This window comes from Oxyura jamaicensis, chromosome 20 (assembly GCF_011077185.1).
Source record: "Oxyura jamaicensis isolate SHBP4307 breed ruddy duck chromosome 20, BPBGC_Ojam_1.0, whole genome shotgun sequence".
In the NCBI taxonomy this organism is placed as follows: domain Eukaryota; kingdom Metazoa; phylum Chordata; class Aves; order Anseriformes; family Anatidae; genus Oxyura; species Oxyura jamaicensis.
Genome location: NC_048912.1, coordinates 2,411,342 through 2,483,430, shown reverse-complemented (window position 1 = coordinate 2,483,430; position 72,089 = coordinate 2,411,342).

Genomic DNA, 72,089 nt, shown 5'->3' with positions numbered 1-72,089 from the left:
TCAGCACCATAATTCAGATCTCTCTGTCCAAGAAAACACGCCTTCCTTCTCCTTCTTTTCACCTTATCTCTCTCACATACCCACTAGCATGCATTGCCATCCATCTCATAATCCATCTCACATCTATGTGGGCCAAAACTCAACTCGAGATCTTCTCTCAAGAAGGCAAGAGCTGAACATGTCTAGAAGCATAGGAATATTTTTAAACCAAGCAGAAACATGCTCGTCCATATTGAATATGGTTTCAGAAAATGTAACTTCCAGTTTTCATTCAGCATTCCTTCTCAGAAATAACACAAGAAAGAGAATGCAGAGGAAGAAGAAGATTAGGTTTGTTCTTCAGAAGGAATGTGTAAAATGACAGTATTAACTATTACTGATTTTTAACCTCAGGAAAATAATGATAATAAAATAAACAATACACAAGCAAAAAGACAGCACACCTCTCACATAACCTGCTGGAATTTATGGCTCTGCTTCTTAGATGTCCTCTTCAACAGAAATTATCAGAGAAGTCCTAATATTTTCTAACAAAAGAAAAGGAGAATATATCCCTAAATTCTTGAATGGGGCTAGAAAATGAGTGTCTATATAAATTCAATAAACTCTAAGTCGTCACATCTCATTTAATCTCCCCTTTCCTATCGCTTTAGATAGGTAGGCTCATGACTTCAGTCCCCCCATTTGATACTTTTTGGCTTTGGAGAACTACCAGGCTGTTTCAGGTTATCAGAACAAGCAGATGAAGCACTTCTTGCCTTGAATTTCTTTCCCTCAGCTGCCACCTCCACTCTGTGGCAGAGGGCAGCAGATGCTGATGCCCGTGTCGCAAGGCTGGGGTTACCAAACAGCCTCACCTAGCAAACCTGCTGCTGGGGAGCTACGTCTCATCCTGCTGGTAAAGGTGGATTATGCAAACTTCTCATGCTTAAACACATGGTAGTACACGTAAGAGCATATCGAGACCTCATTTCCAATGATAACCATCTCACTGGCATCCTTGCTGGTAACCTACTGTGGAATAAGATGGTCTCTCTACTGCCCAGGGCCATCTACCTGGGTTTGGAACTGGGAGCTGCAGCTGAAATTGTAATGGGCAGGGAGAGGAGCACCAGCAAAACACCTCAGAGGGAAATAGAAAATGTGTGTTTTACTGTTGTGGTGCAGGACACAGGATGAGTCAAAAAAATATTCCCCCACTGCAGAACTTTTTGAGTGTGCTCAAATTAAAAATATTCTTTGTTGCAGGAAGAAAAAAAATCCATTGATTTTTTTTTTTTTTTTTTTTTTTTTTTCCAGTTTTCAGCAACTGAAGAAGCTGTCCAGCTGGGCATTGCTGAAAATATCCGTCTGACAGGCTGCAAACTTTCATTTTCAGTTGTTAAAAAAGTAGAAAAATGTTTCCCTTGTTGGCTACTGCAAATTGAACACTTTCAATTACTGGGGTTTTATTCTTTGGAAGTAATTAAAAACCTGACATCTTTTTCCTTGAGGTTTCCTTCTACTTTAATGATGGAAAAATATTACTAATGGTAAATTTCAACTGGCTCTTCTTCAGAACTCCCTGTAGCTTCCTCTGATCACCTGACCTACAGGCAAAATACATCTCAAATAGACCCAAGAACTGTTCCTCTGTGCAGGGGTCATACGAGGTTGCACAGCCTGCATCATTCCGTGTGTGTGCACTTGAGATCTGGAGATTCAACTACAGGAGAACCAAAGTCCCAAATAAGATGAATGGTCCCATCCCAGTTTCAGTGCTCTCCCAGTACACTGCCACCCAGCAGTGCTGGGAAGTGCTGCCTGGACGGCGTGCGTGGCTCTTCAACACTGCACCCATGGTCAGCTGAGGTCTTTCCCCAGTAAATCCATCACTTCCAGTACTTAGGTCACAGGACAGCATATGTTTCTGTGCCTGCCACAGCCAGACCTGTCTTCACCCCTGTTCAAACACCATCAAAATCTTCACTTCAATCCTGCTTAGCTATTCCAGAAGAGAGTGTGGTTTAAGGTTGCTCTGTCTCTTGGCTTCTGCTCTGCATCTGCCAGGAACTGCACATGCTGGGGTTACATCCACACAGGGATCTGCGTTTATAGGCAAGTCCACTGCCTAGAGCCATAAAGGAACTGAGTCAGCCTGGTCCGCTGGATCTAGCCCTCTGAGGCTTGCAAGTTCTTCCAAGACCATGTCTCACCGGAGTGTTTTTGGCCAGATGGGAAGAAGTGAGATGTTTAGTGGTAAAAATGACACCATTTTTGATTAAGGGAAATGGTGAAGTTTCTCTCGAGGGCAAAAAATTGTAAATTCCCATGAAAATATATCTTCCCTGTGAGAAACTCCTAACTAAGAGAAAGCAGAGTTTTACAGGGCTCTTGTTTGCCAAGGAACTGTGCAGATGTGACTCATTTGCCCTCCCCAGGCCAAAAGCTTCTTTGTGCCTAGAAAGTGGCTTAAGCTTCCCTACAGACACATGGAGGCTCTTCACCAGGAACAGCACCACAGGCCAGGTTCCAGCTGAGAGAAACTCTCTTCACCCCTTCCATGGGCTGTGGGGTTAACAGCAGGGATAGCATGGGCAGAGGACCATCTGCAAAGCTTGTTGCATGTCCAACAAAGGTATAGTCACTCTGAACACCTACCTCCCTCTTGGTCTGCATCTTGTGGAAAAACAGTTTATGTATTTCTGGAAATGAATCTTCTGTTATGGGGGCTGCAAGAGACTAAGTGCTTGTGGGCCAACCATTGTGCTTTACTCTCCGCTTTTGAGCCAGTTGGTTATGATCAGTCAAATCAGGTAGAAGAGATGAGGCCTTGAAGACATCACATTCCTTCAAGGTTTGTGAAAAGCCTCCACCATGCTCTGGCCTGTTCTGCTTTTGCGCGGGGGAAAGAGGGAAAGTGTTCATTGTGGGGGTTTGCCTCCTGCCACCATCACCCCAGGGTGGGAGGCAGAAGGTACCTTGGGCTCCCTGCCCACATGCTGCCCCTGGGTGAGGGCTGTAAGAGCTAGGGAGCAAAGATTTCCCAGAAGACACACAGGCACACACATTGAAATCAGAGCCTCATAGCCATTTTTATGGGCAGGCTGACTCTGGACCAGATCTAATTATTTTTAACACCTAACTTTCTAATGATGGTGATTATTTCATGATCAGGAGCACAAGTTTCATCAACATGCAGTCTTCTCTAGGAAAAATAAAACCAATTTCTCACAGCATGAATTCTGATTCTTTGTCTGTAGAGTCCCAGTAAACGTTATTGTTACTATTAAGATTATTTATATCAAGCCCTGGTATCGTTTCATGGTATCAAGTCCTGGTATTGTTTTATGCCTTTTTTTTTTTTTTTTTTTTTTTTTTCCCTTTATGTGTTTCCCATGTTTTGCCATGTGCTTTCTTAAAAGTACTTATACACAGCTTAGGACAACAAAATCCATCTTCTCTAGGAGAACTGTATGTTTTTTAAAAACAGAACACCTTTTCCCATACAGAGAAACTTGCATTCTGGTTACCTTGGTCATTGGCATATATATTTAATTTCTAGTATAAGTGACAGCAACAAAAGTGTTGTTGAAAATGGATTATGCAATCGAATACGACTGAGCTTTGCTTGCTCCTCCTGTAAGAAAAGGGGTATTTACTTATTTTCTTGAAACAGTGATGAGGGCCATAATACAAAAACACTCTAATCTCCTGTGCCAAGAAGACTGACATCCTTCTTGTTGCTGTTAATGATGATTTCACTTCTGTAGAGCCTTATTACTGTTGAATGCATTGAATATTCTGGTTCTGAAAGCAGGTTTGATCAGACATCTGAGGGCTTCAGCTCGCTATCAGCTTTGCAGGTAATTTAGATGTCTGACAGATTTACTCTTCCAATATGAGGAGGCTAAGGTGTCTTGGTGCTCATGTCCCCACTCTGGCTGGCCACTATAGGTCAAGAGAAGATCTTAGATCTGTAGTTCACTGTGAGCTTTATGGTCAATAGAAAGGGAGAGATAGACAATGTCTTTTGTATTGGACTCAAGCACTTAGGTGTGTTAAGCAGGCTCTAGAGCACAAAGCGCTGTTGGAGCAATCTTCTCAATAGCGTAAAACTGTGCTGGGTCTCCCCTTTGCTTCCAAGGAGGGTTTTACAGCCTGGATGTCTTGGGATGAGGATTTCTGCCAACTGTGACTCAGGAAAAGAATTTAAATGTGATGGCCTCAGCCTATTCCTTGGTGGAATATTTGTCCACATCATAAAACCACCGGACACAATATGGAAATGCAATTGACATTAAACCAAATGATATAATCCCATCTAATGGTATTATAATGATTCCCAAGTGAACTAAACATGATTGGGCAAGTATTTCAAAGTGTTACTGAAAGAGTTTTTATAGAGTAAAGGACTGTGTTTGCCAACCAGTGGCCAGACACACAGAGCAGACTTGAATAAGTTAGCCAATTCCCACCCTGTAAACCTGTGGCTGTTTCTTAGAGAAACATATTTTTTTAATTAGTGCTTTTACTTTTTTTTGAAGGATTCAAAGGGGTTTTCTGAAGTGTGTTTTATTTTTATTTTTAAAATTCATTGCTCCTATTCCCAATTAGCTATTTCTGGTGTGTAGTGAAATCCCCTGATGAGTAGAAGGGGATTAAATTTCTGTAAATCTACCATTTATGAACTTGTGAGTTGCTAAATGATATTGGCCTTTCACCTAATGGCTAGTTGTTCCTGACTTGTCTGTATGGATTGCTGCGTTATTCCTCTGCTCCAGTGCTATTCTTCTTATTCATTTTGCATAAGATACATTCTGGCAAGGTTCTAAAAATCTGATCCAAATGGTTCGTGAGCATGGCTGACCGTCTGCTCAATTGAATGTCTTCCAAGTGCAATTTTCAGCTCTTCCTTTCCTTTGGAGAAATGGGGAGGGAAGGGAGAGAGCTTTCCTTCCAATCCAGGATAGTATCTTCGTTTTTGACCAGCTTGAAAAAATCATCCCTACAGAAAGAAAGATCATTTCCTAGCTTGATGATACTCACAGTGTCTTGATGTTCTTGAAAGGGTGAGCTGCCCCTGAAGTGCCTCTAAATTACATGAGATAATGAATAGCATTCACAAAAAAATATGTCTGGTATCATGTAATGTGTTTTACACATAGGCCTGAAAGAAATGTAGAAGGTTTTATTTGCATTCAGCACATTTGTAAAAAACACTTGTTTTATGTTTTGTCTTTGTTGATCTAAGTAGCTGCACACTATTTGATTTGACTGAAAATGGAGCTCTGTATGGTTTGCCTTAGTGCAGCGTACGTTCTACTTGCTGGTAATTATTAAATGTCTTTCATTAAATTTTGTCTGGAGACACTGATTGTCCAGAATAACAGGCTGACTGACAGCATCATAGTTTCTCTGGTTATATGATACACAAGTACCTCCTTCCATTAATGACCATTTCAGCTTCAGTAGAACTAAGAAACAAAATCCCATTTTCTTTCAGAGTCAAGAGTGTTTCCTCCCCTCAGGCTCTAGAGCAGGCAAATGTTCATCAATTTTGCTCGATTCCCATTCAAAGCTCTTCTCTGCTCATGCCGGCTTTGTGTAAGGGCAAGGCAGATGAAGGCTGTTGTAGTAAGAGCTCTGTATGACCTGACCTGATTTGGGTAGCGCTGTGCCATGGTCAACATGTTCTTGAAAGTTGCTTTTATGAGCTAAGCATGGTACAGCCAACTGCATTAATTTCAAACAGCCTGTCACAGGCAATATTTGCTGCCTCTTTCTCCTTACTGAGGGTGGCTGTTCCAGAAGGAGCACTTCAGACACCCACAGTTCACACTTCAAACAGAAACACAGCATGAATTTTACTCTGCAAATGTAAACCTAGATACAACATCAGAGTACAACCTCTGCAGCTCCCAGAGGCTTTCCTCCTTACCTCTGCCTGAGTTGAAGGGATGGTGTCCCTCCTCTTCAGTCTTTCTGCTCGGAGGCTTACTCACCCTATTAGACCTTTAAACACCTCGCTTAATGTTCACCTGATGCTCTTCCACCCGGCTCTAACCTTGCTTGAGTTGCCTCAGGAGGAGCTCACGGCTACTTGCAGCTTCAGAGTGGAACCAAGGCAGGTCTGCTGCTGCCTCTGCTCATACTTGGCTCTGGAACAAAGAAAAGGAAAAACAACAACAAAACACCCCCAAAGCAAGGGACTGCCCTCTGTGAACTGTACAGAGCTGCCATATACTGCAGCAAACATAGTGGCAGAGCAGTTGTTAAGCATTATCCTACTCAATTAGAAGGTCAAGTTCAAGATTTGCTCTGAAGATACATGGAAGACTCTCAGTTTATCTAGCTGAGGTTAGCTGATGCTCGGCAATCATTCCTTCACACACTCAAGACCCCCAGTGCCCTGCTTTCAGCAGGCTAACCTACTTGGCCCCAGGGTTTAAGAAGATTAAAATGCAAAAGCTCAGAGTTGGTGATCAAAATGGCCCCTGTTGGTCCCGAACTACAATAAATCTTCAGTGGGTTCAAATGTCTTTGTAGCTCAGTAAGGTTGAAATCTGCCTCCAGCATGCACAACAGCAGGCAGCTTGAAATGGCCAACAAACCTTGCCTAACCAGTTGGTTCCTATATCAGAGTAATGTCTTCACTTGAGACTACTGAAGTCATTTGAGTGCTGTAGCTATTTATATCCAGTGAGGATTTCCCCAGAATAGAGAACTGGAAAAATGATCTTGTCCCAGATGCCTGAGTTCAATGGAAAATGAACAATGAAGCATTTTCTCTGGAAAACAAAGCATTTGCAATCATTGCAAGCCATTGGGGTCCTTTTAAAGGCTTTTTGTTGTTGTCGTTGTTTGTTTGTTTGTTTGTTTTCATGATGTATTCAACAGAACACTTCTGGTCAGGCATTTTATAATGCTTTTGACTACTGTGGTGATGTAAGTGGTACAAGACAAAAACAGATTGATAAATGTATTAGCCTTGAAAGCAAAATTCATCCCCAGTCCCCCTACTGCAAATTTCAAGAACAAATTTAGCTACACCTGATGACATTTAAACTAATGTAACAGAGAACACAGCATATAGCAATACCAAGCAAAATTTTAGGATTTGATTTCTGGATCTCTTCTTGTTCAAGGACAAATTTAAAGAATCTTTCCCATTTTTTCCTGATTTCAGTGATTGATTGGACTTGAGCTTTGACTCTGAGAGTACAAATCCTGTGTATTTTAGTGGGAGAGCAAGCAATTCTCAAGAGAACTTTTCTACCCTAACTGAGGAGGAAAGTGTGTGATTACTCACAGATATATATCATGATACCAAAATGTCTGCCATTGCCATGGTATTGACAATCCCATGATTCGATGATTTTCACCGGTGCCCTACAGATTAGTTGTGAGCCTGTATATGGAAAGGGATGAGGGCAGCTAACCATCACACAGCAGCAGTCAAAAAAAAAAAAAGTCATTCTGCCTGAAAGAAGAATAGTAAACCAGGACTGGACAACAGTCAGATGGTTTTAGCTTTTTCTAGGGTAAAGTGCTGTGGATACAGATTAACTATGTTTGTTCAATATTTACTGTATTTTCCTTTTATCTGTTCTGAAGTGAGGACTGGGAGGACTGGGAGCACTTTGCTAAATGGATTGAAATTATCCTGGCTTCACAGCATGCCTTGTAAGTGCCCTGGCACTGTCTTTGGCTATGCTGTTTTGAATTGACATAGAGCAATATCCTTTCAGGGGTTTCCATAGATTCCCCTGCCCCTGCTATGGAAACAGCACACTCTCAGCTCTGTTCCTCCCCGGCACTGGCAATTTGTTTGCATGAGAAAGATGCCGCTCCTTGGGGAATCAAGCTATCCAATAGCTCAGAACTTCCAGGACCAGATTCCCCTGGCAGTTCATGTGACCCCAAATCCACTTCTAGCTTTTGCCAGAGGTGGGTGGCACCCCAACTTAGGCACCTCATTCATGATGCCAATTTTGCCGCAGGAGTAGGGAACAAGCTGTCATGAGTGTCTTCATGTGACTTTGACTGTCTGTGCCACTTTCCTTCTATTCAGGGAAGGTTCTCAGATAAGGGTTTTCTTGTCCTAGAAAAGGCAGTACTAGCAGCATGAAAGCTGGAACAGACATGGTAGCCTTTCCATGGCACAAACCCTGCTGTTTACAGTGAAAGAAGCAGAAGGACTCAATGATCTCATGCAAATAAGATACACAAACTAATTGTCTCATCTAATTGATTTTAGGATTGGCCAAAAATTTTGGATTTTTTTAGGATTGCAATTTAGCATTTTAGGTTTTTTAGGATTGGCCAAAAACAAAACAAAACAAACAAACAAAAACAAACAAAAAACAAAAACAAAAACAAAAACAAACAAAAAAAAAAAAAACATTTTTGCACCTGGAGTTTACCAGGCACAGACACTTTTTCCACAGTCCCATATTTCCAACAACTTTTCAGATTTTCTGCTGGATCTAAAGCTTTTAATTATGAGCTAATTGCACAGCACATGTGGGCTATTACCTCCTCCACCCACCTATGTTGGCAAATAATCACCATGTCAGCCTCTCTGTGGGAATCATTGGCAAGGCATTGCTGATGTTTTCTTAAAACCCTGGAGCCTGGTAGATATCTAAGGGAACAGCCTGCACACTGCTCTCCATCCCAAACAAATGGAGAAAGTTCCTACCTAATTCAGTAGGTGAAGAGTAGGCCCTGGTAGGCCTCATGGCCTTTATGCCCATCCTTGTACTCTTAGTAACTTCTGAGCAGTTTTGTGCCCAGAGATGGAATGATTTTTGTGTTCACTGAGTCCTAACTCAATGTGTATAAGTGTCTGTTGACTGAATGTTTCTCTTTAGCATTATGTGGAAGAAAACTGCCGGAGGCAAATACAGTACTTAGAGGTGCAGCTTTACAGGAAACCTGCAGCCAGACACAGACCTGAGATGGCGTCCTCCCTAACAACCTTCTCCAGCTTCTCTTTCCCCAAGCTGCCTCAAGTTTGATGCAAGTTCTCCTTGTTTGTGGTATTGGAATCACTGTTGAAGATAAATACTGGAAAGAGAAACTGTGAGAGATGCAAAGGTAGCATTTGGCCGATCCTCAGAGAATCTCCACCTTCCCTCCGACCTTCGGGAGATATTGATGGTTTCATAATGGACATGCAGGAATATGGGATCAAAGGGAATATCTGAGTGATATTGGTTCTAACTACTCAAGCTTAGCCATGCTTCTAACTGTAAAAGCCTTGGAGAAACAGCTTCTGTTTTGTTTCTCATTTCAGCTGTTACAGCTTGCCCTAGTAAACAATTAGCATCTCGTTATTGCAGGTGATAATCCCCTGCACATCCCAATGGCAAATGTCAGGCTGAGTCCTAGGGGTGTCATGCTGGCAGTTGTCTTCCTGACCCAATGATCTTCAAAGCAAAATATAGGATCTTTATTCTGTAGGGGAGATCTCCTAGTAAAGGAGATGCTCTGGGATATGCATCTTACCAGAGGCTAAGATGCTTTTGTAGTCATGGATGGAAGGGAAAAGGAAAGAGGAAAAAAAGTTATGTCATGGATTTATTTTTCTACAGCTTTTAAGACTTCATTTTGTGTGCCTATAGCAATAACATTTGAGGACATGCTTTATATTTCTCTCTCAATTCTCAGTTTTGTAGATACCGATCGCAAAACTCTCCAGAAATGAATGCCTTTTGCTAACCACCTCCAAAGTAATTGCTGAAATGTGCAAGTAACAAACCAGAAAAAAAAAAAAAATGCACGAAAGAGACAAACAACATTTATTTATGCTCCTTTACTTAATTCCCTCTGCTATTCCTTTTGTTACAGAAAAGGGTAGTGATGATGGGTACCATGGGCATGTCAGGAGACAGGAACAAGTCCCCAAATCCCTGGTTGCGTAGTTTACATGCAGAAAGCCTCTCCTTCCCCTCCTGCTCAGCGGAGCTTACTTGTAGCTGTTGGCCAGCCCACAGGATACCTTGTAGCCCCGGAGCTGGGAGCCTGCTTGCTTTCCAGCCACTGCCTGCCCTCCAGCACGCCCGCCTCGGTGCCCCAGCAGCCTTTACTCCCACCTGTCCCACCAGGAGCACGGCTCCGCGCCACCACCGCATGGCTGCAGGTGGGTAAGTGGCGTAAAATAGCAGAGCTCCCAGGCTCTCCAGATAAAAGCAGGAAATTTAGTCAAGGAGGGGAGCGTAGATGCAGGCCACAGTATAAATGCTGGCCCCAGTGAGGAGGAATCAAAGGGAAGCAGCTGTTTTGAATGGGGAATAAAAGAGCAGTGCTGAAGTGGTTGTGAAGTGGCTTGCACTAACTGGAGCAGGCAGTGGCAACTTCGCAGGCTCCGCAAAGAGCCGTATTCCCATGGTTTTGCTCTCCTTTGGGATGCAGAATAGCTCTGTGTACAGTCTTCTTTTTGTCTGTTTTAATCCCCAGGTTTGAAACCCTTTGGGCTCAGACTGCAGTACCTGCCCTGCCTGGAGGGGTAGCTCTGAAGGAGGACTCCCAGCATGTGAGTTTCCAAGTCAGTGAGACAGTTTGCTCCCTCCAGACATGATCAGGGGTGTAAACATTCAAAGCAGCAAGGTAAACAGTGTAAGGGTTTGGGGAGTGGGTTTGGAGCATGAGCCTGACCCTTGAGCTAACACAGCAGCAGTGATATCCCCGAGGACCCTTCTAGGAACAGATGTCCATCTGTGGAAATCAGCTTTATACTGATTTTTCAAACATCTGCAGCCTGCCTGGTTAATCACAAATGGATGTATTTTATGCTTTTCAGGCTACCTGTTGTTACAGTTTCTTTATTTGGCTGTATCAATACACAGATTAATATAGAACAAACACATCTCTTTGTGGACGATCCACCCAAAGGTAGAAAGGTTACATTATCTGAACCCCCTGCAATGAATAATTCATCCATCTATAACTATATCTGCATTTAAATACAGTTACCACTCTTACCACTGCCTTCTGTCGGCATTATGTATTAAAAATAGCAACAACATAGAGTAGCTTGAGCCAACTTTATATTTATCTGTTCATGGTTATTAAGAGATATTTATTGAACAGTTTCTGATGGTCAACAGCCACTGTAAATGCCTGTCTTCTTCATTAACAATTCCTAAATATCACTGGTTGACTTGGCCTGAATGATGAATGAAGCTTACTTTCTGCTGGGTGCTGGTGTGTGATACAGCACATTGCTGCCACTGTTAAGACAATGTGTGTAGAGCTGTGACTGCTCTGTGCAGCCAATGGGCAACCTGCACGCGTGTATTGATGCACAGAGCTGTCTCCATGTTAAAATGCATTGTACACCATGTTAAAATGTAATGTACACAACACCACTGGTTACTGTGAAGCCAAAGCCTGCTGTGAAAGCTGGTGCTGGGTAGAACAAGGACTGTTTATTAGCAGCACTGTGCTTTTATAGAAAGACCATTCAGGAAAAGTACTTTTTTTTTTTTTTTTTTTTTTGTATTTACAGAAAACCTGTGAAACAGCAGGACTGCCAGTTTATTGTGCATGAATCTAACAGCTCCTTTACCTGATCTGTCTGAGTGTTGGTGAATCTTACCAGGTGAGTTAGGAAAAAAGTAGTGGGTATTGCAAAGTGAAATACCTTGAAAACCACTGGATATGCAAGATAAGATCTCCTAGGATCTTCTCAGGATTCCTCCTAGGATATGAGGGGCTGTACAGACAGAGCAGTGTGTCCTTCTTCTTAAGTACATCCCACAGTGTTCCCCAAGAGCAAGGAGCTCAGGTGAGATCTGTAACTCACTTACACTTTCAGCTTACTGTGCTCCATGATTAAATCATTTAACTTCCTCACATTTCTGTTATGCTACTTAAAAGAAATACACACTTACCAGAAACGTGCCAGAGCTTAGCTACTATGCACATTCAATTACATGGTGATGAGTACAATACATAACTTTACAGCTGATATGTATACGGATTTAAGGTAACTGCAAACATATTTTTGGAACAGTGCATGGTAAACCCTGTTCCAGAAGTTGTTCTGGGTCTCTCCCAGGTAGCTAACTTCCTCATACCTTGCTAGAAAGCAGTGTCATGGAATTGAATAGAACTGCTCTGCAAAGTGTGATGTTAGTCATTGTAGCAGAGGTTGGCAGAAATTAGTTTAAAATGCCTTCTGCTAGTAGAATTATTATTAGTAGAAAAGTTATTAGTATTTCTGCATTTATTAGAAATAAAACTGAAACACTGGACAAGATGATAGTTTCAGAATATGCAGAGAAACAGAGAATTATCCCTTGAAAAAAGTCCCATTTCCTATAAAAATATTAAAGGGATTTATGTGTCTGTACCTTATTCTGTATTACAGTTCAGCTCTTAAGGACACACCTCTTTCTCCAAGCAGAGGATAGCTGAGTTCCTGTGCCTCCTACAAAAACAACGGGAGTGAATCCTTTGCCATCCTCCTAGGGTGTTTTACAATGACTAAAACATGCACTAAGCAATTTATTCAGATTAATCAAAGGCCAGTTTGTGAGTTAATACTTTCCCATGACATGGAGTGAAATGAAAGAATTTTGAAGACTGTTAAGGTGTACATCAGGAACCAATGCAAAACTGCAGAAGGTGCCTTGCTCCTTGCAATATCGATCATATAGCCTTTCAGAGGGAACATTTTTTTTTTTTTTTTTTTTTTTTTCCCCAAATAATTAAAGTATAATATTTTACAACCTGATAAAATTTACAGGGACCCTTGGCAAGTAATTATAGTGCTTCTTAAAAAGAGACCCCATAAAAGATGCATGATTAGAAAGTTAAGGATCTGGATAGAATTACAACGATGTGACAAATAATTTACAAGCGATAAACCATCCCAAGGAGAGGGGGAGGGTGATTAAAAGAAAAAGGGGGAAAAACACATTAAACTAACCAGTGATGAAGTCTCACAATTAAAATAATAAATTTCCCCCCTGTGTTTAGCATTAAGTTTTTGTAACTACAAGTTGCTGTGCTTTGGCTAGAGAAAAGATTCTTTCTGGCTGGAAAAGCTCTAACTTAATGGTGATGTGAGGCATTTCTTTTCATCAGAGGTTGTTCTGAATCTGGAGCAGTAGGTTTCATTTTATTACATGCTTAAGATAAATAGTCTGTATAGACGTTCTGCAGCACTAATGATCCCTAAGATTGTGGAACAGTAGTTTGGAGGATTTTTATCTGCCTCCAGATGTTGGCTGAACTCATTCTTTATAGAGCACATTTATTATATTTCAGCTGGAAAAAAATAAATAAATAAAAGAAATAAAAGTGAAGGATTTCAGTTAAAACACCCCCAAATTTGGGGAAAATGCAATTTTGGATGTGGATTTGAAATTTGCTTGTAGGGACTGTATTTACAGGAGATAAAGGGTGTCTGTGGCAGAATGATTAAGGAAAACAAAAATGTCTTCCTTAATCTTTTTCTCACCTTATTCACTCTTCTTTATAAAAATATCAAGGTCTGAGAATGTGTTTATCCCAGTGCTAGCAATTGGTACCAGCACTGGACCTACACAGTAACTGCTGCACGTGTCAGGTTAACATCAGCCGGGCTGGACTGGGCGCTCAGGGGGCTTCCAGCTCCCACCTAGGTGTTGGTGAGAAGATGGGCTTTGTACAAAATGGACTTCCCTCATGGGAGAAAAGAGATGAACATGACATCCACCTATGTACACATCTTTTCAAAACACAGAGCAATGCAAATAGCACCTTAGTGCAGGCTCGAGTGAGCAGCAGAGGAGCCATGTGGATTTTCCCTATCACCTTGCCCCTCACATGGATGGTAAAATAAGTCATATCCTGATCTGTTAAGAAAACTCTTTTCATTTTAATTCCTATACTGCCTCCATTTCCTGGAGCAGCGGGACCTTCAAAGAAAATAGCAACATGTAGTTATGGGATTTCTAGCTGATTTGCAGAGCACAGGGACTGATTCTCTGCCAGAAAATCAATTGTATCCCTCTTTTCTTTAACAAAGGTGTACCTCCTTGGAGTCAGACTATATTTTGCTATGACAACTGCAATTAATATCTAAGAAGCATGAGTAACTTTATGAGAAAGGGATTTTTCTGCCCTGTTAACAGATGAGATAGCCTCCAGCCTTTTTAAAGGTATAGCATTTTTTCTTCTTTGGTAGTTCTCTGAAGTTGCAGCCCCGAATGGATGCATTTAGTTAGTGCTAAGTCCACACTGGATCATCTGAAATGTTCCTGGCATGGGGGATTATACTCTGGCCCATTTGTACCTAAAGAAGTTTTGCAAAGCAAAAATATAATTCAAGTCAGGTTGAACACTAAAGGTGTAGGAGCATAAATTTGACATCGGCTTGATTTTAGTGCATTGCTGATTTATCCTGCAGTAATTGCAAAATCCAACACATTAATCAGATTGATTTGTGCACATCTGTTTTTCAAAAAACAGATGTTGATAGGATGAAAAAGAAAGGCAACATGCCTTACACCAACTGGTGTAAATCAGGAGTCAGGAGTCAGATAACTGAAAGTGCTGGGATTAGATGCCCATGGCAATGAGAGAGTAATGGTAGCAGAGGCCTCCCGTTCCTCAAAAAGCCCATCGTGCATCTCACTTTGCTTTAGAAACTCATTCTTCTGAAACTCCCCAGCTACAGTACCTTACTGTTAGCAGAAAGGGCATTAAACAGTTTTGTGAAACTCCTGGCAAGAGTTCACCATCTCTTCTCATAACCTATAGTGGCAGAAGTGGAAAGTGTTATAAACTCCTTCCCTTCTGAGCACATCTGATAATTCCTCTTTAAGCCTCTTTATTGGGGCAGGCTCTAATTTATTCACAAGTAACAGTGGATTAACAGAAATTGGAATAAAGTGGGTTTTTGCAAATACGAGTCAAAATGACTCGACTTCTGTAGAACCAGCAAAATGCTGTGGGCTTAATGCCTCCCAAAGATGAACTGAGGAAATGGTTTCAAGGCCCCAGTTGTCACTTGCAATATCAATCAGGCTTTACCTTCCCCATGTCCTGAGTGTAGCACAGTCAGTAAATAAAATAGGAAAGAAAGAAACTACGGGAGAAAATACACAGATTTCCCAAGAAACACCTTTTCAGCTTCTCTCATTCTTGCCCTAGGAGTCAGACGTTGTATCCCTGCTGCCATATTCTTGTGGTTTGTTGAGTGGAAAATGCACATGTGTTCAAACAGCTGTATTGTTAGAGGCTCAATCCGAAATGCAGTGGAACATCTGTAGGACAAGGCAGAGGTGTCAACTCAAGTGTGTAAACTTGGAGCTAACGATATGGTGCTGTGTTGACAGAGCCTTCTGTTGGAGCTGGGGTTTTCCTTGGCGCAGCAGCAGGCAGTTCATCTTTTTCTAGACGGGACGCTTTCCATGGCACTCCTTCTTTATTCCTGCCCATATCCTTTCCACGGAAGGGAAAGGGTGGCCTCGGGAGCAGCTCTCACTGCAGCCGTGGGGCCACAGTTGTAACTTTCTGCGCTGAGAGCACCGGTGGCTGGGGCAAGGGTTTTGTCCAGAAGTTTTGGAATGACACACAGAAGTTGTGCTCCAAAGCCAAAAAGCCTCTTGTGCATCCAATATGCAAATTTATAAGAAGCTGCTTTTCCAGTTGAAAAGACAGGCACACATTTATTTATTTATTTATTTATTTATTTATTTATTTATTTATTTATTTATTTATTCTTAGAAGAACTGGGAAGGTGCAATTGCAGAGCTAAGAATGCACTTGTTAGACACCAGTTTTAGGAGAAAACAAAAAACAAGCTAACATATGGATAGCATTTCATCTCTGGAAACCTGTGCTCAAGATGATCCCAGCACCAAAGATGAGCTCTGAGCCTCCCCATATTCTGGGAATGTCCTGATCCAGGGTTTGGCTCCAGTCTTTGTGTAAGAGCCATGTGCTAAGCTTGGATCCAGACTGGAGTCTTCCCAAAATCTGAGGAAGTTCAGATCCAGGGTTTGGGCTTTAGTCCATGTCTAATTCAAACCAAATTGTCATCGAGATTCCAAGTGGAAATGAGTCAGGCGGCCTCATCTTAGCAGCTGACGAGATGTCCACACTGCATAATCACCACGTACAGTTTGGCAGCCAGCGAGCACCCGCCTCAGGAGCGGAGAACAGGGCTGCACCTGCGGCTTGTGGACCCTTCGTGGTCCTCAGGACCCCCTGCCTGCTCAGCGCCCACCCCGGGAAGGGGCGCATCTTGCAGCAGGGAATGGTTTGGTCTTCTGCAACACCTGGACCTCATCCAGATTATGAACAATAAGCCGTGCCATGTATAAATGAGGACTCTTTGTGAAACACAATGACCTCTGTTATTTGGCAGGGACACTTAGAGCCCCGCACAGCCACCGTTAACTGTGCATTCCCATTCTCTGCTGGCTCTGCTGCTGGGAGTCCCCTGTCTGGAACCACTGTCCCTCAGGAGACATCTATATTCCAGTGTGCTGGGAGGAGGTAATTAAATGAGAAGGAACGAGATCCCCCTGCATGGCAGCAGGGAGTTTCATTATGCTGTTCTCCTTCTCAGAAGGGAGAGGAGTGCCTGCCCTGCTCTGTGGGCTGTGCGCTACATCCTTCCCAGCTGGCGGCTCCAGTAGGCTTACAGTGGGAGTCTCTTAATGTGAAGGAGGTTTTATATCAAACCTGGAACAAGCACTTAAAGGATTGTTTCCATACATCCTCGTTTAGATTTCCAGCAATCTTTTCTCAACACAACCCTGAGCATGCAAAGAATTTCTCATCCCAGTCTCCATATGCTTGGAAATGGCGCTGGACAATTTTGCCATTCTCACGCAGCACCCAGTAGCAATCCCCTACCTTCATTATTAGCAATATTTATTATCAGCACTGTAGTAATACAATTGGACCCTTGCTGTGCTAAGTGCTTTGCAAACATGCAGAAAGATTTTTACAAGCCATTCACCCCAGTGTCCAGAGCCTGCAGTGGTGACAAAGTGTAGCTGGGCTGCTTTCTTCTAGGAGCAGAGAGGACTCAGGGAGGAAGAGGGCAGCTTCTCCTCTAACTGCCTCTGCCCCCTGCCTCTCTTTTCAGTGCTGTGAGAAGCACACATGCACTCAGTGGATAAGTTTAAGGAGGGAAGGATCTCTCTGTTTTACACATCTCTCCCCCAGTATCTCAATTTATTATTTTTATTTTTTATTTTGGAGAGAGAAAAATCTGTTGCATCTCTAACCTTGTTGTTCCCTTCATGCTTTTCTAACACATACAGGACTAAGAAGATGTCCATCATATAGTTTTAGGGAAGACAGAGGGTGCTGGGCTGTCAGACAGGCACAACAAGTTCAGTGCTGGGCTCTGTGCACAGCACCATCCTGGGGGGTTGGAGGGGCAATTTCTTCAGGGTAACTGAAAAAAAGCAGCATAGGTTCCTGTGTCACAGCCATGCACTGCTCATTGAGCCCTTAGCCCTCTTTGGGCAGAGAAACTCTGCTCTGGAGCATGTGAGACATGGACAAATGCCTGGGATTGCCCAGGTCTGTTCCCATAGACAGAGGACCAAACAGCTGTGTTTGTTTCAGTGCTTTGCCTCCCAGGAAAGAGTTAATGAAAAGTAGCTAGGCATAGAGTGGTGTTTCTTATGGAATCACGTGTTGTGAGAATAATGCAAGCAAACTACTTTCGCAATGATGCTGAGGTCACTCGACCACAAGCCTCCAGCTCTATTATTTGCGAGGCAGAGATACAGGGACAGAATTGTGGGCAAAAGTTCTCATTCGTGGGAATCCTGTCAAACCTCTACAGGCCTTGGAGACACCTGGAAGAAGATAAGCGTGATAATTACTTGCTAAAATAAGGGGCACTTTTGTTCGTTTCCCCCCAGCCACCCCCACCCTATAACAAGTCAGCAGCCTGTTGTGGTTTTGTTCCACGTGATGCCTCGAAGAGAGACAAAGAAATGCAACATCCTATCGGAGTGAATCACATAACTTGGAAATGACCTGATTCACACGTTTTTTTTTCCATTCCCTGTAGCTTATGTGAGTCTTAAAACAAAAGAAGGAATAATAGGTTCTGATGTTTAGTCTGAGAGTTGCTGGAGTCTGTGCTCCATTTTCCAGCTCCAGTTAAGACAGAGGAAAACAGTCCTTTTTTTTTTTTTTTTTTTTTTTTTTCCTGAAACGTCTTCTTTTCACGGATGGCTGAATGCCTGCACAGGGCAGATGTTCAAAGCCATTTCAGGGATCAGAGAAGCAAAAAGCAGCACTGATGCCAGTGTGGCTGCAGGAAAGGCTCACACGGACCTGGGCCCTGGTTCCCCAAGTACCAAAGAGAGGAGAGCAGGGGACAGGCAGAGGCTACACCCGTCCTGCTCCTATCAGGGCGACACCAGCAACCTGCCCTGCTGCCTTATGTCCAGCACTGATGACCCCGATGAGCCCTGAGCTTTCTGAAGGGCCCTTCTCACTACGGATTTAGTTCAGAGCCCTCCTTTACAGACCTTCCTGCTGCTTTGAAAACTTCACCATGAGCAGCACAGTGGACATTTCTTTGGGGTAGGGACTTTTTTTCCCCTTTACATAATGCATCAGGTGTGATCACAGTAAAGAGATACTCCACAGAATATAATAGTTAAAACTAAAAAAAATTGCATGTTTCTGTATCTAACTGCATAGATAAATTTAGTTGACTTTTAATTGCACAGAAAAATCTCCCTGGCTGTGACACTGAAAGCTGTAATTTCTTATGCCTGGCAATTTAAGAACCAAATACTGGTCTTCATAATAATTTGAAAACTTCCTAATGACTAAAAGCAGAAGGATTCAGGCTCCCTGTAACTAAAATAAAGTTGCATAAGAACCTCATTAGCGAGGTTAGCCTGACATAGGAACTGGACACGAGATCCGGAGAGCACACAGAGCACATGCCAACGGCTGTCTTTGCTTAGCTTAGTTTCAGTGGTTCACTTAGCCATTCCAACTGAAATATATATATTTTATATATACAGAAAATATAATTTTCAAAACCATTGGGAGCCTCATGACTGGCATCTGCTCAGGTCCAATGTGCCAGTGTCTGCCAAGCTGCTCTTTTCATGGTTTCTTGGAGTCAGCTACACATGGGTGGGCCAGGAAAAAAGGAGGAGGGAGCGGGGTGGCAAGGGGACAGCAGCATTTCCCCCTGCCCACAATTTCTTTAGTTCATTTTATATCTGTTGTTATTATATAACTTTGTTTTGGGCTTCCAAAGTTGTTGGCACTGAGTTTAGTAGCAGCCCTGCTTTCCTTCCATGGAAAAGCCAGAGCGTTTATTCTGTTGTGTTTTTTCTTTTTTCTTTTTTTTTTTCTTTTTTTTTTCTTTTTTTTATTTGTTATCATCATCATCATCATTATTTTGTTTTATAAGACTCTCTTCTAGGATACTTACTGCATGTGTGCAGCAGTAATTGCTCCAGATGTGCTTAAGCTGAAAACTTGGGCCTAAATTAGTCTCAAACTTGGAGAATTTGAGATGTCATTTTGCACCCTGTCTCCAAAGAATATTTCATCTCCAAAATGTTGTTTTCCAGATTCACTTCTGTCTGATCTGTCTTTTAGTCTTAGAGGTATCCCAGGTCAATATGGATAACAAAATCACCGGGCGCTCGCTACAGCCAAGCTAGCCCCAAGCTAGCTGAACGGACAAGGGCTGGATGGAGAGACAAGGAGGTAAAAGGGTTTGTCCTGGGCTGAGGGGAAATGGGCACAATCAAAAAGACATTAATGTCTTGGGTATTGTGACCTACAGCCCAGTGGTCTCGGTGTGCTGTTTCCTACCCAAACAGTCATTTTACATCACTGGCAGCCAGAATGTCCCAGAAGATCCCATGTCTCCCAGGGCACCACTGTAAATAACTCTCAGTTTGCACTGAAACGTTGATATTGCATGGGTAAAACTGAGGTCAGAATGTGAGCCATATTTTCAATATTATCCTAAACTGGACACTCACAGGCAGCAAGAGTATAGAGTACCAGCTCTCTGTTCTGTAATATGTGGATGGTCTTTGCTTTAAAGCTAGGAGCTCTCATGTTGATAGATTCTTGGATCTTTGCTGCACATGAGATTCACATGTTCCCATGTAAATGAAAAAAAATAAAGATTAGTTCATTTAAGAAAATAAATCACACAATAAAGGCATGAATGAAGGGGGCATAGCATTACTTGCAGATGACTAAGAGTTTACAGATAATTTGTGGTGGTTTACACAGCCCCCCAAAATAATACCTACTGCCTCCCACAGAGAAGGATAGATGATGTGTGGTCTGCACCCTAACCAGCAGTAGATGTGTTCCCACAGTGTCTAGCAAGAGACCCACTTCTCTGCAAAGGGGAGCAGACCGGGGGTTACGTCTTCTCTGAGGCAGGGACACAAATTTTGTGTCAAATAAACCCTTCCTGCATGGCCATGCACCTGGGAGTGCTCTCTCTGGAATGGGATGGGCCGGCATGGGACACGACGGGACGGGATGGCATGGCGTGGCATGGCATGGGATAAGCAGTGGCAGGCAGTTGTGTTGACATCTGATAGGTTTTGTAGCTTGTCACAGTGATGAGCCCCATGCTTAGGGGGGGGCAAGCACTGCTCACTCAGGGCAGCACACAAGGTGCAACTGAACTTCATGCCATCCTTCAGGCAAGCTGTGGGGAGCAGAAAACTGAGAAGGCAAAAGCTGTGTACAGTTCCTGAGCAGGCAGCCATGGAGCCTCACTGACACAGCCGACTGAGGTTCTGTCTCTGCTAAGGTCTTGAGGACTAGTTAACAACTAGTTAAAAGGAACAATGCAGCTCCTTCAACTTCCCCTTGAGAACAGTGTTAAGTGTGGACAAATGACTGAGCGAACCTTTTAGAGACATGAGATACCACCAAGAAGGGTTGGGTTGTGTCCTTCCTGCTCCAACAGACTGCAGTGTGTGTGGCTCTGGGGGCTTATATTTTCATTTCAGGTATTTGTGTTTACTTTTTTTTTTTTTTTTTTTTTTTTTTTTCATTCTCCAAAGCTCTTTGAATCACATGGGGAACTATTTGTGGGGCTGAAATAACATCAGATCAGACCTTCTCACGGTTCTTCAGTTCCCTGGGAGTCAAAACACGGTGGACAGACCAGATTTCACATTATTTTTGGCCACACAAATTACACCCAGGGGAAGGAAGCGTAGAAGGCCATTTAAAAACATAATCATAAGTGTAAGTAATGGAATATTCAGGAGAGGAGGAGTTCCTGTGGAGCCTGAATGCACAGGTTAAGGATCAAAGGGCGATTACAATTACTTTCCTGGTTCCTTACATCTTACCTGCTCTTCCACAGGCTTTGTACTGTGGCTGAGATCACCCCCCATTTCAGCACAAACCCCACCAACTCCAAACTAGATCCCACTTGTAGGTTAACCCTTGTGAAACTGTGGGTCACTGGGTTCGTGTGGCTCAGGGATATGTCCACACTGTCAGATAAATGTCAGTTTATGCCTGATCCCAGGATTAGGTCCTTCCATCGTTCACGTATTAATGAACAAACCAAAGAAGAGTGCTTAGCCCAACACCACTGATGGTGACCAGACCAGGCATGACCCCAGATCAGTTTCTTTTACAGAGAAGGAGCGAACCATGTGTGCTGGATACATCCAGTGGACATCTCCAAAAGCCTAGTGGCCTTTCACTAATTACTTTACACCCAGACCCTGAAGGACATATTTCTATGTCCAAGCAAGTGTCCTTCAAAGTGTAGTGTGGGTGGAGTTCATCCCTTTAAGCTTTAGATTGCTGCCACGATAATTATCCTTGGGACTGGATAATAAAAGGAGAAAGACAAGAATTTCTGAGGTTACCAACCTTCTTGCTTCTCAGGAGAACATCTTGGGAAGGTCAGAAAGTCATTCTTCAACAGTGCACTTCTCTGCCCACTAATAATAAAGCCACGCCAGCCAGCTAGCCCAGGTGTCATCCCTGCACAGAGGCTTACTGAGGTTACTCAGACGTATTTAGACATGGGAGATATCTAAAGCTGTGGGAGATGCTTCCTATACTATGGGGCTGAGCAATGCGGGTGGGACATGTGCAAGGCTGGACACAACATGCTTAAAACTGTTGTTAGCTTGCAGTGCAGATATACCCCGAGCACTTTGTTCCTCTTCTGCTTCCTCCTGGCCCAGAGGTAGACCTTCCTGGCCACCCCACAGGTGTGCCTGCCTTTCCCTGTCACCTTAGGGTGACCCAGTACTAATTGGCACACACGAGGGCTAGGAGAAGTCCAGGCATAGACTGTTTCCTCTTTTCCACATCCCTGCCCAGGAGCTCACTGAGCACAACAGCAACCTCTAAATACAGAATTGCTATTTTTGACGAGCCATGTGGCCTGAGAGGCAGCTACTGCTGCATCCAGCCCTATCACAACATTCAGCACATATGCGAGCACTTTTCATTCATGCTGAATTTCCATTTGGAACAGGAATAATCTTAAAAACACTCTCTTTGGCTTCTGTTTTCATTTGGGCAGGACTTGTTTCACATAGGGAAACTACCTTCATCATCCTGTGCTTCATTGCTGTTGTTTATACCCCAAAAGCACATTGAAAGGTGCTAATTGAGTAATGTACTTCCACTAAAAGCATATGTGCAGGGAAGATGTGATGAACCCCTGTACTTTACAGGTCTGCTTAAGAGCAGCTTCAGCATGGATTGCTAGGAAGACCCATTATCTGTTCATCTTAGCTTAAAAGGGAAGTTGCAAGGGTTTTTAACCTCTGTTAAAAGAGAAGAGATTCAGCTTGCCTTGTTTCCTGACCTTTCAGTGTTTAGTTGCTGAATAAATGTTGTAGGTAAGGCACAGAGATGCTTTTGCATTTCAGGTGCATCTTTGGTTGTGCAGACCCTAAAATGTGAGGATGAGGGAAGGATTTTAAGTAACAGGCACTGAAACAATTCAAATCCATCAGCAAACTTTAAGGGCCATGTGCACAGATCCATCACATGAGAGAGCAGGGTAAGAAAGCAGAGGCTGAAGCAGAACCAGGCACCTTTGGCCATGATGCCCCCAAATGCCTCCTGCGCTGCAGCAGCTGGAGCAGGAATAGTGGCAACACACATGCCTGTGTACAGCTGGGGGGGCAGTGGAACAATGCAAAGGGGCTTCATGCTGGTGGATCCACAAAGAAGCTATGCTTTCCAATGTAAAATAAACTCCAAATGTTTTAATGCTGTATTCTTGCAAAGTAGATAGGACAAAGTAAAGAGAGTAGAATAAACAAAAGCAGAAGTCCTAGAAGTAGATGATGGAAGACGCAAATAGGGGAAAATGGAAAAAGAGAAAATAAAATCATTGTAATACTGAAAAAAAGTCCTGGAGGCACTGGAATTGGAAAACAAAACAAAACAAAACAAACAAACAAACAAAAAAAAACCATGTCATTTAGGTCTTTTTATAGAAAGTGGCCAGGAAAATCTAAAAAGCACAAAGAAGTAAATATTATTAAGAGACTGATCAGAGGAAACCATGGCAGGGAAAGGAAAGGGGGGGATGTTTCAGACTTTTTTTAAAAAAAAATATTAATTTTCAGAATGATGCCACTGAATTCTGTAACAATCAGCCAAGCCCCAACCCTTGGTCTTGGCACTTTTTTTTTCCAAATTTCATTATCCCAAAAGGCCTGGGTAGCCAAAATCACAAGAAAACTTTAATATTTTGGCAGTTCTCATTTCACTGAGGGTTTGAGTTAGTTCAGGATTGCTCCTCTTTATGAAGAGCTTCCCTTGACCTTCTGCAGAACAACAGCGCTTTGGCTCTTAGGGGACTCTCATGTGGTTTTGCCCTTAGTTTTATAAGCAAGGTGGCAATTAAGGCTCACTCTTAGAAGACGGTATCTTTCAGAACATGAACTGAAGCCATAACTCACTTCACATCACCCCACTGAGGAGCCAGCTACTAATGACTTTGGACCACTAACGACCTGTGGCATAGCCAAGCTGAGGACTGAGAAAAGCCCTGATTAGTTGTTAAATTGTGTTGTGAAGCCATCGAGTTCTCACTTCTTCTTACAGCTGTGACATTTCAAGCCACTGAATTTACAGCAATGGCTTAAGAAACAAAAAGCAAAAGAACCACTCTATTATTAAGCAGTTCAACAGCCGGTAAGTTGTCTCAAAATTCAGGAATTGTTTACAAAACATCCGGTCCTAAGAAATTTCTGCTGTGGGGCCCTGACCCCTTCTGTACCCATGCTCTGGTCTCCCCAGAGAGGTGATATGGGCACAAAGCTGTGCCATGCTGGCTGAGCAATGTGATGGAAGAAACCCATGGGGTGAAACTGCTGGTGGTTGGAACCTGGCCCGGGCAATTTCCATCAAAAGGGAATCATGATCTAATCTCAAATGTTAACATAGATGCATCCATTGTGCTAGTATCTGATTAAGAATACAATCCAAATAAATACAGGTGAGAAAAGGAAGGAGTCCCATTGAGCAAAGCACAAAAGCCTGACATGGCTTCCGTAGCTACTGCAAAAGTCTACTTTATGCCAAAGGTGTGTTTGTGAGAACAGCCTCGCTTAACAAGATCTGGTTATGAATATAAGTATGAATAATCACCCGAGTCATGCCAACAGTACCTTGATTACATTCCTTCCATGCAGAAACGATTGTTTCATGGCCCCATTCACACTGTGAATACACCTGTGATGAACTGTTAATTTAGTTGTTTTCTTAGCAAAAGCAGAAAGTGGTTTGGTCTCTCCCGTGCTTATTGATATGAGTATTTTCATGAGCAAGAGAACTAATGAATTTTGGTTTCTCATGGTTTGTAGCATGTGGCTTCCTGACTTATTTGAAATCTAGGAGAGCATCAGCATTGATGTTTTCCTCATTAAGTGTGTATGTAAGCAGGAAAGAATTTTCAAATGCTTTAAACCTAGGAGAAAATCCTTCAGTCACCTGCGAAGGAGAGAAAACTTCACACAGGAGTGGAGTCTCAGTTGTCTGGGATTATGGCTGAGGCTCTTGTCCTCAGCATGGGTACTAACCTGGGTCTCTCCGCTTCCGCTATCCTCTCCCCACCTTTTCGCTGTGTGAACTTGAATCCTTCGAAATCTCCACCACTTTATCAAATTTGGTTGCAATTGGCTGGTAAGTTGCAAAAGTTATTAGAGATGACGACAGATGGATACTAGTACAGAGCAAAGATTACATAAACTTTGTGTCCTTAGGTATGTAGGAAGCAAATAAGCCTGACATTTTCAGATATGTCTGGGGGGGGAGTTAGACTCCTTGTTCCTAGGGAAATAAGAGCACTTAAGTCACTTGGGACAACTTCAGAGATTCCAGTTTGAACAAAGCAGCTGTCCTGCTGCATGGAAACCATGCACTTGCTCCTCCATCTGCCCATTGCCACGGCACCAAAAATGGAAATTCTTTGCTGTAGCCCCTTGTGTTTTTACATGCTCAGCGCAGCAGCAAAGTGTTAGCGATGATTTTTCAGATATGTGGATCAAAGCCGGAGGTCACTGCGGTCAGCGAGCAGCCTTGGTTACCACCACACCCAGGCAGAGCATTCTTCCTTCTCCTCTGCTGACAGTCAAGGCTGACTCCCTGCATGTGACTCCCCCACCATCCCCTTCCCACCACAGGTTTCTGGTCTTGCACAATTGAGGCTACATATTGCATGGGCAAATTTGTCACACTGCAGGCCGAGAGTCCCAGTAAACATTTCCCCTTTTCCCCATCCTCTATCAAGCTCTCCCCCCAGCACACAAGTGCACCCACCCGCAGCAAGCTCTGCCTTAGTGCTATAAGCTTGGTCTGTGCCCTCCAGAGCTACCCAGTAAACACGTTAAGAGATATTTTGCAAAGCTACACAGATAAAGGTTGCCCCTCTAGACTTGTCATAGGCAAAGAAACACGAACTCATTTCTGCAGGAGCTCTTGAAAGCTGCAATGAGATTAAATATAATTTAAAGGGGAAAAAAAATGGTGAGAAGCAAATAGCTCTTTGGAAAACCCTCAAAATGCAATGGATATCAACAGAATGTTTCTACCACTCACGGGAAGTACTGCCAGCCCACATCTTTCTGCTAACTCCTAATAGGTCCATTAACTACTCCTAAATAATGATGGAAACCATATGGGTGCACAGGTGGTCTCTCAATAAATACCAAATGAATTCAGTATGATCACCATTAACACAATTAATACCCGGCCAATCTACAATGATGGAACTATTAAAATTAAGCACTACTATATTTCCTCAGTCCCATGGCAATTTTACAATGGAAACAAACAAAAGGCTAGAATTAACTTTTTCTTTTTTTAATTTTTATTACAGTTATTTGATTTTATTTACTTACAAGCAGGGTTTTAGGCTTCTGTGTACTCTGCAGTGTCTTTGTTCTGTGCATCTTGAGGTAGATTCTGACTCTGAGAAGAAATAATTTGGGGAGAAATAATTAAAAACATCTAACTAAAATGAATTTTTATTTATTTTTCACAGGGGGATATCTGAATTTGGGTATTGAAGCTTCCTTCTTTCTGCAGAATGCAGTAAACATGAGCAATGAATATGAGATTGCCACAGCTGCTCTTTTTATCATCTACACCATGAGTTCATCCCTGTTTCCTGATGGAACTATTAGTGTGGTTGGGGTTTCAATATGATTTTTTTTTTTTTTTCAGATCAGTACTGTTCCAACATATATGGTGGTCTATCCAATTGTCAAAGGAAGAGGAACACGTTCATAGGTGACCTTCTGTAATGAAACGCCTGATGTAGGCCCAGCGTCAGTCCACGCTGTTGATATGATATTTTAGCTTTCTAACCAGAAAGAATTAGGTTTTTATTTTGTAGAACCAGACCAGTAACCTGGATTGAGATTCAGTTTCCATTTTCATATTTCCCTTGAAATCAATAGCAAACCTCCCTTGAGGTGAATAAAGCAGTATCAGTTCCAAAGTCTGTGTGGTCGAGTACAGGTCAAATTGAAGGTCCTGGCTTATATCCATCTTCTCCACGGTTAAAAAAGGGGTACTTTACATTTCATGAAATTTTGTTTTCTGTTTCGCTCCAGAGGCTACTTTACATGAATCGCTAAACTCTCTTGACTCTGGGAGAAGATTCAGAGACAAAAATTTTGGATCCTTTAAGCCCTAATAAAGTTGGTCCTACTCTACGGGGCAGGGAGGTCGGAGGAACATTGTTGATGCAGCAAAAAACAAGTATGGCAAAAGCATTACTTGAAATCAGTGCATTTCACCACGGGGGCTTTGGTTGGAAAACTCATGTCTCATCAGTTTCACAGGGCAGTTGCTTGGCTTAGTGGCGATTTCAGGCTTGCTGCTGCTCATGCCAAGTTAAGGAAGAAATTTCTCAATGCATGGGTGCAAGTCATGTTCTGAAAAACACAAAGGAGTCCTCTTTGGGGCTGCAAGGAATGAGATGCATCCTTTATTCTGTGGCTGGAGAGATCCCAGTACATCTTGAGTTTCAGGACAAACATTTGGATCTGCTCCGCTCTGCTGAAACGGGATTTCAGCCTTAGACTCTCCCTGTGGTGGTTGATTTTCGCAACTCCTCTGTGCTCAGATTGAATCTGGCAAAACTAAAAAGACGCATGCAACCCCAAACTCCTTATGACTACACTTGCTTTTCATATCACTTGTGTCTTTAAACAACACACTCTTATTACTGGTCACTACACCAGGGTTCTACCCAGTAAAGATGTTACTTTAAAAAATCTGTGCAAGGTTTTTGTAAGTCGTGCACTTGAAAGTTCCCTAAATTACAGTTCCATGAAACATGTTACATGTGGAGCACAGAGCTCATTTCACAATTCCTTGTTAGCTTTTCTTATAAACTGTCTCGCACATAGATTGCTCTTGAGTGTTTCTGATTATCTCCAAGTATCGATGCTCTTGTTCTCGAACAGAATTCTGTGTTTCTAATTTTAATAACGTAATTTTGAAGTGTATTAAGGTAAACAGGAACAATGCACTCCAGAACTCAAATGCCCATAAAGTTATTCATCAATCTCTTTTTCATTTAAATTCACACTTTACCTTAATTTGTGTTTCAAATGCAGATGAGGCCTTAATTAAATAAAAATTCAGAAGATGGTTTCAAACCCTCTGTTCAATTTACATTTCTTGTATCTTTCTAAATGCTGGACTTTATCTTCAGAGCCAGAAGTATTACCATTAGACCTCTTATTTTATCAAATGCATAATAATTTGTAGGCTGAAGCTGTCTACACAGGAATAAATTAAATATTGATTACCAAATCTTAAAAGCTTCAAGTTTATGTATACATTTGGATAAACACCCAACACCTTCAGAGATTAATCAAAATTAATTACACATATGTACCAGAGGTTTGGTTCTCTTTCAATTTAACTACAAAAAAGAAGTATACAAGAGTGCATCCTTTCCTCTTATTTTTCATGACATCTGTTTGATCATCTAGGGGTCCAAGAGGTTAATATGACAAAAATGTCAAATAAGTGGGGCAAACTAATTCAGTATACTTTTTCGTTTTCCAGGAAAACCAGCGGTATACTTGTACCAGCGCAGGAGCCGTGTGGCTCTGAGTGTGTTTTTTTCATCTGTTGTTCATGGTCACAAACTGTGAAAAAGCAAGTGAGAGTGACGAGCAAAACTACATTTATTAATTTTTATTTACCTTCTGTTATCTCTGGATTAGGACTCCGCCTAGTCAATAATAAATATAACCCACCCTTCTCAGACTGGGTGTTAGAAAAAACCTTTTTGTTCTATAGAGGTTACCTTCTTCAGAGGAAATTAAAAAGCATAGAAAAGATCTGCTTGTCCGTTTATATTCCATATGAGATATATAGAGAGAATACAAAAAGGAAGAGAGGCTTCTCTTCCCCCATTCTCCTTATCTTATATATCTACTATTGCCCATGACCTTATGGGATGCACAGTGATAAAATTAGGCAGCTTCTCTTCTTCTCATGTTAGTTTCCCATTTAGCACTGATTTACAAGCCCACGTAAATCCACTCTGTCATACAGGCTCTTCTACCTCTGCATTGCTAACCATATCTCTGTATTACTCACAGCTAACTCATAAATTGTTTCCTTTCAACTTCCTTCCTTTGTGTGTTATGCAAGGGGAGCAGCCCTGTGGCATGTCCGTAGATGGGGATTCCAATTTTACACCCTGCAGCTGCAGATCTCCATCACTACCCAGCCTGGGGGGGGTTCATTTTTTTTTTTATTTGGAAGTAGCCTCAGCAAATGTGACAATATTTTTGTGTTTCAGCAGCCTGGGGAAAAAGAAATCCATCCAGCTTCTCCTTTTAAAGAGATATCCCCTTCTGGCTAATAAAAACTTTAATAAAAAGTCTGTTGATGCTTTGCAGATGTCCCTAAGAGCTGAATACTGGGTGGGCATAGTGGAACTAGCAGGTACAGGGAGACAAAATTTAGGTCAGAGAAGTGATTTGATGGCTGCTAGAATTAAATGTGAGTGAGAAGGGTGACGGCACAATCCAAACAGAGTTTGCGGTCAGGCAAAGATGCAGCATTTCAGTGAGTGGCTGGAGCAGGGCTCTGGTTTATGTTTGCAGTTACTAAAATGTTCTTATTTGTTCTGAGTGCAGAAGTGTTCCTTCTGAACAGTGGAAATGTTATCAGATTAGTTGTCCTCATGAGATTTCTACTATCTGTGGGTACATGCAAGAAAACATTTCACAAAGCAAGTTCCTCTTTGGGGATCATGGGATTTGAGTCGTCTTCTGGGGCCCTTGATGTTCACAACATCTGTTGGTTATATGTTTGAAGTTCCAGTTTGGACCTGCTGTGGGCTAAGATAAAAGAGGAAGAGCATGATGTTAGACTAAAGAAGGGTGCCTGGCATGAAATCTTGAGCAGTCACTTGTGGTGCGGAGCTGTGCTTTGACCCGATCTTAAATGGGAGGAAGAAAGAAATTCTGGGGAGTTCTTTGATTAGGTGGTGGTGGTGGGAGTTATCAGGTCTTAGTAGTACATTGCTTAAATGTAATAAGCTGCAGAGCAAAATGAGTCCTTGCTTTAACTCCTGCACTCCTCGTGTCCCACTTAATGTGGACAGGCGCACAGAAAAATCAATGTTTTCTTCCTACAGTGACAGCATTAAGAATAGAGACATGCAGAGCTGAGGGAAAGCTCACAGGCAGTCGCTGCTCACTGTGCTATACAAACTCAAAAGAGGATTAGGGCTTGATTGAAATGAAGAGAAATAATCTTCTGCCTCTTGTCATGCTGGGAGAACATCACTCTTCCACATGAATCAAAATCCTCTCTCCGACATGTTTCTGTTGGGTTTCGTGCTATTTTGTGGCTGAAGTGGTTCCTCCCTCAGATAGGGCTGCAAAATCCTTCCTCGGGCTATGGTGCTTTATTCCCTGGGCTGGGACCCCTCTATGTGGCTGTACCACCACTTGCCTCAAAGCTGTGAGGTTCGGTGGAGCTCTGGAGCAGCTTCGTCCCTCCTGCCCTCATGCTGCCTGCAGTGACTGGCCACACGACCAGGAGGGGTTGTTTTGTACTGCATCTGATTTCATTTGACTTGCCCACGTTTTATGCCTGTACAGTGTTATCGACTCCTTTGGCATTTGGACTGCATAAAAGGAGAGGAGGAACCATTGGTACCTGCTTGTTTCTAAGAATATAACAGGTCAACTACTGATACCTTTATCAACTGTGATTCACCCTTTGCCAGATAAAACTCTAAGCAATTAAATTTGGTTGAAAAAGAAATAGGGAAAAGCTGAGTGCAAACTTTTTTTTTTTTTTTTTTTTTTTTTTTTTTTTTTTTCCAGTACTGGCAAGCTTAATTTTGAAAACTGAGGCATGACAGCACTTATGATGCCAAGACTGCCTTTCTGAAGTGGAAGTACATCTTTTTTCCACTGCAATTTTTCCATAATCTCTCCAATGATGAAAATGTCAGAGTTAAATAAAAATGGGAGCGAGTCAGTTGTTGGACTCCTAAAGAGGCCAAGAATGCATACAGTTAAGTCTGCAGGGAGCTCTGTTGGAGTAAGGGACTTTGGGAGAGTCATTGATCTATTGAGAAGGGGGAAGTGAGGGCATTCACTGCTGGATAAAAATAAGCTACTTGAGCAAGAGATGGCACAGACTGTTGTGGTTTGCTTTCACGTGACATCTTGAAGAGGAAATAGAGGAGATGACTTCAAAGAGGCAAGGTAGGGCAATGCCCCTAAGAATGATTCATATAACTTCAAGGCGACCTTTTTTTTCTCGCGTGCAAAGTTACCATTTGGCAGAGTTGACATGAGCATAGAGGAAGAAGGAGACAGTCCATTTGTGCACGTCTCCTGTGTCAAAAAAAAAAGGAAATTGAAGAGTTTTCTTCTGATTTCACACATCCACAATGAAGTATTAACCTAGGCTAGTTCAAATGTTGTTAACCAGAATCCCTACTATATATATATATACATATATTTATATATACATAAAAGTAAACAAAACTCGTAACCACCACCCTCTTACTGCCCAGCCTGCGAGTGCAGACCCACACACGAAGAAGGGAGTTTCTGGATGTGGAGTCCATGAGGTGGAAATGTAAAGCATTCTTGATTGAAGGAAACAAGAAGGAAAGGGAAACAGGAGCTAAGAAGATAAAAGTAGCACTTCGAGAGACTAACCGAGTGCCTACACATGGAAACCAACCCTCTGCTAACAGTGCAGGGCAGATGGACACTAATCTGATATAAGGTCATTTCGATGAGGTTCAAGTATCCCTTGTCTTCTACCAAAGCATCATTAGAAGTATTTCAGTTTCCTGTTGTTTTGTTTTGGTTGTTTTTTGTTTTGTTTTGTTTGTCTGATTTCAACCAGGAGGGAGGGGCTTGTTCTCTATGAAAGTGTTTTTCAAACAGATTTATTCCAGTGGGTAATTCATCCACATGCTTGTGGTCTGTGTGTGTGTCTGTGTGAGCATGTGTGCTCAAAAACACAGGAGGCAGAAAAGAAAAGAGGGCTGGAGGCAAAGTGGATCCAAAGTATGAGCTGTCCCCTTATTAAAGACATACCACAGACTGCATGTGACTCCCGATAAACCCTCAGATCCCTGCATGATCTATTTATCTCCGTTAGAAGTGACAAGATGTAAGCCTCAGTGCCCTTGTCCTGATCCCATGAACTCAGAAGCTCGTTACAGCTCTCAGTGAACTGCTTGCCTTTAGAAGGAAAGGGTTGGCGTACCCGAGGCTTTGCACAGGCAGGGCAGCATCTTCTCCACGGTCCTCTTGACTCTTAGTCAGCCTTCCTGCAGGGCTCTTAGCCTGGCATTAATTAGGAGCTGTGCAAACGACATTGCTTACAAATCATAAGGCAAATCCAAGATGGCAGATGGGGTGGCTTTGTTGGGGCGAACAATGCTCGTCTCAGACATACTGGCCAAACAATTAAGCAGTGGCCTGCTGTTTTCAATATCCCATTCATCCCTCAGAGTGGTTGTTTGCTGCCTTGCTGTGGGCCTGCTTTTATGCTCAGCTACGTCCGTGCTGGCCCACTGAAGAAATGAGAACAAGATTTGGTGCTGTAGGACTTGTTCTCGTGCCTTTGGAACAAACTCCTCTGGAAGGCAGTATCAGACCCAGACTTTCAAAAATCACAAGATAATGAGACTGATTAAAAAAAAAAAAAAAAAAAGAAAAAAAAAAAAAAAAGAAAAAAAAGTTTATTTTTCTCTCCAGTTTAAAAAAAAAAAAAAAAAAAAAAAAAGTTGTTCCATTTTCTTTCCTTATCATTTCTGGAATCGATGCAATGCGTATTTTTAAGTTCCCAAAACACCCTACTAACTTAATTATTGAACTCAGTGAGCACTGAGCTTCCTGCGAGGCTGCAGGAGCTGGGGGCTAGCTAAAAGTGCACAAAATATCACAGCTGCCACCAACACTGCCCTGTCTGCTCCTGAATCTCATTCCCACTTTGCACTGTGCTGGTGCAATCACTGGTGCTGGTCTGCGCACAGCATCGCCACAAACCCCGTCTTGCAGCCATGCAGACAGCAAACAAGGGGACTGCAGCAGCAGAGGGCTGCCACTGGCAAAAACAAAACAAAACAAAACAAAAACAACAACAACAACAAAAACTGCACCCAGAGGGCAGCCCCCCAGTGCCTCATTGCACTCGCAGTGCACCCTGCAACCAGCGCTGCTGCTTTGCTTTGCATCCCCTCTCCAACTGAAGAGACAAAATTCTTCACTCTTTTCCCTTCTTCCTTTTTTTTTCTCCCCCACAAAGACAAACTTGCCAGGTCTGCATCTTTGCCTCAACTGCTTCCTCTTTTTAATGTTACAGGCATATGCCGTACAGCTTACTTTCATGCTGGGATGCTAACTCTTTTTTCAGTATTAGTTTTTTCGAGGTTGCATTCAGTGGTGGCAACAGCCCAAGAGGCACCAAGGAGCTGTGTGGCAGAGAAGCTGTGTCTATAAGGAACAGGACAGCCCTGGTGAAACCAGAGGTTGCTTTGCCAAATTCCCCATAAAACCCAGAATCAACTTGCCCACAGGAAAAGTCACAGCAGAAGTTCCCTCTGCACAGGTTTTGTGCATCCGTTAACACAAACAAAACACAGTTGGTATTGTGCCCGGCACCTCTCACCGTATTTATTCATGGCCAACATCTTTGGAGCAGCACCCATCACCCAGCTGGGTGCTTGTGCCTGCAGGGCTGGAGCTGGGCACCAGCACAAGGGCATTCAGCTAAAGGCTTTCAGTGCAGGGTGGTGCACCTTCAGGTGAAGCATTAAAGTTGTGCTGGAAATAACTTACGCTCTCTAAACAGCTGTTTGAAGTCATGATTATTATTATGATTTTTTTTGTTGGTGGTGGTGTTTTTTTTTTCATCTAAATCAGGATGAAAAGAAAAATGTTGAAATTTCTTTGCAGATCTATGCTTTAAATATAAGGGGAAAGTCTTGGCCGATGGGGTGATTTCTTTTTCATGTTGACCCTTTCTTTTTAAATGACTATATATTAATGTGAATTTCAAATGCAAGACTCATTTCAAACAGAAAATGGAAATTCTGCTTTTTGAAAATACAGAAACCACACCTATTGTCTTCTCCTAAATATCTTTTTAAGGCAGGAATCAGAAGCCAGCCCTTTCCCACAAAAAGGCCTTGTTTTCACAGAATTTGCATTTTTGACTGAAAGCCTTGTTTCAAAGTCTTGAAACTAGATCACTGTGAAGTAGCTTTTATATCTAATTGGCCTCAAGGAAGAAGCAAACTCTGTGGGTGGGATTAATCTCACCTACATACAGGTGTTTAGTCTAAATCAGTCACCAATAGTCAGAGGCACCTCCAAAGGGCTGTTCTCTGTATACCAGTCACAAAGAGCACTCAAAGAAACAGCTTGCACTTGATAACCTCTGTTTTCGTGGCTAAAATTAGGAGTGAGAAATGCTGTCCTCGCTGCTCATGCTCTCGTTGGAAGAGACAAGCTGAGCATCCCACCTCTGATGGTTTCAAGCTGAGGCTTGTTGGGAGAAGGAAAAGAAGATGGGTTCTTTGTCAGTTTTGTAAACAGAGTAAAATATTTTCAAGTGACAAAAACAAGAACAGTTTTATGGTGAAAAAATCAGCTGAAGGAATGCTGCTTATTCGCATTATTTCCATGGTCAGGTAAAGCTTGAAAAATATAATTTTTTAAAAAAACTCAATAAATTCCTGCTTCTTTAAAAAAAAAAATAATAATAATTGTTTGCAATTTATTTCTTTACCAGGTTGTGGAAGGACTGCATTTACTTTTTAGATCAATGTTTATTGTTGTACTCAGCTGAGTCTCTTCAACTTTTTTTTTTTTTCCAGCAAAGCATTTTAAATCCATTTGTAATTCTGCATGTAAGACAAGTAATAACACCTGTAAAATTCCCAGTTAATTGCTTAAGTTGCATGTGTGATTGAAGTAACTTCATATGGAAACAAAAATGCACCCAATTGTGCATGCATTTTGCTTTTTTTAATTGTTAGTAAAAGGAATATGCTTTTTATTGTGGTTATGCCTGTCCCCTTTTGCAGGGGTATTTGACTCCTGTAATGTTTGTGCTCACAAAGTGATTTGCAAGGGGCAGAGCTGTAAAGCTATTAGCCCTTTAATTTGAGCTGCAAGTCCAATTTATAAGCAAAAATCTGTAAATTTCATTTTCAAACAACTACACTGGATGAATCTGTGGCCTTTCACTGGAACATTATGAAAAGCATATGTAGAAAGTGAATACAGTAGACTGTGTGAGGAGCAGACATCACTTTATGGGACATTTCATAGTCATCAAGCATAAAGAAAAAACATACAGAAAAGCCCATTGACCAACCCCTGATTACCCTGATGAGAAATTCCTTTGAAATTTGTAGGGATAAATACACAGAGAGAAAGAACAAGGTTATGTGACAGCTCAAGAAAGGCCTTTGCAGACATTTGACCAAATAAGTAGCTGATGAAAATAAATGTGACACTGTGGGGCTTTCTACATGCTGAGGGCCTAATGCAAACAACTTCGGGTCTTCCTTGTGCATAATTAGAGTTTATTTTGTATTAGGAGTCTATATTTTGTTGAGTTTCCATAGGAAAAAAAAAAATCTAGATAAAAAAGCAAACACAAACAGCAAACTACAGAAGATGGAGAAGTTTCTGGTTTTGTTCTTTGCTTGTTTGTTTCAAAGAAAAGAAAGAGCATTCCTCTATGCTCTTTATTTTTATTAAAAATAAAAAATAAAAAAATAAGTCTTTTTCTGTAAATGATCTGCTGAAATGAGTGGGGTTTCTCATTGTATTCATTTGGACTGCTCTTGTCTTGCATCACAGCCACTTTGTTCACAAGTCCTCCAGCTGCTCAGCTTCTGAGAGGTGCGGTCACATCCCCACGTCGGCAGAGCCAGCAGGCACTGCTCAAACGCAGGAAGATTTTGGCACCCTGGAACAGCTGTGTGTCCAGCTGCATCATGCCTGCCATCATCATCAAAGTGTGTGGATGCTCAAAATGTAGCCCGGGATGGGTCACCCGTTCTCAGATTTGGCCTTTGCACAGGATGCAGCACAGAGCGTTGCAATCCCCAGTTCAGTATAGGGAAGGACTCCAAGGATGTGTTGATACGTTGAAGAAATTCTTCCTGATCTATACACCAGAGTGTAAATTTCTTACACAAATGCCTCCAGTTGTCTTCCAGTTGAGACCTGCTCAGAGGGAAGGCAGCTGAGCAGCCCGTCTCACACACAGGTGCTGATGCAGGTATGAAGGAGATGTAAAAGGATGCTTCTCTCTGCAGCAAAGCCATGGCAGCCCTGGGAGGGCTCCTCTAGTGGCAAGGCTTACAGGAGTCCTGCCGAGGGCAGGCACGGCTTGACGCTCCCTGATGCCAGGTCCATGCCTAAGGGTGACCCTTGCCAGCAGCCTGTGGTCTTTGGACACTTTTGTCTGCTGGAATTATCGAAAAAATAAGATCTGCAGGTTTTTAGGTCTGTCTGCAGGCTTGGAGATAAATGCATGGAGAAGACCATGCAGGACCAAGACTACAGAAGTGGACTAAGCTATATAAACATATTTTCAGGACAGATTATTTTTGAGAGGGCTTCTCTGCAGCAAGGGAGCGATGATTTGGTTTCTTGGGAAGAGCCAGTTTTATTTTAGATCAAAATTGTAATACCTATTAACATTAATGGAAAGATTCTCCTACTTCAAGGGAAGAACATTAGAGGCCTAGAATATTATTTTAGACCCCTTAATCTTCTAGAGCAGTGGGAATATGTGCATAGAGAGAGTCAATGTCATGGCTGTTCCCTGGTGGTTCGCTGTCTCTCTGACTGGCCCACAGCATAGGTCTCACTGTGGTATCGAGCTGCGATGGCTTCTGACCTCACATCGTACCAGTCTGTGAGAGGGGTGGTGGCTTTTCCTCCTAACAGAGGTGTCAGTGAGCTGGGACTTGTGGGGTCGAATCTGCCCAAAGCAGGACTGCCTCCTAGAGGAGAGCCCATTGGAGATAAAGGCAAAGTTACGTGAGTTTGAGACCTGGCATGACCTACTTACCAGGCAGAGTTATGAGAATCCATGCTAGGACAGTTTGTTTTTCAGCCTGGTTTCTCATGGGAACGAGGCTTATGCAATCGTTCTGTCTGTGCGTCTGTGTCTACATCCTCCTCCTCTCCCCAATAACTTTTGAACTCATTGCTCAATTTCAACCTACTTTAACAGGGGGATAGAGGTTCCAGGGATGGTGCTGTTCCTACAAGTATTATAAAAATGGGTGGAGGAGAGTGGGTCTACAGGTGTCCATCCTGTCAGGAGCTGCAGCAGCACGAGCTTTTATGGCCTCAGATATGAGCGAGCCAGAGCAATAGGATGGTGGGGAGCAGACTTCACAAATGGCCTAACTTGGGAAAAAAAAGCACTGCTTAGCTTGTTCTCCCCTAGAAGCCAGAAGACTCAACTAATGGTACACAGGGCTTTGGGAAATGCAAAACCTCCTTGGAGCTGGGCAGAGCTGGTGCTCAATGCCAGGGCAGCTGCTGAGCATGCGTCCATGAAGTGCTGGGCTGCCCAGCGTGTCTTGCTCCTCTCCTTTGGGCATTGCTTCACTAAGCAGCCTTGGGTGAGCCACTCAAACACTCTTTCTATAAAATAAGGTGAGTCTGGGAGGTTTCAGTAATTACTAGCCTTTTAAAACCAGTAGCGTGACGGCAGAGAAGTGTCTGCTGATATCAGATGTGGTACTAGCAAGGTTACAGAGGGTCCAAGGCTGAGGAGCCCAGTTGGGCTCAGGAGCATCTGGACTGAGCAGAGGTTTCCTCCACCAGGGGTGTGAGTGATGTGGTGCTGCTGTGCTGTGATGCTGCTGTGCTGTGATGCTGCTGTGGTGTGATGCTGCTGTGCTGTGATGCTGCTGTGCTGTGATGCTGCTGTTGACTGTTGACTCGTGTCATAGCAGTACTCACAAAGCCAGGACAGCCCAGACTTCAGGCCAAAGGACCTCAGCCAGACCTGGCACGGACTCTTTCTACCTCCCAGCCTTCCAGAAGACACTTTACCAGGGCTGCCATGTGAACTCAGTTAATTACAGGGGAGGAAATTATGGCTGCATAGCCTTCACAGAGAATTTTCAGTATAGGTAAAGCATTTAACGATATGCAATTAAAACACTATATAGCTAATTCCTAAGAAATTGTGGGTTTAGAGAAGTACTACTTACAGTGAGCAGGTGATAATGAACTCCCTAGGTTGCAAAGGCATCATTTCAAAACTAGAGAGTGAACTTATTAAATATGCTATGGAAGACAAATGTTATTATATGAATACAGGGGGAAAAGCAGTAGTTCAGGAAAAACCCTTGGATTTCTGGTTCCACATTATGTTCACGACATCTTCTTTTGTCCCATAAATAACAACAGAAGAACACACGTGAATATTTTCAGAGATCTGTGATCTCTTCCCCATAAATTCTCATTTGGGGAAAAATGTCTCATGTGACTGCTACACAGATGAGAAGATGGAGTGTTTCCATTTGTTTAATCAGAGTTTCACAAAAGAACATGAGGAACCAGTATTCTAAATATCACATAGCTAGATTTAAAAAAAAAAAAAAAAAAAAAAAAAGTGTAATTAATCAGTGGGTTCTCTGGAGTTAGTGTGGGGGAAAAAAATGACCCTTTTAGGACATAATCCAGGACTGACTGCACTGACACCTGTGGAGAAGGGGAATCAGAAGGGTTTGGGAAAGGACTCTTTAAGACTGCCATTTTCTTCTAGAGCAGATGCTCTAGATGTGGTTTCTGTATTTTCAAAAAGCAGATGCTTGCATCTCCCACACCTCTCTGTTGTACAAGATCTCAGTGTCTTTCTAGCTCCTAAAATTAAAGATAAAGATCCAGTCTCCTCTCTTTGGGGAGATGAATGCCTTGGCAGAAGCTGGATCACCAATAGCTGCTTCTCCCCTTTGCTTAAAACTGTTTTATAATTAAAATATTCCCTCTCGTGAGAGGTGAGAGAGGTCTATTAAGGGCTCCCTTCTCTTCCTAAGTTCTGCAGATTTGGTACAATGCACTCCAGATTGTTTTCTCTGCTTCCTAATCGGCGCATCTCCTTTGAAGTCAAAGGAGCTACCATGATTTTAGCCCCATTGAGACACTTGCTATGGAAGATGTGTATAAAAGACTACTGCTCACAGGGTGGGAGCTGCTGGTTTCTCATTAATTTTTCACTTGTCTTTTATTTTAGTGGGTCTACACTATGCTCCACCTTTGGCACAGACACAAATAATATTTTTTATGTGGTTCAGTGGGAGGAATGGTTTTGATCATTAAAAGCAAAGCAAAAATTATTTCAAGCAGAATTCCAGAGCCTCTTCTGTATCCATTTATCTTTCCATGGCTTCCTTAAAGCATTGCCTATTTACTCTCTGGGGATATGTGCTCCAACTGTGTTTCACCACATTTACAGGAGCAGTCACATATGACCAAGGCTAAAATTTAACCTTAATTGCCCACAGTCTGCTCCCATTGAACCCTGGTGGCATGTATGAATTTCAGAGTGTTGAAATGAGCCCAGTAAAAACAATAGGCAAGTCAAAAACATATTTAGTTGTGAACTATCTTTATAAATATTAATATGCTAAAAGCTAAGTGATGAAGGCTCACATCTCTTGAAGGAATGTATAATTTCCTGTAGTCATCTCTTTAAAATATTCCTGATTGGGACTTTGAAGCAGTCAAAGAAGAGAGTGGTCTCGAGAGAGCCCACCACTGCTCCTTGCTGAGACAGAGGTTTGGAAAGTGAATCACTGCTGTGTGACTGGATCCTTGCCATACGCAAAGGATCAATAAAGTTTTATGTACCTTACTCGCAAGCCTCAGGTTTTTGATTCCAGGTGTTCACATCAATCTGGGACCCAACAGAAGGAAGAAGTTGCTATGGTTGCATGGAGATGGCAGCACAATCTGGACTGACTGCAGTCAGCAAGTGCAAGGAGTTTAATTATCTAAAATAATTGCACTTCTTGAAGCCTATTTTTACTGTTTGCTTAAACCCACCAAGCATTGATACCATATAATTTCTACAGATACCTGAGCATCTGGGACCTCCAGTGGTTTGTCCCATGAGCAAGTCTTTGTGACCTGCCGTACCACCCCATCGTCAACCAACTGAAGCCAATGAAATGACCAACTTGGTTACGGGACCGTTAAGGGGAAATACAGAGTTCATTGTACATCTGAATTTTAGAAGTGTGTAATCACGGAGACTGAAACTAGCCCTTAGCTCTTCAGAACAAAATCCCTCCTAGGGACTGAAGAGTTTGCATGCTTTTGTAGGTTTAGGACACCTTTTTACCCCCCAGCTTGTGGAAACTCTACTTAATGGCACCTGCAACCATTAGAAATGATTACAGCCCTCAGAGTGTCATAATTGGGGACCACAGTTTGCGCTACAAGCATTGCTCTATGGAGCTGCGCTTTCCAACCAGAACTCTTCAGTCAAAGGTTACTGAGAGCCACCTCCCATCTCCCTGATAATTTCCCTCTCTATAATGCGTCCCTTTTTTGTTTCATCTGACATTTCTATCACCTTTAAGAAGCCTCATAGAGACAGGGCCATGAGGTTTGGATGTAATTGGCATATGGATGGAGCTTAGGTTTTTTAATACACAGTTTTTATACGACTGCTTTTATGTTTGCCTTTGCTCTTTGATCTCCACTTGAAAAACGTTTTTCATGGAGTTTGTTTGAAAGCACAAATAATCGCTTACCACAACTAAGGGCCAGCAAATAGTTCTAGAAAAGAAAGAAAACCAAAGAGAATCCGTGAGCTGACAGAGATGCCTTGAAAGATGTTTTAGAAACAGCTTGTAACGGCACATTTTGCAGGACTGTTCATCAAGTTAATTCTCCTGTTGCATTGGCATTCTTGGATATGGTAATAACAACAAGGAAGCATGTAATGGATTTCTAAAATGGGAGTGTTTTAATAGATTTTAGTAAATTACATCGTATTCAATATTGCAGTATTGTGACACAACGCACTACAATGAAAGATAAAGTCACTTGCGGACATAATCTGTGGTTCAAGAATAAATACGATAATAGCCATGAATGATGAGATGTAGCTAATTATGACCCTGGGAAGGAAGAAGCCCCGAAAATGGTAAAACAAAGCTATTCCCGTCTGATAAAAATGGGAGCGGGCATAGTGGCATGGTGGATGGGGAGAGCTGTTTCAGCTGTTTTGCAGTGAACTTATAGCAAAAGCTACTCTTGTTGTGGTAGACGAGATACTAACATGACACACTCTGATGAAGGAAAGTAGTGTTGGGGTGACTCAGCATGACTAAAGGTCCCAAAAACCTTGAAACAGTCTACATGTGGGGAGAAAGCTCTTGTTACTGCCTTGCTGATCTTGTGGATCTCCACAATATCAATGCAGGGTGTAGGTGTGGGGGTAAGACAGCATTTTAAACTGGCACTGAGATAGGATTTCCTCCCTGTAAAATCTCTCTGTTCTCCAAGAAATCCCCCTGGCAAAGACAAACCAAAAAGGAGAATATTTTTAAAATGTTAAAAGTCAATCCTTTCTGTCACTAACATTAAACTACTGTAATGTAGACTGGTTAATGATGGTGCTTCATGAAATAAGACATTAATCTCCACTTGTAATGCATGAGCCATACAACTTGCTTCAGCCTTAATCTTTTATGAGTTATGGACTCTTCTGTGATTCATAAAACAAATAAATCACACCTCTAAGGCTATCATCTATTTATTACTGCTTTTTAAATGTTCAGGATCGTATAAAAAGGTTCTCTTTTGCTTGCCAAAGATTGTCAGCTACTGAGTAACATTTGGAAACCAGAGTCCGGATTCTGCATGCAGCTGGACATAGGTTTTATCTTTGTTCCTGAAGACAGCCAGCTCCACAGAAGTGCACTCAGGGGGCTGAGAATGCTGATTTCATCCCATGCTTTCAGGCTATGGTTATAGCGAGTGAGCCAGCTGTTGTAAAAGGCAAGAGTAAGTCCCTGGGCTTCCTTTTTAGAAAGAAACAACAACAACAAAATATTAAAAAATAAATAAATAAAAATCTGTTATTAGGACTTGCCAAGTTATGAAACCATGGGAAGAATAAGAGAAAAGAATAATGTGGAACAGCAAAAATCAGAGTTGAACACATATTCAAATTATTGGGAGATTTCTTCAAGCCAGGAATCACAGTCTCACTGGCACTTCAGAGCCACCTTTAACATACTCTGTGCTCCATTTTAATGTTGTTCTCTTTACAGCAGAAAAATCATAAGCCCAGAGTCTGCATAAGAAAGCTGTCAGTCCAGCAGACATGGGAGGATTTGTGTGCAGACTGGCAGCAAAATTTGCATCCAATGTTTACAGTGAGAGAATGAAAAGTAAAATCATCTGGTTTAAGGAAACTTCAGCACTTCCATTTTGGGGGTCAGTCCTGCTTGATTCCCAAACTGCATCAGGAGGTTGGCTGGCTTGGCTCTTCCCAAGTCCTGCTGGTATTGGCAAGTAAGGAAATTCATTCCTCCCACCTTCTGCCTACAATGATCCCACCAACTCCTGTCATAGCCACTGACCTCAACCTTAGATTTCAAAATCTCAGTGGCCCAGAGGAATTTCTGGAGTAAATAAATAAAATAACTCCAAAACAAAACAAAACAAAACAAAACAAAAAAACAACCAAACAAACAACAAAAAAACATGCCTCTCAGCTTCAGGAGGCCTGAAAAATACAATATACTCCCTTGAAACCATGCATATGTTTGCTCCTTCCCAAATACAGGTTTATGGGCATGGAGATATGCTTTTGAACTCTTCCTCACATTTATTTTGTCCATTAGTTGTTTGAAAGAATTATAAAGATACAGATCTCCCAGGGCATTTTTTGTAAGTTGTAATAACAGCCTGGTTCATTCGAGCTACACTACAACTCCTGCATAGATTGTAGTACTTCAAACCTTGGTCTGTGGACTCTAAGAGAGAGTGCAATAATTGCAAGTCCTTTCCAAGAATACTAAACCCCATATAAATATGAACCAAGCACAGCCTATGATTTTCTCTCATCATATGCTGCATATTCCATTAGACATGAGGCAGGTTCTGTGTTTTACTTGGGCAGTTTCTTTCTGTGAAAGGCAGGTGGAACAGGAAAACTGGAGGTCAGGTAACCAGATGATGCAAACAATATTTTCTGATCTTTTTGGGGAAATAAATAAAAGGTATAAATAAGAGAATGCCAAAATAAAAGGAAGTTGAGGCACACTTGTAAACACATTCTTTAAGAAAATAACTACTTTCCCATCCCAAGAGGAAAAGAGGCAAGATTCAGCAGTGTAATAAATACTCATAAATCTCATGGTGAGTAACTGACTGTTGCGGGTTTTATTTATATATTTATTCATTTATTTATTTATACAGTTGATGGTCTTTATATGTAATGGTGTAATGGTGATTGCAATCCTACTTTCAATTAATTTTTCCCTTCGAGAATGTTCACTCCAAGTCGGGGGTGAAGCTATCTGGGGCAAATTTCTATTGTCGGTGCTACTCATTTATAATATAAATGAAAGCACTGCAATGCTCGTGTTAAAACAGTTATGTAGATTCTGAGTCTTCAGAATCAGAAAAGGAATAATAGTGCAGCTTCTTGCTTTCAAAGGAGCAATATGAACAAGTGGAAAAAATCTGGTCATTAATGACAGCAAAGCTTCCTATGAATGATCACTGTAGCATACCTCAGGTTTCTAAAGCAGCTGTTGATAAATGACACCAGAAGGTGTCTTTTGGCTAGGAAAGCTGCCCATTTTCATAAAGATTATGTTCTGAAACCCTTGCAATTATATTATACTGCTCTTGCACCACTCTGTGGAATTTTGCATTTTATTTCCTACAGCTTCATGCAGACTCAAGCAGTTTGCCCTCTTTATTAAACATAAGCATCAATCTGTAAAAAAGCCTCTTGATTTTCTAGACAAGTAGTTGTGAAAGTCAGCTTTGTTTCGTTGACTCTGAGTCCCTGGGGATACGGACACTGCTCCTTCTGTTCTCGTCTGTCAATACTCTTGAGCCAGAATTTTGGATCTCTTTTTCTTTTTTCTTTCCCCTGTATCTGCCAATTATTCTTGTTTTGGAATCCAACTGAAAAATGTTTCAGTGCTGTTTCTTAATACTTTTTTTTTTTTTTAATAAATAAATGCCAGCAGCCTGGAGCTTATGAGCAGCCCTACAGTAATAAAAGGATGTACACAGCAGGCAGTACTCAATTTGCAAAAGAAAAACAGATTAACATTTCAGGTTTCTGAGGGCTTTTTGTCAACAACAGTACATTTAAAAAACATCAATCTAGCAGTAATTGCATTATCTGTGCATTCTCAACTGATTCTTTGGCTCATTCCCTTAATATCATGGAATGGAAAAGTATCTATGGGAAGTCTTTTTAATATATATAAAAAGTGATAGCCTTGTAACAGGATCAAGTTGATCCGACTGCATACGATTCCCATTTCTGGGACTGGAAAGAAGAGAATGCATTGGTAATGACAGGGGACTGAACACCCACAGCAAGGCCTTCAACAACTATATAAACTGGTACCAAATCTTATTCCTGAGCATTTTTACAAAAGGTACATTGCTAGCTGACAATGAAAAAGAGCACTTAAAAAAATAATAATAGCAATACCAACAAGAAGAACTCAGCAGCAACTTTAAGAAAACACCATCAAATATCATTTCATCATTTTTCTAACAGATGCTCAGTAGTCACTTTTCACCTCTAATACTGCTGATTGCATCCTTGCAATGAACTACATGGAAGGAGACATTGTTCTACTTCTCTGAATTCTCTCCGAGTCCTTGAGAGCTGTCAGACATGGTGTAAGAAATACCCTGAGTGTGGGGGACAATCAGCTCCTGAGCCTGCTGCTCCTCTGTACTTGACCTTCCCCACTAGGTTCCTGCTGTGCCAGAGGGTGGCTGGGTGCAGTTTTTCTCTCTGGAGAGGCTTCATTTGGTACAAATACTTATTCAGAATTACAAGGGAATGCAGAGAGGCTGGTTCCACACTGGACTGGTCAAAGACTTGGATGTTTTCTCATTTCCTTCTAACATAGTTGCCTTAGCTGTTGGATTTTTAGCTACGCTAGTCCTCCTCTCAGGTTTCTCTCACCTGATGAAGAATAGATGATTCTTTTTAAAATTTCAACTATTTTTTTTAGTACAAGAAAATAGGCTTGAGTCTGATTTTATGTTAATTCACATAGACACTTCTGATAATTTTGTCATGTATATTTATTAGTTGTATTTTGTTTTTTTTTCTTCTAACATCATTGAATTTGTTTTGAACTCAAAGGTCAGCTCCTACACCAGTATAAATCAATGTAACTACATTGATTTCAAGGATTGTAGCATCTTTCATTAATTCTTATTGCCAGGAATACTGTAGTTGTCTCAAGGAAGAATATAGATGTATATTTATACATTTTTATTTAAATCATGAAGAAGAAGAAAAAAAAAATATGAAGAATTTAATTCTGTACCATGCCATTAACCATGCAATTAAGCCCTAGCAGTGTTAAATGATCAATACAACGGAATTTCACCTAGCCATCTCCAAAGACTACTTTATGTCCTTCCCCTATGCAGTTCCTACTCTGTCTTCATAAAGGAGAGCCCTGCCTCTTGCACTGGAGACTTAACTATTTTTTATTTTTTTTCCTAACTAAGAAAAATATGGTTTCCTTATTTGGATGTACTTCATTAGCAATATAAAGGACACATTCCCAGGTAAAACATCCCAACCGAGTGCCTTACTCATTCAGATTCAATCACTCCAAAATAAATTCCAAATGGCCACCTAATTGTATTTCTCTGCTGTTATTGCTTCATTCATGACAAGGGTAGTTGCATGCTTTCTTTGAGCTGTAAATTAAATGTATATGGAGAGAAAGAAAGAACACTAAAATTATGCATAATGTTTCAACATTGAAATAAAAAGTTACATCTTTTAAAATCATTCCCAGTGCAAAGGTGTATCTGTGGTTATACACACATCTTTTCCCACTTTACAGGGAGTTCCCAGTGTGCACAGTCCTATAGCTCCTCTTCCGTGCATGCAAAAAGCAGCTTCACATGAAACTGATAATTTTCTCCAGGGAAAGAGAAGCATTGCCTTTAGCTAAAATATGTTTTATTAAAAACAGAATCTTCCTTGTCAGGCCACATAGCTCCTGCTGAACTTGAGGGATGCCAAACAATGATGTCAAGTTTGCCACATGCTGATAATGACATCCATGCCTGGTGCACAGATAAAACAGTAAGAGCACCTGGCTGGTGTCTTCCTCTGCAAATCAACATTTCACTCTGTTTTGTGTGATAAGGACACATCAGTTTTAGTGGTTGAAAAACGCTCAAGAAAATGAGGTGCCACACTTGATAACAGCAGCCCTTCCACAGGTTTGTGGGCTGGTATGTGGTGAGGAGGAAGAGGAAGTTCAGAACCTTAAGAAATACTTGAGATACTTTTAAAATGTTAGATGTAGCATATATGCTCTTCCTCTTTCCATACCAATTGACCGTTGGTACAGGTTCCAGCTCAGACAGGGACTCCATTAGCTAGGACATCCCAACACATCCCTCTCCTGAGCCTCCAGATAATGGATAAGGCTGACAAATAGCAGAGACAAACCAAAATGCTTCTGGGCCTCTTATTTTAATAGAGGAAATATGGTACTGAAAAAGAAATCATAATCTGGCCCTGAATTAATTACTTCAGAACACATGACATTGAACAAACATCAACAATGTATTACAGTAAGTAGAAGTGTTTACAACTATATCCTAGAATATATCAGGTCTTTGATTCTCTTGAGACCTGTTTTTACCCCCCACAGCCCTTTTGTAGCTTTGCATGGCTACAGCACTTTGTAACTGATGGTACAATTTGACTGTAGTGCCTACAGGTTCCAGCAGAGTAATGGCAGCATCTCCTCTCTACAAAGGCAGGGAAAATACCTGTGTGACATGCCTGGCATGGTAGCTGGAAAGCCTGAGCTTGGCAGTCAGTGAACTAACTCCCATTTTTAGCACAGTTGTCTTGTTGCAAACAACACTGGAATTATGAGATGTGACAAAAGACCAACATATTGGAGCCCAGGCCACCGAGTGGAAGAAAATCTCGCGGACTCTAGCTTAGGAGAGCATTTTCCATTATTCTTTTAACCTGTGTCTAGGTTTACACATATATGATGTAACATCAGTTGGCATGGTGACAATCCCAAATAGAGGCATTACTGTCCCTTGAATCCAATGAATCAAGCTTGCATAGGAAAGAAGACTTGTTCTGATCTGGTTTGCTCTATTCAGGTCCACATTCTCTGTCTCTGGAGCCAGTGTGTAAGGCAATTATCTTTGACTGGGAGAACTGGGCCCATCAGAAACTATTCTGACTGCAGTGCTTACTCTAGGAAAGCTGGACCATCATTATGAGGGTATAGGAGAGAGTGAACTATTGGATTAAAGTCACACATTAAATAGTCAACATAGAGAGCCCAAGCTGGTATTCATTTTTCCTTTAGTTTCTTTAACCTTAGGATCATCCTCAGAACCAAAATGTGGACATCAATTATCACAATACACAGAAAGATATAAATAACCCTGTTAAGCTGATGCCTCATACCAGTATCGAAGGCAAGGGTAGCAGGTCAATTCCCCAGGCATTCTGTGCCTGCAGTCTGGACTGTTTCCCCATCCCTGTGCTGGGTATTTAGCCTAACATGTTTGACAGTCCTCTGGCAACTTTTAAATCTTTACAGGTGCTATTATTGAGGTGTCAGTTGTCATGGAGAACAAGATAATATTTCACGACATAAAAATACCCCATAATCATTTCAGATGGTTGATGATATTGCTGCTAGGCATAGTCGAACTCTTCTTCACATCACTGGAGATTGAGGCTTTCCCTCTGCTCCACGCAGCCCAGATATAATCCCTTCTGATTAGAGCCTTTTTTCTTTGATGCTCCCCTTTGTCATCCACACACTGGGAAAATTGCTCTGTATTGAGTTACACGCTTTGTGCAGTTTGCGTAGTTGTCTTTTTTAACCTGGAAGCAGAGCTGTCTGTGCCTGAGTGGCAATTGGATTCTGACTTCTAGTAAATCTTTGATTAATGAAGCTCAGGTAAACAGATTAGTCATTAACCTTTGCTTCTCATGATAAGATTACTTATTGATGTGGAGTAGTCGTGCTGCTCCCATGCAGTCAAGGATGGGAATCTTGCTTTCCTTCAGACTTCAAGAATCTTCCCACCACCTAATGAGACCTCCCTTTTAGGGCAGGGGTATGAAGAGCTGCTGCCCATGCAGGGAGTGACCTGGTTCCTATAGGGTCTCACTGCATCTGGGGCTTCCCAATACAAACAGTAATAGGCAGTTCCCAGCAGTAGCGAGTGTGATGCCTCTCCTGCTCTACATGTTTCCTAAACAGCTGTCACTGAGGGCAACTCAGCTGAGACAGAAGGGAAAACAAACACAAAGCAAGCCAAGTTTTCAAATTATTGTGAAGCCACTGCTGTGCAATAAGTGTGTGAGACAATTGCTTAAATCCTTGACAAAGGCCAAATCTTTGGTGACAGACCAGGAACTCACAGCATAATATCCATGCCTGCAGACAGACCGAAGGCTGCTTTAAATCCATTTAAAACTGGCTTAATTCTGAGCTCTTTATCTGCACTGTAGGTCTCCCAGAATGGGCAAGAGCAGCCTGTAAACTCCAAACCAGCAAATAACCAGGGACAAGTAGTTGTTTATCCCTGCCAGCTCCACCAGCACTTTTACTTGTAGTCATATTACTAGTAATCTCTGTGAAGGAAAGGAATGGTCTTCACCAAGAAATGAGAGTTACAGGTTTGTCCAATGAACATAAAATTGCTGGGCACTCCTCTGTGCTCTTCACTGCAGTGCTGCTCATCTGGGCAGGATCTGTACCCTCCCTGCCCCTCAGAGCTCACCCCCCTGGTCTGCGTGGGTGCAGAGATTCACCCAACAGAGGAACAGCACTACATACAGAAAAAAGAAAGAAAGAAAGAAAGAAAGAAAGAAAGAAAGAAAGAAAGAAAGAAAGAAAGAAAGAAGAAAGAAGGAAGGAAGGAAAGAGGGAAAGATCGTTTCATTATACGATCTGCAGATTTAAAAGTGGGAAGGCTTTATAGGACCAAAGAACAGAAGTGGTCCATGCCTACCTGCAGCCTACAAAAGCTGGGGGGGGGGATTCAAAAATTCAAATTACACACAGATCTAATCCACCGATCTCTAGTATACTGAATGCTATTTAACTGCAGATATTTTTACCACAGTTTTGAAGGCAAAGAGTTACAAACAGAATAGAGAGCTGAAGCTTCATGTTTTCTCATAAACTGAGCTTTGTGTTTGCTGGGTTAGTTTTACATCTCTAAACCCGTTCCTTCACTCCCATTTTCAGTCCCATGATCCCCTCCCTGTGCACACAGCTATTAGCAGATGGAAATCTAGCAACCTGATCCATAGGCTCAGATGGGTAATCAAATGTTTAATTGCTAACAATTATCCATTAATGCTTATAAATTAGGTTGCCAAACTACTTCTACAGACTACAAATATTTGTCTGCAAAAATGGAAGGTGCATGTGAAAAGCCATACCACAATGACCAATGCTGACATTTTCATCTGGAGTTTTCAGTCTGAAATAGAAAATGCAAAAACTTTTGCTGCATCAGAAAATAAACTAGTAGATTAGAAGTTGAACTTCAAGGAATCATGAAAATGCAGTCCTAAGTCAAATTACGGGCTTGCTTTCCTTCTCTCTCCTTCAGACACTTTTTTCTTATTTAGCTTTCTGTCTCGCTTCTTCCTCTGGGCTTCCTAGCATCTTGATTAAACATTTGCCCAATCCTAGGAATGCATATTGGTTAAGAGGGCTTATCTTATTCTGAATTACTTCCTGGTATTAATCATATTTTTTTTTTATAGCCTGTCATGCATCTAGGAATGCTTGCTTGTTAAAATAAAGCACAACGTGATTTCAGGTAACACTTCAGAGATGAACACATGCTTTCTACTAACATTCCCAACTAGAGGAGACTGTAATCCTCTCCAGTAAGAACAAACTACATTGTTATGCAGAAAATGTAAACCTATTTTATGAAAAGGTTCCAGTTCCCATCCTGTTAAGTAAGGTTTGCCTTTTTATAATTGCTTGCTCTCTACTGTCTGGTTTATTAATGATGTGGTTATGATCTTGCCCATGTGACCTCTCTCTTTGCTCACAAGGGAAATGTTGGAGTGGCATTGCAAACACTGGGACTTCAAGGCTGCATTTACGTGTCTGGAAGTGTTCCCAGGGCTGGAACAATACTTTTTATACGGTAAAATGCTAAGCTGCTCTGTGGCATGAGTTTGGCCCATTCCATCTCCTTCTCTCCTTGCATGTCTCTTGGGCACAGCATGGCCAAGGGACAAGTTCCATAGGCAGTGCACATGAAGCTCCCACATCTCTGTAAGATAAATGTACTTGCTAGCATAGATGGTGGCCTTTCTTCCACTACCTGCATTTGGTGGTAATTCCTGTTTGTTTGTTTGTTTTTATTTATTTATTTACTTGATAAAGCAGAACTAAGATGTCTTGACCTCTGTACCAAGCAAACAATTTTCTATGCAAAATCACATCAATTTGAGGCAAATGTTACAGATGTCAGGGACTGAAATTAGCTACTATCATACATGTCAAGTCACAATCCTGTATGTACCACCTAGGTATGAATGATGCAAAGGCTGAGCAGGGCCAAACAGGGGAAGCAAGGCTGAAAAGTTGCAGTATCAGGCTCAGGTACTCTGCCAAAGAAATAGTGCCAGAAGAACTGAAGAAAGAAGAGAGTGTGACAGTTTAATGGGGTTTTAGTAAAATATGATATATATATTTTAATTTGCCTGAGTGTTTTATTCTTTTTAAGTAACTCTAAAGGGATCATCTACTTCTATTAGATAAACCATGTTTAGTAACCAGCCCAACACACTGTTGCCAAATTAATTGAAAGGCTGCTGAACACAACTCTACCTCTTACTGAGAATGCAAGGGGTTCCCTTTCCCCTCTTTTTCATCTTCTTTCTCTTCCTTGATGCCCAAGATGGTTCCATTAGTCTTGCAAATATTAATTCTAAATGCAAACAGTCAGGCACAGGAGGATGTAAATGGAAAATTAATTGAGGAGTTATGTGTAGATTCGTGTTATACAATGTCCTCAGCATGCATACTCCAACAGAAGCCAGTCATTGACTTGTTGCCCCTCAAAAACTTTCCTGCACATGGAACATGGTGCTGGGTTGCTAGAGACAGAAGGCATGTACACTAGTTTTTTGAACAGTGGATAATAATCAGTTATTCTCTTTCTGGTTTTCTTATTACAGGTTGGCTGTTACAAAATAGGGATCCTGGGGTAGGTGGTGTGTGATGGCTGTTATTTCCAGTATGAGCAGGACATAATCATATATGTACATATGAACTGTACAGTCTTCATTTAAACCAGCAGGTATTTCCCTGATGTTCTTCCTCAGGGGAAGGTTGAGCAGACCCAGGAAGAACTGATGAAATACCCCTCCGTCATGTTAAAAAAACGGCTTTATTTATATATAGTGGAGGACCAAGCAAGGGAAAATCACACCGCACATCTTCGTTAAATGGAAGAGAGAAAGAAAGTGGAGAGGTGGGCTGAAGGACCTGGGAGGTCTACCGTCCCACTGAGAAGGTCCACCAGCATATCCCCACCAGGCCACAAACCCAACCCCACAGTCTCCTTACAAGCACAGGCTGCCTCTAGGCAGGGCATAGCCAGAACAGAGACATCACCCCCAGCTTGGTCGAGGCCTCTATATTACCCAGGGTAAGTTGATCAATAAATTTTACTGCTTTATCTATTTCATAAATTGTCCACAGATTATGTTTCTGTTCATTTCATCTGCTATGGATGTTTTTTTGAAGAAAAAAAAATCTTGAGCTCTTCATAGCAATTATTTGCAATCTATGTTATTTTGACTAGACTCTGTTGATGACAGTGATTTTTTTTTTCTCATTGATTAGAATAGCTTTAGATTTCTGCAGTATTATAGTTCTAGAATATACTATTTTCTCTAGAATTCAGAATTTTGTTTCAGTTCATAGACTTTCAGTCCAGAAAGGAGAATAGATCCCTCAGTCAACCTCCATGAATGGCACAGGCCAGAGGTTTCAGATTCTTTCCCCCATACTGTGATGTGTGAGTACATTTGACAAAGTGTTATCTCCTACAAAATTATTCAGTCTTTCTTTCCAGCCATGTAGAATTCTTCTGCTTCCAATAAAATAAAATTAAAAAAAAAAAAAAGTTCCCATGACTTTCTTCTCATTAAAATAATTTGCTACAGTATTCCTGGGAAACTAATAGAAGTGGCTAAGAACAAGAGTAGAATTTGTAATGAATTTTTACGTGCCTTTTAATATTTTCTCAGGAAAGGTTCAAACTTGCCAAAGAATATTTGGGTTGTGGCTGCTCATTTATAGCCCAATCCCTAATAACTGGCTTACTGGCATAATCAGACTAGACCCATTCTCTGGTCAATGGAGAAAAATAAGCTACCCTTGCTGAACTGTATTTTCCAGGACTGGTCTCTCTACTGACTGCACTTGGAGGACAGGACAACCAGTGTTTACCTCAAATATGTCAACTGCATGTTTAAATTTAGGTGGGAAATATCCTGGCTCTACTTGCTTATCTTTAGGATTATGTTTTAGAGAGAAGAGATGGCACATGATGCAGAACTCATGTAAGGGAAATCTATCATCCATCCAACCCAAGCGGCTCTTACTGGTCTTTTCTGGTAGCACTGAGGTTTATTTTAAAGAATCCATTGGGCTTATGTTTGTTTCCATTCTTCCCAAAATGATGTTAATTCTAATTCTCAGATATGTCATCAGCATCCTGGTTCTTTTCTGATTTACCAGAGGAAAAAAAAGGCCATGTCTATGACATGTACACTATCAATTTTCTAAATCTTATGTTATTTCAGGATCTTTTCTTTTCCTATTTATTTTGGACACATTCTGAGATCATGGCTATAGAGGTTTCTGGAAAAAAGAACAGCTGATTAAAAGGGCCTTGATTTTTTCTCTCAACCTCCCCCAAACCAATACCAACAACAGCCTTTCTGAGATGACTCTGCTTGCTTTCACATTTCCATTTTCACTCATCCCCTCAACGCAGTCTCTCTGCACTCAGCAGCCTGCAAGCAGTGCTGTAAAGTCTTCCAGTAAATGTCTCATTTAAAGAGTGAAGAAGCCTGAATTAAATAGGGCAGGGACTCTTGCTGGCCTGAGCTAATGGAGATGTCTTTTAGCGAGATGTCAGCTCTGGACAGTTCAGCTCTGCTGGTGTCATGACAAACCTTCCCTCCAGGATTTAACTGTGTGTGAATGGTGATCCACCATGAAGGTTTGTGATGGTCTTTGTGTTGAGCTGTGGCACATTTTTAGTTGTTTTTTTTTGTTTGTTCACTTGTTTGCTTGTTTGTTTTCTCACTGCAGGGCCACAGCTTATGTCTTCACATAGGTGAATGAAAACAGCTCTCCAGTACTTAGAGAAAAAGGATCTAGTAGTGGAAGACAAAGTACTGGTAGTGAGGCATTGTGATTATATCTTTGGAGCTCTTAAAAATTAACACTGGTCTTGAAGCTTCCAAAAGAGGTGCCAACTTGTACTATGGAGAAATCATTAGAATAATGAACAATTTTTCCTGGGTGGTATCTGCCACCACTTGACAATTTCTTAATGGAAACATTTCAGAAGTGACAAAACTTAAAAAAAAAAAAAGAAAAAAAAAAGAAAAAAGAAAAAAAGAGTTAATTAACCCAAAGCTTCTTTTCTGAGATACATAGTCTCAAAGTATCAGCACATGAAAAGTTTAACTGCTAATGTTTTTTTTTGGTTTGTTGGTTGGGAGTTTTTTTGGTGCAGCAAACCATCTTGACTTGCAGCAAACCATATACAGCCAACACTACGTTTCCTCATTTTGACAAGTTTTGTTCTTTGCATTGTATTTTCAGGGCCAAGTTAAAACTTCATTGCTGCTTTGCAGGAGAGGAGAGAGGACAGTCACTCAGCCACTCCCTGCTGCATGACAGGGAGCAAATGTCAGAAGTGCAGAGGCCGATGGGGAAGCGACAGTGCCCTTTGCTTCCCTCGCCCTGCCCTCCACTTCTCCCTTCCTCCCTGACTCTGACCTCTTGCACCAGGAAACCTGCAGATTGCTCTGCTGCTGTACTGTCTAAAGAACAAACAAACAAACAAACAAACAAACAGAAACTCCCATCTGGGCAGAGAAGATACTGTTAATGTATAACCACGAGGCTCGGGACAACTAGTGAGAGTGTGAACAAGGGCAAGAGCATGTTTGCAGTGTGTTCAGGATGGATTGCCCAACACCGAGGGAGGCAAAACACAAAAGCTGTACATCTGCCAGACAACACAGGTGACTTGTTGAAAAAAGAGGTTTAAAGGTGACACTTGCCCTCCCTCACCTGCCTCTGTTTTCCCCTGCCTGCTTTCCTCTAGTCCAGAAAATTGATTAAAATTAAATCTCTCTGAATAGGAAAAGAACGCTGCATTTCTACATCTCTCAAAAAGGAAAATAAATGTTATATGAAAAATGAGGATGGCATTGCAAAGTATATGCACAGAGGAGAAACGGCTTCCCCAACCTGGGCTGGACACGGGGTTGGCCACAATTCGTGTCCCACCACCTCCAGATGATCCAGGAGTTTTCAACCAGAGGCAATGGCTCAGCTTGCACAGAGCACTGGGTAACGTAATGCCAGGATCTTCCTCAGCAGCTTTCATTAGAGAAGCAGGATTAACCCGCATCATCATCCATCACTGGGTTCCTGAAAAGAGTGGGTTAATAGTTCAGAAAAATCAATAAACGATTCCTGTGATGGGAGAGCAATCCTGGAATAACAGAGCAGCTCTTCCTGCCAGCAATACTCTCACATTTACTAGGAGGGCAGAAGCTGCAATATCTAATTCTGACACCAAGCCCAGTGCTCTTCACCCCCTCTGTGAGTTACCAAGTGCTTACTCTCCTATCAGCTGATGGTGATGCTGAAGCAAAAAAACAAAACTGGGCTGTTGTCCTGGGCACTGCTCAGTGCTCTCTGGCTGAATTTCCTCCGTGTTACCACCCAACAACCCCGCAATGTTTGCTGCAGAGCCTTGGGGGCTGAAACGCCCTGAGCCTCCCCAGGCGTCCCCTTGCATAGTCCAACCTGTCACTCTCCATCTCTGCTTGGCCATTTTTTTTTTCCCCTCAAATGATTTTACTAGAATATACAGTAACTAGTACTCCTGGGATCTATTACAAGGGCTGTATACATGGTTTATATCCTCACTTCCCACTCTAGCCTTTTTCAGGAGCCAACGTTTAAGCCTGTCAGAGCAGGGTCCCACCAGTGACTGGGAGACAAAATTTCTTGAGAAGATCTCTTGGCCACTCAGGAGCTGCACAGGCTTTCACAGTTAGAGGAAAGAACGTCCCTACAGAAAGAAAGGAGGATTAAGAGACAGCATTTTTGCTTTAAGCTTGGCCCAGCAGCCGTGAACACCCTGGCTGAGCTCCCGATGCACCTGCACAGGATCAGCCCCCATGCTCCCTGCCCCGCTCCAGCACCGCTCGCCCAGAGCACACAAGGGCTTCACTCTGGGACAGCAATGATGGAAACAGCATCATCACATCTTACATGTTACCACATATGCAAATATACACTTCTGGCTATACTGTTGTGCTTCTCTGCTTTTACCAGAGACCTAATCTCTTCACCTTTGGCATTAAAAATGTGTTTTAATTAACCCACTATCAAAACATTAGACTGAGAAGGTTTGATCATTTTAAACTTTATTTTCCTGAATGAAAACAATGCTGGCCAAATTTACTGTACGCTGTCACCTTAATTACCTGTCTTAGACAATCCCTTTCCTACTTGGTTGCAGTTTATCACAGTATAACACAAAAACTCTTCCGCTAAAAAAAAAACTTTAAATGCTTCTGAGATTCAAACCGTAGATTGCTTGTGCAGCTATAATCTTAAAAAACATCTGCTACATTTGTGTGGTAAAGGAAGTCTCTTTAGAATACAGCCTTTGATTTCTATAAAAGACAAATCAGGCCACATGTTTTTGTTTTGAATGCTTCTCATCACAAGAGGAAATTTTCTGCAGCTTGGAATTTTGAAGGCATGAAAAATGTATTTATTTTTTTAAACAAAGAGCGTACATAAGAACATCAACAAAACTCCTCGGAAGTGTTAAAAACTGCTCCTCCATCATCTTTAAAGAAACACTAACGGCTGCCTGACCCTCATTTTGATCTACCTTTCTGACTTATATTTATCTGGGTCGTATGGTGTCCTTGATCCAGGCATGTAACTCCCACCGAACTCTCAGACCTTTGGAGGTTCACCCATCATTAGTTCTGCAGCTGCTAATAGCTCAGGCTAGCAGAAGATCTGGAGGTTTCACTGGGCTTTTTTTGTTTGTCTCTCGGAGAAAGCGTGTTGATAGTGGTGGTTTGACAAACTGGGTTTGACACTGGTGAGAATTGAAGGTATGAATCGATGCTGCCTTGTGGCCTGCTGAGTCCAGAACAGGATTTTTGCCTGATTTCTGAACAAGCTATTTTTAAAGAAACTATTGAAAAATAAAAGCTGCTACTTCTTCATTTTAGATTTTAAATCTGTTCCATTGATGTCCAGTTCTTCCACCTATATCTCCTGCTCTTTTTCACAGAGATAACCTGAATTACCTTTGTGAATCTTTTTCAAAACCAGTTATAGTTTTAGAGGATCTTTTCTTGTTCTTACCAACTATCCAAATGCTTCCAGGTCTCAATCTCTTCTCTTGGAAAGGAGCAGTCCTTTCCCCCAGAAAAACCTTTTCCTATGGAAAGCTTTCAGCTAAAATAGCCCCATTTTATCCTTCCTCTACCCAAACACGGTAAACTAAGGGTCAAATCCAGCCTAATGCAGACTTCTACACCTCAGTGTGGCTGCACAAGGTTCAGTGCTTCCCTCGCTCAGGGAAGGACTTGCCCTCACCTCCCCGCTGCGAGACACGGCAGGAGCTTGCAGGAGCCCAACTCTCTCCATGCAGCTGCTCCCCACCACCCCTCTTTCTTCTGCCTCATTTTATTCAGCATTGATGGTGCAAACAGAAGCTGGGGTGAGATTTTAAGTAACTGTGTGTATTGGGTCTCCTTGTAAAGAGTTGGCAATGCACTAAGCTCAAAGCCAGTGTGCCTTTCATCCTGCTGGCCAGAGAAGTTCTCTGGGGTTAAATGGCCACAGGACAATGGAAAAGACCCAGCCACTTCAAGCCAGCTCAGGGGAAGCTTAAAGTCTCCAGGAAAGTATTGTCTGTTTTTGAAAGAGTTCGGTCCTTTAAATCCTGCTCCATGCTGATTTTTTTTTTTTTTTTTTTTTTCCAGCTGCAGAGTTTATCCCAAATCAGGAAGCAAAATAAGAGTTACAGATTGAAACCATCTTTATTCTGTTAAAGCTGCATTCTCACTTCTACTGGGGAAAAGAATAAATAAATAAAAATCAGAAAAAGCCCAAGCCCCACACCTATAGTACACCCAGTTAAATCAGTAACACATCTAGCATACTGCAGCTCTAAAACACAATCTGAATGGTCTTTTCCTGATGGAAGATGAGCCAAATGAGTAGTCAGTATCCCCTCTTTAATGAGCTTCTGATTACTAAGATTATTTCTATGTTTGCATTCTAGAAAAATATTTTTAACATGGTTTGAATTGCTAGCACTAGCCTTCTGCAAAATGAAGGCACTGATACAGAAAAATAACTATGATTAAATTTTAATAACTCAGATCACCAACCTCATAGCAAATACCTTACATTTTTGGAGGTCTGTCAAGCAGGTATGACTAAAAGGTGTCCCGCTGATAGCAGCTGTGACCTGGAGCACATCCTTTTAAGTGATAACTGCTGTCAGAGGGAGGAGGGAAGCGGAGAGGGCAGAAAGGCACTTCAGCTCTAGCAGCTTGCTTAGCTCTCGTATAAATTGTACTTTCACTCTGTGGAAATACTTTATTAGCTGTCAATTATTTTTGTTTTGTAGAGGGATTGTTCTCAGTTCACTCCTTTGTCTTTTAGTCCCTCAGTGCTAACCAGACTTTCACTCAGCCAATGTTTTAATGCCAAAGAAGTTTCAAAATGTATTGCATACAGCCCCCGGCGACCACAGGTCTGGCCCAATGCCCACTGAAGCCAGTACGAAGACACCAGCTACCTCCAGCAGGCTGAGGATCCACCTGTTTGTGCCCCGAGCCCATGGCTCTCTACTTTTTTTTTGCTGAGCCTCTAATCTGATTCAGGTTTAATATTCTGTGAGTTACGGTATCCTTCCTAAAGGACGAAGGGCTCTGATCATCTAAAAATTTCCTGTGGAAGGGGATTATTGTCCTTTTGTGCAAAGAATTAAAAAAAAAAAAGGCTGTGATGTTAAATTTAGGAAGGTGAGGAGGCTCTGTTATGCACTTGATCATGCATGGCTCTGACAGAGGTACCAGCCTCTAAGCAGAGGGTGCAGAGGATCAGAGCTGTCCCTGAACACCCTGCACCCCATTTTCCCAGTAGAAATTGCTTGTCCAACAGACCAAGTTCCTCCACTCCATCTTCCTCATGAAAGGGAGCACAGTGCAAATGCACGTTGGAGTCTGCGGGTAAATAATGGCAGATGTTTTTCATTACAGCAAAGGAGCCTCTTGTGCAATTAGAGAGAGAGATTAAAAAAAAAAAAATGCACAGAATAACTGTGTATTTACATAGTTGTGAAATTGCTTTTCTGATAGAGAATCAGATTTGCAAAATGCCTGGTGCAATTTTTTTCTGTAATCATGTCTTCCTCTTGCTCTCTGTTGCAGAATTCCCTGTAAACAACCGCCTTCTCTCCTTAGCACCCTCATCTGCATCATTTATGGAAGAGATCCTGGACTTCTGATTCAAGCATTTCTCTGAAGTCTGCAGGAACACATGGAAGGGTTCCCAAAGAATTTGGTGAATTTTACACTGGGTACACAGACCCAGCTTCCCAGTATACACTGTGGAATCAGCCTTTTCTCTTTTGCCAGGTTTTATCTTCAATTAATGAATGTGAAATTTAGCAAAGTTTCACTAAACCTTTCAAGTACACCAGAGCTCATTTTTGACCAAAGTTTGCACTGAGTTTCACACATTTCTGCCTAAACACGCTGAAAATTTGGATCTTTACCTCAATGTATGAGAGCTGGGGTGCACTCTGAGTTCAAAATTGAAATCTGTGAACAGAGGGAAAGCCGAGCCTCAAAGTGACTCCTGAGCCAAATATGAGTGTCACAAAACTGCCTTCTTTTCTGGCATTTTCTGCTCAGTTTCAGTCTGTTTGGAAGGTCAAGCAATTCAGGGAAGTTCAGGCATGCATTTCACTTTTATTGTGGCAGAAATATCAGCTATGTTAAAATAACAAGTAGTCAGGACTATGCTTTGGTATGAATCTATATCTTTTCTAAAAACTCTGGTCAGATCTGGGGAAAATTCAGGCACATTCAAATACTTTAGCTAGACTTCCATCTCTTCTTTTCAGTTACAACATTGAGCTATAAGATATTTAACCTTTTCTAAACTATAAATAATCTTGTTTTTCAAACATAAAGCACATGCAGGTGATGGTGAGTTGATTATCTGGATATCTTGGCAGATTTAAAATGAGGGAGAAAGGTTTCCAGAGTCCCCCACACTGGACAAAATTCTGACCTTTACCTCCTTCATTCAGACACAGAGAGGATGAGAGCAACTTTTTTCCAACGAGCTCAGCTCCCAGCAGTTCCCATTGCGGTGCCATGACTCAGCACCTGCCATGTGATCCCTGCCCCTGACACAAGCAGGGTGAAGGATAAAAAAAAAAAAAAAAAAAAAAAAAAAGAAAGAAAGAAATATCCGATGATCCTTTGAGCAACACGTCTTGCTGACGGTTAATTTACCAACAGCGCTCTGTGGCTTTGTGTATTAATTAAGTAGTGAATTAATTCATTAATGTTGCCGACTCACGGAGATCAGAACATACCTTAATTTCATAATGTCTCATTCCATTATCAACCAGCTGGATTCAGCCCACAGCTTACCTACACAATGCCACGGCTGACTTCAACAGATGCTGAATGCAAAAGTCTAGGGGCACTTCAGGGCCTGATGTGTTTGGTTGTGCTGCAGGCAGCCACGGGGCTTTTTCATTCCTCTAAGTAAATTTTCCTTCAGAAGCTTGGCAAAGTGAAACTCAGACACTTTTGGGCTCTTTGCCCAAGTTGAGAACAAGGGGCACAGAAAAAGGTTCATTTTTCTCACCAGCTACACATTTGATTGACACGAAGGGCTGGTCCTATTAAGCTGAAATCTGGCTTGGGCTCAATGTATTTGGAGGCCTAGTTACAAAAGCATTAAAACAACTTTAACAGAGATTTTGTCAACCTATCAAAGACAAATCAAGAGTGATTTCCCTGATGCCTCTGCTGAATTGGGTAAATTTCATTTATTGACTTCAAGCGCTGCGTGCTAGTAATTTTTCTCTCTGTCTTTTCCTCCAGAGGAATTTGACATGATCAGATCCACTCCAATGTTTCATAATCACATTTTCTTTCCCCTTCCTCTCTCCTCTTTTGCAGGGTGCTTTGAGTGTTGCTACCAGGTATGTGCTGTGCGTATGCATGTGTAAGCCGCAGAAGAAAGATGGGCCAGATGCAGAAGTGTGCTTAACTGATGCAGAAGTGTGCTTAACTGATGCTAAATTAGTGCAGTCTCCCTCATTTTAGTCTGTCCTGCTCTTTCTTTGGTGTGTATCACATGGAGTCCCTCAGAGTGGCATCTGCTGTTAAGCATGGCATTTACTGGGACATATAGAGGACAAACCCCCTTCGGCCTGATGCACTGCAAGTTCATGGGATGGAGGGGAAAAGGATATGAGCTTAAGACAGAGTGGAAAGAGGAATAACTATGCTGGTATAAATGTCCCATTCAGCCAATGATATCAGCTTGAGGAATGTTTGTTTGGGGTTAGATGGACACCATGCAGCTGGGGGCACAGTATCTGCAATACACCTGAGCGGGATGGTGTGAATGATTCCCTGCAGCACCAGAAAGGTTGCTAGAATCCCATCGGGGTCCAGAGTTTTCATTTTCATGTCTCACCAGACATCATTTGCATCACTTTGCACTGATAATGGGTGAAAACCTCATGTCCTGCCCCAAGGAAAGGCAGAGACCCATGCACAGGCATCCGCACTCACCTTTTGGGGGAGAAACTGCTGCAAGCACAGAAGTCTATCAAAGGCTCTTGACCAGTTTGCTGGGGTTTGCAGGGGTAAGACTCAGTGTGTCTGACACAGCTTGGCACATTGCTTGGAGCTGGCAGTCACATTTGCAGTGATTTTGAGTGAAGCCAGGCAAGCCTTGCTGTTTTTTACTCCGCACTGACACTGTCCCAGTGTAATCTTCAGCTTGTAACTCAGCATTGCAAGAGACATTGTCCCACTCAGTGCAGTACAAAAAAAAAAGTTTTTAAAGCCAGCAGCAGCCCTTTATAATGTTTTTAAGGGCAGAAACAGACAAAGCTCCTTACATTTAGAGACCTCCAGGCTCCTGCATGTGCAGCGCAGAGGCACATGTAATGGCAGAATCAAAGGGACAACAGGTTCAAAGTGCCCAGAGGCATGCCAGGGTGCACACTGGTGCCGCCCCCACAGGCATCCCTTGTCGTCAGTGCTGACGATCATCAGATTGGAATGTGCTGCTGCCTTGGATGTCCTGAAAGAGCATCCTCCTGACTGCACATCTCTTTCCCCTAGCCCATGGGGCTGCATGGCGCTGTGGACACAGATCACTGGCTGTCCCTTTGCAGCTGCTGCAGGACGGTGCCTGCTTTGGCTCTGCTTAGAGCAAGCCTGGTGCACACATCCTTTGTTATCTCCCCTTCCCGGAGGAGAAACCCAAAGCTAAGCAAGATTTCAATGATGTGCTCAAAGTCAGACTGTGATTCAGTGATCAGCTGAGAGAGCAGACGTGCTGGGCTGGGCACTATTCCTGTTTCTTCTGAGTTAATATAGATGGATTTATTCAATGTATATTTATTTCAGGATTTCTTTTCCATGACATTTCCTCAATTTCTTGACTTACAGTTTTCATTATAGTGAAATTTGATTACAGAACCAGGCAAAATCATAGAGCAAGACATGTTTACATCATGCCATTTCTTTCTGAACTAGCCCCATCTCAGCCTGAGGATTGCATGGGGAGAAGATCAATTCTGAGTTAGCTGAGTGACAAAGTCACAAAAATTATTCTGATCTTATTTGGATCCCACTAAGAATATTTCATACACCTGAAATGCCTGCTGATTTTTCTTTTCCTCCTGGTTTCCTGCTGTCCCACATGGTGAAACAGCACGGGAATTAGGAGACACTGCTTCTGGATCCCAGATAATATGAGCTGCTTTGTCCTTTGCTTTCTGTCTCTTCCTGAGTTTATGCCAGTACAGATATTCCCTGATCAGAGCAGGGTATGTAGGATACAGAGATTCTCACAATGTCAAAATGTAGCACGCTGGCCTGAAGCAACTCTTCAATTTTTCACATTTATGTGACACTATGAAAGTAAGTAAGAGCCATGATTTTATCTTGTGCCCTAGCAGCTAGAATTTACATAAACTTATAGAGGTCTTGAAATCACAAATGCAAAGTGAAGTATTGCATATCATTAAAATAAATCACTGTCACAGAAGCCTAAAACTTAAATAAAAGCTTGCATTTTAGAATCAATCTCCCCGGTCATATGATGCAACCAACAAATATTTTGCATTCAATATTCTATAAATTACATAAATTACATCAGTCTCTATTTTTATTCTTCAATATCACATTTAATATCAGAGAGTTACCTCCTTAACTATGTTTAATTTGGCTTTATATTTGTTTATTTTCTCTGTCATGTCATCTTTTCCTCTTGTTGTTAGTTTTGTTTGGCACTTGTATAATAACACTTTAGAAACATTAACTAATTAACCTTCCTAATACTCCTGGGAGGTACGGTAGACTACCTAAGCCTTACCCTGCCTCCCACTTCATGATGAAATGAGCAGGACTTGTCTGATTTGCATAAGGATGAGGAGAAAATCTGAGTCTGAGCCAAGATTCAAATCTGCAGATCCTAGTTAGGATTTTTCCCTTTCTCTTTTACACTGGAACTATTTTACAGCCATTAGTTAGTTCAGATTAATCAAGGGAATGGACAAACCAAGGGCTTGTGCCCCCTTCCCTTTTAACACAACCTCCTTGTCTCTTGGCACAGTCTTTTGGGGCATCCCCTGGTGAACACCCAGTGCTACCAACCAGCTCCACCCAGCTGCATCACTCCTCTGCCAGGAACAAAAGCTGACCCTTGTATGGTTGATCCTTTTGACATCCATGCCGTGTCCAGAAATGCAAATGAAATTATGACTTTTTGAGGTGCAAACCTCTATGAAAAAGGGTCCTTATCTTCAACAGCTCACAACTTCTTCCATATATGCATCTTCTGGCTGAGTATTGAAGACACCACTAACTAATGGAGAACTCTGATTCAAATACAGCTTGCCCAGGGAGACTGGATTGGAAAAGCAATCTCTCCAGGGGGGTGAAAGGGTAACTGCCTTTGCAGTTTACATCTGGGATGAGCAACTGAAAGGCTAGTATTATCAGAAGGAGGAGTAAGAACAGGGTTGGGTAGGTCAGCTCAGCCCTGGGGATGAGGGCTGCCCCAGGCAGCCTGTTCCCAGGAAGCAGGATGGCTGGTATACACCTCAGGAGGGAGGAGGGCTGGTTTGTGCAATGGAGAGTAGGAGCAGCAGGCAAAAGAGCGAACCCAGGGAAGGTCTCCCAAGGCCCCAGGCACCCTCTGCCTCTCCCTGGGGTTGTGTGGCTCCCAGCAGTGCTGTGGCTGCAGGAGCAGGGAGGTCCAGGCTCTGCGTGGAAGGGCTAAGCCCTCTGTAGGAGACCTGCCTGTGAGCAGGGACTGTTCAGCTTTATGAGAAGAGGAAGGGGATGGAGAGCCAAGCATTAGTGTTTCCAAAGCACAGAAGAAACTAAAGCCCAGAGGAGTGTACCGAGGAAGGAGATGTACTGAGGGAGCTGATCGCAGCCCAAGCCTGGGCAGCCCTTTGCTGCTAACCAGACCAGTTTCTCTGCAGGGTATGCTCCCTGGGATGAAGATGGCCTTCCTCCTTTGCAAGCCCTTCCAATGAGCTTGTATGTGAGCAAGCACAAACATTTCAGGAGCACCTCTTAGCTGCCAAGTCCTTGGGCCTGATGGTCCCCCTACCTCTACCTTTTGCTTGTATTGCTTGAAAGCAAGCAGTGCCCTGTGTACTGTGCCACTCGGACAGGACCCTGCCTCTCAAAGAGCAGCTGGAACCAGAAAGGCTGAGAGGAGCAACAGCACAGATTCCACACATTTCCACCAGCATGATATCTTCTGTGGACTGGATGGCCATGCCTCTCCAGCAATGAATCACAGCTAGAACCCTGTGCGTGCTCGAGCATTGCTGCCCCAGGTGCCAGCATGAGATTCTCATCCATTCCTTGAGATTGCATGGGAGCCGTGCAGCAGCATCCTGCCATCCCAACCATGCTATGACCTTGCTGGCAGCTCTGAGCCCCCCTGGGCCCTTCTCCCCACCCCACAGTCTCTTTTGCAAGGGAAAACTCTGTTGGGGTGCTTTCTGCATCTGCCTGTCCCAAACAAGAGGAAGGTGAACGGGGGGTTGCAGGGGACGAGAAGGGTTTTGATGGAAGATACACATGTGTATAAGTGGAATACACAGCTGCATAATGGAAAAGCAGAGTTCAAAATGTTTGTGCAATAGGCCGGTGGTGGGCTGAAATGTCAGCACTTCTCTCCGTTTTATGCGGTAGCAGAATAAGATTAAATTCCCCTTAAATGCCGTAGTGGCTTCTGCCTTATTAGAATCATCTCTCATAACATTTTTAGAGTATTGTGTGGAATGCACTTAAATGAATCCCCATGAAATGAAGAGAGCTGTTAGAATAATCTGGCTGTTGTGCAGGCTTTGCTGCGCACAGCAAGGTCTTGCTGTGTGCTTGTAAAGGCAGAGCAGGCACCAGCTGCCCAGCTATTCATATTTAAGTAGCTCAAAAGGCACTGAGATACTTGCAACAGTATTGTATCATACTGGTATTTGAGCAAGGAGAGAAAGAGCTTTGAATAATTAAAATCAATTAAAAGGCTAAAGGATGGGGAATCTCCTTGTCTTCTGAGAACACTTTGCAGCAGCGGGTAAATGTTTTCTTGCCTTTCCCAATAATTATCAGTCTCGAGCACACCTACACACACAGTCTGTGCAGGCACGGTCCCTTCTCGTTTGGCTTGCAGGGGCTCTGAAGGTTGCTATCAGAATGCTGTCTGCTGCAGCTCGAGTGTGCTGCACACAGCCTGGACCAGGGAGGTCGGCTCCAGCCACAGCAGCCCAGGCACTGCCGAAGATTGAGATCTGCTCTCACAAGTCCGTGCATTAAGATCCTCCTGGAGACATGCTGCTGCTAGCTGAGTTGGGCTGAAGGTGCCAAAAATAAAATAAAATAAAATCCTAATGCCTTAGTTAAACACCGAATTACAGCACTTTCTCTGTGTGTGTAGCTGTTTTAGCTTCACAGGCTGGGAGCAGTATGGTTCAAGGGCACTTTCATCTCATCAAGACATAGTTTAGGAGATTAAGGTCTATCATCTAACAAAAAACCAACAAAACTAGGTCCTCGATCTGCTCCATCAGCTGATGTCTTCTCTGACTCAGGGCATCTCCACCTGCACGCCCACTGATCCTTGCTGTTCCTGGTAATGATGCAGCCCTGTGAAGCAACATGCCGATTGCATTATCTGCTGATGAGGTGGCACTGCGAGCAGTGATGCAAGCAGCACAAGCCCTGAGAAGCTTTCTGCCTTTTCATCACCATCTATATGCTCCTCTACCTTGCTTCCCCTGACAGCCCCAGCTCTTTGGCTTTCCTGGTTGCCTTACTCAAAAAAAAAAAAAAAAAAAAAAAAAAAAGGCACTTCCCAAAGCGTGAAATCCTTCTAACAGGCAGGAAAGAATTGCTGGTGCACACATGCCCTGCGATAAAATAATGCAAAGACATATAGAAGCATTTGGGTTTAGACTGGTTTCAGAAAATACCAGCTTATTTCTGCTGTGATTCGGGGAGTACAAACACCTTTCCATTGACAAACAGCACATGGCAGGATTTGTGTCTCAGCAGGGAATGTGCTCAACTTTTGAAAAGCCAGCTCCTACTTTGGCACTGCGTCGAGGGGGAAGAACAGCCCTGCCGGATTGTACTCCTTGCCCAGAAAAATATTAGAGGGGTTTAATAGTCACCTTAGCTTGGGATAGCTCTTGTTCCTCATGAGTACGCTCGTGCCTCCTTCCCCAGTTTGCTGACCAAGTGGTTTAAATGAAAGAAAGGAAGTATTTTTGAAAAATGCAGTGACTGGAATGGCATCTTTGCTTTTGTGCAAGAATGTTTAAAATGGTGAATTCTTCTGTGGTTTCACAGGGAAAAATTCTGTTGGCCATTCTAGGCTCTTCTTTTCCCCCCAGGCTGAAATTTGACAATGTGTCTGAGGAAAGAGGAATCCTGAGGATCCCATGTAAGTCAAGGCTTCGGGCTCAGGCTGACTCCGAGGACCAGGATCAAGTTTATCCACTTCTGCACATAAGCCTGGCAAAAGCCAAATTCCTGTACATGGCACCAAGCTCATCAAAAGACACCTTGTCAAAAGGTGCTGGCAGGAACTTTTTCTGGCCTCCCTATTTAAGACCTCTTAGCACCCAACCCAGCACTGCCCCATGTGTTATTGTTCTTTTAGAAGAAGATGTGCACTTTTTTTCCCGATATTTTTAGCTCAGCTCCCTTAAGAACCAACAGCCGATGCATCTCCCTCCTCTCGGTTCCTGGAGAGCAACAGTGTTGAGGAGTTTTCTGTGGTTCAGATGTGTTTCAAACGTGGGACAATTGCCAGAATTTCATTAAGTGAATAACATGTGAATACAACCACATATCGTTCTGCTTACATATGTATAGCGCGGAGCGTCTTTGCATGAAAGCAGATGTTATGGAAACAGCCCAAGTCAAATAAGCAAAGGAAGATTACCTTCGTAATGAGCTAAAAATTAGTTCTGCGCCCTCTGAAAGGGATCACAAAAACGCACCCATGTTTTCATTAAACAAACTGAGCATCAGTGGCACAGACACACAGGCAGGTATCAGCAGGTGCAAAGCATTTGCTCTCTCAGTGCCCAGTATAAGCATTTTAATGATAAATTCAGATGCAAACCTAAATATATCCAAGTGAATCTGAATGGATATGAATTACTTCTCCCAGCACAGAAATCATACCAAATAAAAATTCCCTGAATTTCTTTGTTTCTTAGACCCTGATTTATTATCTGGCTACTAGGAAGTGCTGTCATCACCAAAATGTTTAGACAGATTAACACAAACTAATTATAGCCTATAAAATGATTAAGATTAACATATTATTTTACGTATTTGTTATTAAAAAAAAAAAAAAAAGACTTTGAGATATACGTAGAATGGTGTGTATGTTGTCATTGCCTACATGGAGTTATTCCCTCCAATTTTGATAAGGAAATTTCCCCCATACACACGCTTTTTCCCTCATATATGACTTAAAACTCTCCCACCCCTGCCTGATGGCTGTCCCAGGAACAAACAGCTTTGTAATTGATAATTCCTTGGTCCGTGTCAGCCTGGAAGTGGGCAGCACAGCAGTGATTTCCATCACTGCTGGTGTGAGCTGTTTGATTTTTCAGTGGGAAGAACGCAGGGGATTATTTGGAAGAGAAGGCAGCCAAAATGACAGTCAGCGTTACTGGGCAAGAAGCCTGGGGTTTTCCCCATTTCCCCCCATATTTCTGTCCCCTCCTGTCTTACTCAGAGAAAAGGAGGAATGAAAGAGGGAAGTGCCTCCCTGGCCGTTCCCTCCACATGAAGACACTTTCATGCTCTCCCCGCACTCTGTCCCCCGTGCTCCGTCCAAGAAATGCAGGGAGGGGAAAGCAGGGAGGGGGGCAATGCAACTGCTGACAAAGAAAAACCTGTGCTCAGCAGCAGCAGCGAACTGCCCTGAAAAAAACCCTGTTCCTGCACCCCACCATCAGCTCTCCTCACTTCTTGTGCTTCCCCTTTATTTAGTTTTTTTTTTTTTTTTTTTTTTTTTCTCCCAGGAGGGGAGAAGTGAAGAACCTGAGAGATTTTTTTTATATATATAGTTCTTCGTTATTCCCAAATGAATGCTTTCTTTCAAATTTCAGCACGCGTTTTCACTTAAAAAAAAATACATTGAATGAAAGGACTACTTTACCCATTTTTGTCTAAACAATTTTGAGGGTGGGGGTGTCATTAAAACTCCCTGACTGGATACATGAATCTTTGGATTTTGCAATTTTGCTTCCATTGAGTAATAGTTATTTGTCTGTGTTAAATTAATGTTGATGGATTTCTTTCATAGTTGTTCCTCGCTCTGAATAAGATTTACTGAATGTAGCTTTTAAATGTCATTATATATGTGGAGTTAATTCACATCTGCATTTTTGTGCTGGGAGGGGTAACCTATATTCTGCTTCCACTCTCCCTAGCAGGGCTCACATCTATCTTCCAGGGGCTAGTGCTGCCATTCTCTGCTTTCAAAGAGCCCTGATTGGCTTCAGTGGGAGTTAAAAGCACTTCAGGGCTTTAAGAAAGAGGTCTGATCAGTTTTTAAAGTGTTCAAAGCTGAATGGATTTAACTATTATCTGCGAGTTTTCAGAAGTTTCTTTCAGTGACAATATGATCCTCAGTGCACTTAGTATGATTTTTATATATATATTTTTTAAGAGGATTTGGTATATTGTGACAATATTCGCAGAGCAAATGCTGCCTTTAGGGAGGCAAAATCAGTTGCTCCTGCACCAGGAGGTCACGGTCCGTCGATCCGACAGGATGTGACACCTGCAGACAGCCCGGCACGCCGGCTCACGGGCACTGCTTACAAACCCCGACGACAGACTTGTGTCTGCGCACAGCACGGGTTCCCTCTGGTCCATTGCAGCCCTGCCCCGGCAGCGACCTGGCTGCGGAGTCAGGATCTGTCCCCTCAAAATGGCCAAAATGCTTGGAAGATATGAAGAGTGCTGGACCAAGCGCTTCAGATATTATTTTCTTATCATTATTTATTTTTATTATTTTATTATTGTTTATTATTACTTTATTATTGTTGTTGTTGTTATTATTTAATGTGTGGCAAGCACTGGCTCTCCCATGCCCCTGCAAAGCCTCTGTGACCCATCGCAGCACTGCCTGGAGCTTTAGCACCCGCGGAAGGCTCAGCATACAGCCAAGTGCTCAGTACAAATCGGACAACCAGAGGAGTAAAAGCACACTGAATCCAAAGCTTAGCTAATGGAAATTGGGGTAGTGCCACTTATTACAAAGTACCATCTTAATTAACACCAGCAGAGAGAAGGAAGCAAGTAGCAAGGTACATGATATGTCCCACCAGAACACAGCAGCCCTAACTCTGGCCTTGCAAATCTTCTTGGTTTGGTCATTCCAGTTACCATAGCTAAGTGCTTGTAAAGGGATACAGTCCATATGATGACATACACGAGTTTATATAATATATATATATTTACTGAGCTGACTCTTGGCTTTTAGCTAATTCTCACTGTTTCTCAAGAATATTATTGTCTGTCTGATTTGAGAAAGAAATGTGTAGCTGTGCTGATTTGTGGCAGAATTATGCGGGGGGGGGGGGGGGGGGGGAGGGGTGCACATGAAGCTGATCAATATGTGTCATTAGTGTCTACATACATAATTTTTATGGCTCTTTTTGATGGAGCTTGCTTTGTATTTTATTTTGAGCTTGCTAATGAAAGACAGCTATTTATTTAGAGGTCAGTGTTAAGCTTGCTGCGATGAAATATGTATTTTGCTTTCTTTGTACTTGATAAGAATAATGTGTGTAGGTTTGTTATGTTGGCAGAGTAAGATTTAAGATATCCACTGCTATTAATGTCTTAATGTCTTGGCTTTTCAGTGCAGATTTTGTAAGTGATCTGATAAGTAGATATACTGTTGATACTTAATTGTAATTTTTAAGCAAAATACTTTCACTTTGGATTTCCCAGGTAATTTTTGGCACTTCTTTATGTGCTTATTTTCTATTTTCCTCTATTTGATACAAAGAGATAACAGGACTGCCCCCCCCACCCACCGCCTTTTTTTTTTATTAGTTATTATTATTATTATTAAAAGAAAACAGGAGAGCTGACAAGCAACCCAAGTTTCAGCCAGTGCTTAGCACCTTCTCATTTAGCCCTGATTTTTTTTCCCTAGCATGTGTCAGCAAAGCTTTTACAAGCAAGTCACACCATCCTTTTGCAAGGACCTTTCTGCAAGTTTCCAACAGCACATAAACCTGCTGCAAAGTTTGCTCGAGCCCTGCTGCAGCCCTGCCTCCATCCAGAGCCCGCACAGGACGCCTGCTGCAGCCACGCATCTCCTGCACTGCTGGTGGAGCTGCTCCCTGCCCTCCAGCACAAGCTTTCCTTCTTGCCATCAATGCTTCTGGTGATTTTCTATTTATTTATCTCTTTTTTAATTTTTTTTTTTTAGCCACAGGTTTCAGTGGCAGCTGTTGGGCTGACCCCAAGTGCCTTTGAAAACCCACCTGTAATGCACTGATAAATGTCAAGTTAAGGCACCTTGCAGGCTCTCCGGTTTGCCATTAGGAAAAAACAAACAAACAAACAAAATAATAATGAAAAAAAAAAATCCTTATGCTCCCATCTTCTCACTGGGACTGATTTTCCTTTCTAATTTCCGTATTTGCCTGAGTACTCATGTGCTGTGCATGAGAGCACACCCTGTCATCATAGTTATGATCCTCCAGCAATTATTCACCCAGTTCTTCCTCGAGCTCTTTGTGGGGGCATAATGTGCACGGCAGTGAAAGACCTGTATCAGTTTAATCCCTCCGTCTTTTGCTTTCGTGCTTTGGTGCATTCAATACTTTTGTCAAGTGTAATTACATCTGAGTAATGAGGAGATGAGTTCTGAGCCCAAGTTAAATAGTTACAAGGTGTGTGAGCTTGTCCCACACACAGAGGCAGGAATTACAGGCTGAGGAATAAAAGCACTTCTTGTCAACGTGATCTGAGAGGTGTCAGAGGAGCAGCTACCAGGCACAAAACAAGCCCAGGGCTGGTTTCACCTGGCCCCATATGCAGATGGCAGAAAGCGCCTGGATCCCAACACATGTTTAGAAGAAAGACAGATAAAAAAAAAAAAAAAAAAAAAAAAAAAGGCAAGAAAGTACACCTATTCATTAGAAAAGAAATATATATATATATATATATATTAGCAGAGCCACCAACTTAGTAAAAATCTTTTACATCTAATTCAACAAGCCAATGGAACAATGGCAGCAAACTCAGAAAGGGCCAGAATATCTTGTTGGAGTGCTGCAGTTGCCCACCTCACCCCATAGTGCCCCCAGATTCCCAGCCCTGCCCCAGGCTCGCACAGACAGCCGAGAGCAGAGTCGCCCTGTGCACGGCTGGGGGTTATTGCAGCCAGGATTTTTTTAGTCCCCTGGTTTTGTGTGAGTTCTGCTGAAGGGGAAAGGGTGTGGAGGAGTCAGCATAGAGCTCCTAAAGGTGTAGCATCCTACAGCTGCTCAGGAAATCTCTGAAATCCCCACGTCACCGTGCTGGGAAGGGCAGGGGAGCGAAGGGAAGTAAAAAAGCCGCTACCTATTCACTGCGGCCAAAGGTGTTTCCTTTAGCTCCTCTCCACTGAATGCAGGGGGGAAAGAGGTGCAGCCAAAAATCCTGAGCAGACAGCA